This window comes from Bufo gargarizans, chromosome 2 (assembly GCF_014858855.1).
Source record: "Bufo gargarizans isolate SCDJY-AF-19 chromosome 2, ASM1485885v1, whole genome shotgun sequence".
NCBI lineage: Eukaryota > Metazoa > Chordata > Amphibia > Anura > Bufonidae > Bufo > Bufo gargarizans.
The window spans coordinates 448,534,445-448,606,533 of record NC_058081.1 but is presented as its reverse complement, the minus strand read 5'-3'; positions in this window follow the sequence as shown (position 1 = coordinate 448,606,533).

The window sequence follows — 72,089 nt, the reverse complement described above, 5'->3', positions numbered from 1 at the left end:
TAGCAAATGTCAATATTTTATTTGTAATAGAACGTAGATGACAGATCAAACGTTTAATCCGAGTAAATGTATCATTTTAAAGGAAAAATACGTTGATTCAAATCTTCACAGTGTCAACAAATCCCCAAAAAGTTGGGACAAGTAGCAATAAGAGGCTGGAAAAAGTAAATTTGAGCATAATGAAGAGCTGGAAGACCAATTAACACTAATTAGGTCAATTAGCAACATGATTGGGTATAAAAAGAGCTTCTGAGAGTGGCAGTGTCTCTCAGAAGCCAAGATGGGTAGAGGATCACCAATTCCCACAATGTTGCGCAGAAAGATAGTGGAGCAATATCAGAAAGGTGTTACCCAGCGAAAAATTGCAAAGACTTTGCATCCATCATCATCAACTGTGCATAACATCATGCGTAGATTCAGAGAATCTGGAACAATCTCTGTGCGTAAGGGTCAAGGCCGTAAAACCATACTGGATGCCCGTGATCTCCGGGCCCTTAAATGACACTGCACCACAAACAGGAATGCTACTGTAAAGGAAATCACAGAATGGGCTCAGGAATACTTCCAGAAACCATTGTCAGTGAACACAATCCACCGTGCCATCCGCCGTTGCCAGCTGAAACTCTACAGTGCAAAGAAGAACCCATTTCTAAGCAAGATCCACAAGCTCAGGCGTTTTCACTGGGCCAGGGATCATTTAAAATGGAGTGTGGCAAAATGTAAGACTGTTCTGTGGTCAGACGAGTCACGATTCAAAGTTTTTTTTGGAAATCTGGGACACCATGTCATCCGGACCAAAGAGGACAAGGACAACCCAAATTGTTATCAACGCTCAGTTCAGAAGCCTGCATCTCTGATGGTATGGGGTTGCATGAGTGCGTGTGGCATGGGCAGCTTGCATGTCTGGAAAGGCACCATCAATGCAGAAAAATATATTCAGGTTCTAGAACAATATATGCTCCCATCCAGACGTCATCTCTTTTAGGGAAGACCCTGCATTTTTCAACAAGATAATGCCAGACCACATTCTGCATCAGTCACAACATCATGGCTGCGTAGGAGAAGGATCCAGGTACTGAAATGGCCAGTCTGCAGTCCAGATCTTTCACCTATAGAGAACATTTGGCGCATCATAAAGAGGAAGGTGCAACAAAGAAGGCCCAAGACGATTGAACAGTTAGAGGCCTGTATTAGACAAGAATGGCAGAGCATTCCTATTTCTAAACTTGAGAAACTGGTCTCCTCGGTCCCCAGACGTCTGTTGAGTGTTGTAAGAAGAAGGGGAGATGCCACACAGTGGTGAAAATGGCCTTGTCCCAACTTTTTGGGGATTTGTTGACACCATGAAATTCTGATTCAACATATTTTTCCCTTAAAATTGTAAATTTTCTCAGTTTAAACTTTTGTTCCGTGATTTATGTTCTATTCTGAATAAAATATTAGAAGTTGGCACCTCCACATCATTGCATTCAGTTTTTATTCACGATTTTTATAGAGTCCCAACTTTTTTGGAATCCGGTTTGTATTTGAAATCTATCCCTAAAAGGGTATATCATATTCAAGGTGCACATAGGGTCATTCAGAATAACTTCACACACCCGCTACTGTGCATTTCCAAGTCTAATTCTGTCTGTAAACCTATACCTATCACCCAGCGCATAAATACTAGGCCTCAAATTTATATCCAGCTAAATCTGTCGTTACTGCTGTAGCTGGTCAAGTTATTTAGTGTCCGTCAAAGCACAGTTTTTGTTCTGGGTTGAAATACAATTCCCAATTTAGCAATTTCATAATTTAGTGGTTTCTGCTGTATCAGAGCTATTTGAAATCTATCCCTAAAAGGGTATATAATATTCAAGGTGCACATAGGGTAATTTAGAATAACTTCACAAACCCGCTACTGTGCATTTCCAAGTCTAATTCTGTCAGTAAACCTATACCTGTCACCCAGCGCCTAAATACTAGGCCTCAAATTTATATCCAGCTAAATCTGTGGTTATTGCTGTGGCTGGGCAAGTTATTTAGTGTCCGTCCAAGCACAATTTTTAGTTCTGGGTTGAAATACAATTCCCAATTTAGCAATTTCCAAATTTAGTGGTTTCTGCTGTATCAGGCCTACTTTAAATACATCCCTAAAAGGGTATATCAGAATCAAGGTGCTAATAGGGTCATTCTCAATAACTTCACACACATGCTACTGTGCATATCCCAGTCTAATTCTGTCCGTAAAACGTATACCTGTCACCCAGCGCCTAAATACTAGGCCTCAAATTTATATCCTGCTAAATCTGTCGTTACTGCTGTACTGTTATGGCTGGGCAAGTTATTTAGTGTCCGTCAAAGCACATTTTTTGTTCTGGGTTGAAATACAATTCCCAATTTAGCAATTTCCTAATTTTACTGGTTTCTGCTGTATCAGGCCTACTTTAAATACATCCCTAAAAGGGTATTTCAGAATCAAGGTGCTGATAGGGTCATTCTCAATAACTTCACACACACACTACTGTGCATATCCCAGTCTAATTCTGTCCGTAAAACGTATACCTGTCACCCAGCGCCTAAATACTAGGCCTCAAATTTATATCCTGCTAAATCTGTCGTTACTGCTGTACTGTTGTGGCTGGGCAATTTATTTAGTGTCCGTCAAAGCACATTTTTTGTTCTGGGTTGAAATACAATTCCCAATTTAACAATTTCCTAATTTAGTGGTTTCTGCTGTATCAGACCTACTTTAAATACATCCCTAAAAAGGTATATCAGAATCAAGGTGCTGATAGGGTCATTCTCAATAACTTCACACACACGCTACTGTGCAGTTCCATGTCTAATTCTGTCAGTAAATCTATACCTGTCACCCAGCGCCTAAATACTAGGCCTCGAATTTATATCCTGCTAAATCTGTCGTTACTGCTGTACTGCTGTGGCTGGGCAAGTTATTTAGTATCCATCGAAGCACAGTTTTTGTTCTGGGTTGAAATACAATTCCCAATTTAGCAATTTCCTAATTTAGTGGTTTCTGCTGTATCAGAGCTATTTGAAATCTATCCCTAAAAGGGTATATAATATTCAAGGTGCACATAGGGTCATTCTGAATAACTTCACATACACGCTACTGTGCATTTCCAAGTCTAATTCTGTCAGTAAACCTATACCTGTCACCCAGCGCCTAAATACTAGGCCTCAAATTTATATCCTGCTAAATTTGTCGTTACTGCTGTACTGTTGTGGCTGGGCAATTTATTTAGTGTCCGTCAAAGCACATTTTTTGTTCTGGGTTGAAATACAATTCCCAATTTAGCAATTTCCTAATTTAGTTGTTTCTGCTGTATCAGGCCTACTTTAACCTCTTAAGGACATAGGGCGTACAGGTACGCCCTTGTGCCCTGGTACTTAAGGACACAGGGCGTACATGTACGCCCTGTGTATTTCTGATCTCTGCCGTGCGGCTGGCAGTGATCGGAACGCGGTGCCTGCTCAAATCATTGAGCAGGCACCTAGGCTAAATGCGCGGGGGGGTCCCGTGACCCCCCCATGTCGGCGATCGCGGCAAACCGCAGGTCAATTCAGACCTGCGGTTTGCTGCGATTTCTGCAGTTTCTGATCCCCGCGGTCCCTGACCGCGGAGATCAGAAACTTTAGGATTCCAAAAATGTTGCTGCATCCCTCCCCCCTGCACCCCTGAGTTATTTGAGCACGGTGGGAGGTGCAGGGGGAGGGTTGTGGGCGGTGCGGGCGGTGCGGGAGGCGGGATCGCGATCCCCCGCCCGCCTCCCCTTGAATAATCGTTGGTTTCTAGTGGGTATACCAGGGTGCCAGCACATTGCTGGCACCCTGGTATAAACGGCTGACATCGGTGATGCGATGTCAGCCGTTTAACCCTTTCCATACCGCGGTCCGTACGGACCGCTGTATGGAAAAGGTTAATAGCGCAGGGAGCTCCCTCCCTCTCCCATCGGGGGGCTGCTGTGCCTTTGCAGCCCACCGAATGGAGAGGGAGAGAGCTCCCAGGCAGCCCCCCCAGAGCCCCGTCCTTACCCTTCCCCGTCTGCGCAGTTCTGACCGTAACTGAGCAGACGGGGAAGGTTCCCATGGCAACAGGACGCCTTCTCAGGCATCCTGCTGTCCATGGTGCTGAACAGATCTGTGCTGAAAGGCATAGATCTGTTCAGACAAAGTGTAAAATACAGTAAAGTACTATATATTGTACTGTACTGTATTATACAGACATCAGACCCACTGGATCTTCAAGAACCAAGTGGGTCTGGGTCAAAAAGAAAGTGAAAAAAAGTGAAAATAAAGTAAAAATCAAAAAACACATTTATCACTGATTAAAAATAAAAAAAATTAAATTCCCTACACATGTTTGGTATCTCCGCGTCCGTAACGACCTGATCTATAAAACGGTCATGTTACTTTACCCAAACGGTGAACGCCATAAAAATAAAAAATTAAAAACTATGATGAAATTGAAATTTTGCCCACCTTACTTCCCAAAAAAGTTAATAAAAGTGATCAAAAAAGTTGTATGTACTCCAAAATTGTAACAATCAAACCGTCATCTCATCCCGCAAAAATCATACCCTACCCAAGATAATCGCCCCAAAACTGAAAAAACTATGGCTCTTAGACTATGGAAACACTAAAACATGATTTTTTTTGTTTCAAAAATGAAATCATTGTGTAAAACTTACATAAATAAAAAAAAGTATACATATTAGGTATCGCCGCGTCCGTATCGACCGGCTCTATAAAAATATCACATGACCTAACCCCTCAGGTGACCACCGTAAAAAAAAAAAAAAAAAAACGGTGTAAAAAAAGCTATTTTTTGTCATCTTACTTCACAAAAAGTGTAACAGCAAGCGATCAAAAAGTCATATGCACCCCAAAATAGTGCCAATAAAACCGTAATCTCATCCCGCAAAAAATGAGACCCTACTTGAGATAATCGCCCAAAAACTGAAAAAACTATGGCTCTTAGACTATGGAGACACTAAAACTTTTTTTTGTTTTAAAAATTAATTCATTGTGTAAAACTTACATAAATAAAAAAAATTGTATACATATTAGGTATCGCCGCGTCCGTAACAACCTGCTCTATAAAATTACCACATGATCTAACTGGTCAGATGAATGTTGTAAATAACAAAAAAAAAAACGGTGCCAAAAAAGCTATTTCTTGTTACCTTGCCGCACAAAAAGTGTAATATAGAGCAACCAAAAATCATATGTACCCTAAACTAGTACCAACAAAACTGCCACCTTATCCCGTAGTTTCTAAAATGGGGTCACTTTTTTGGAGTTTCTACTCTAGGGGTGCATCAGGGGGGCTTCAAATGGGACATGGTGTCAATAAAACCAGTCCAGCAAAATCTGCCTTCCAAAAAACGTATGGCATTCCTTTCCTTCTGCGCCCTGCCGTGTGCCCGTACAGCAGTTTACGACCACATATGGGGTGTTTCTGTAAACTACAGAATCAGGGCCATAAATAATGAGTTTTGTTTTGCTGTTAACCCTTGCTTTGTAACTGGAAAAAAAATATTAAAATGGAAAATCTGCCAAAAAAGTGAAATTTTGAAATTGTATCTCTATTTTCCATTAAATCTTGTGCAACACCTAAAGGGTTAACAAACTTTGTAACTTCAGTTTTGAATACCTTGAGGGGTGTAGTTTCTTAGATGGGGTCACTTTTATGGAGTTTCTACTCTAGGGTTGCATCAGGGGGCTTCAAATGGGACATGGTGTAAAAAAAACAGTCCAGCAAAATCTGCCTTCCAAAAGACGTATGGCATTCCTTTCCTTCTGCGCCCTACCGTGTGCCCGTACAGCAGTTTACGACCACATATTGGGGGTTTCTGTAAACTACAGAATCAGGGCCATAAATAATGAGTTTTGTTTTGCTGTTAACCCTTGCTTTGTAACTGGAAAAAAAATATTAAAATGGAAAATCTGCCAAAAAAGTGAAATTTTTAAATTGTATCTCTATTTTCCATTAAATCTTGTGCAACACCTAAAGGGTTAACAAACTTTGTAAAATCAGTTTTGAATACCTTGAGGGGTGTAGTTTCTTAGATGGGGTCACTTTTATGGAGTTTCTACTCTAGGGTTGCATCAGGGGGGCTTCAAATGGGACATGTTGTCAAAAAAACTGTCCAGCAAAACCTGCCTTCCAAAAACCATATGGCGCACCTTTCACTCTACGCCCCGCTGTGTGGCCGTACAGTAGTTTACGGCCACATATAGGGTGTTTCTGTAAACGGCAGAGTCAGGGCAATAAAGATACAGTCTTGTTTGGCTGTTAACCCTTGCTTTGTTAGTGGAAAAAATGGGTTAAAATTGAAAATTAGCCAAAAAAATGAAATTCTCAAATTTCATCCCCATTTGCCAATAACTCTTGTGCAACACCTAAAGGGTTAACGAAGTTTGTAAAATCAGTTTTGAATACCTTGAGGGGTGAAGTTTCTTAGATGGGGTTACTTTTATGGAGTTTCTACTCTAGGGGTGCATCAGGGGGCTTCAAATGGGACATGGTGTCAAAAAAACAGTCCAGCAAAACCTGCCTTCCAAAAACCATATGGCGCACCTTTCACTCTACGCCCCGCTGTGTGGCCGTACAGTAGTTTACGGCCACATATAGGGTGTTTCTGTAAACGGCAGAGTCAGGGCAATAAAGATACAGTCTTGTTTGGCTGTTAACCCTTGCTTTGTTAGTGGAAAAAATGGGTTAAAATGGAAAATTAGCCAAAAAAATGAAATTCTCAAATTTCATCCCCATTTGCCAATAACTCTTGTGCAACACCTAAAGGGTTAACGAAGTTTGTAAAATCAGTTTTGAATACCTTGAGGGGTGTAGTTTATAGAATGGGGTCATTTTTGGGTGGTTTCTATTATGTAAGCCTCGCAAAGTGACTTCAGAGCTGTAGTGGTCCCTAAAAATTTGGTTTTTGTAAATTTCTGAAAAATTTCAAGATTTGCTTCTAAACTTCTAAGCCTTGTAACATCCCCAAAAAATAAAATATCATTCCCAAAATAATTCAAACATGAAGTAGACATATGGGGAATGTAAAGGCATCACAATTTTTAGGGGTATTACTATGTATTACAGAAGTAGAGAAACTGAAACTTTGAAATTTACAAATTTTTTCCACATTTTTGTTAAATTAGGTATTTTTTGGTGCAAAAAAAATATTTTTTTTTACTTCATTTTACCAGTGTCATGAAGTACAATATGTGACAAAAAAACAATCTCAGAACGGCCTGGATAAGTCAAAGCGTTTTAAAGTTATCAGCACTTAAAGTGACTCTGGTCAGATTTGCAAAAAATGGCCTGGTCCTAAGGTGTAAAAAGGCTGTGTCCTTAAGGGGTTAAATACATCCCTTAAAGGGTATATCAGAATCAAGGTGCTGATAGGGTCATTCTCAATAACTTCACACACATGCTACTGTGCATTTCCAAATCTAATTCTGTCAGTAAATCTATACCTGTCACCCAGCGCCTAAATACTAGGCCTCAAATTTATATCTTGCTAAATCTGTCGTTACTGCTGTACTGTTGTGGCTGGGCAATTTATTTAGTGTCCGTCAAAGCACATTTTTTGTTCTGGGTTGAAATACAATTCCCAATTTAGCAATTTCCTAATTTAGTGGTTTCTGCTGTATCAGGCCTACTTTAAATACATCCCTAAAAGGGTATATCAGAATCAAGGTGCTGATAGGGTCATTCTCAATAACTTCACACACACGCTACTGTGCATTTCCAAGTCTAATTCTGTCAGTAAATCTATACCTGTCACCCAGCGCCTAAATACTAGGCCTCAAATTTATATCCTGCTAAATCTGTCGTTACTGCTGTACTGCTGTGGCTGGGCAAGTTATTTAGTGTCCGTCAAAGCACAGTTTTTGTTCTGGGTTGAAATACAATTCCCAATTTAGCAATTTCCTAATTTAGTGGTTTCTGCTGTATCAGAGCTATTTGAAATCTATCCCTAAAAGGGCATATAATATTCAAGGTGCACATAGGGTCATTCTGAATAACTTCACATACACGCTACTGTGCATTTCCAAGTCTAATTCTGTCAGTAAACCTATACCTACCACCCAGCGCCTAAATACTAGGCCTCAAATTTATATCCTGCTAAATCTGTCGTTACTGCTGTACTGTTGTGGCTGGGCAAGTTATTTAGTGTCCGTCAAAGCACATTTTTGTTCTGGGTTGAAATACAATTCCCAATTTAGCAATTTCCTAATTTAGTGGTTTCTGCTGTATCAGGCCTACTTTAAATACATCCCTAAAAGGTTATTTCAGAATCAAGGTGCTGATAGGGTCATTCTCAATAACTTCACACACACGCTACTGTGCATATCCCAGTCTAATTCTGTCCGTAAAACGTATACCTGTCACCCAGCGCCTAAATACTAGGCCTCAAATTTATATCCTGCTAAATCTGTCGTTACTGCTGTACTGTTGTGGCTGGGCAATTTATTTAGTGTCCGTCAAAGCACATTTTTTGTTCTGGGTTGAAATACAATTCCCAATTTAGCAATTTTCTAATTTAGTGGTTTCTGCTGTATCAGGCCTACTTTAAATACATCCCTAAAAGGGTATATCAGAATCAAGGTGCTGATAGGGTCATTCTCAATAACTTCACACACACGCTACTGTGCATTTCCAAGTCTAATTCTGTCAGTAAATCTATACCTGTCACCCAGCGCCTAAATACTAGGCCTCAAATTTATATCCTGCTAAATCTGTCGTTACTGCTGTACTGTTGTGGCTGGGCAAGTTATTTAGTGTCCGTCAAAGCACAGTTTTTGTTCTGGGTTGAAATACAATTCCCAATATAGAAATTTCCTAATTTAGTGGTTTCTACTGTATCAGGCCTACTTTAAATACATCCCTAAAAGGGTATATCAGAATCAAGGTGCTGATAGGGTCATTCTCAATAACTTCACACACGCTATTGTGCATATCCCAGTCTAATTCTGTCCGTAAAACGTATAACTGTCACCCAGCGCCTAAATACTAGGCCTCAAATTCATAGTCAGCAAAATCGGTGGTTACTGCTGTGCCTGTATTAGTGTAATACGGTACCAAAATAGATAGCCAGATAGTGTTAGGTGTCTGTAAAAAAAGGCCTGAATTTGAATTCAATACATTGAGCCAAATAATATTTTTGTTGTTGTGGTGAACGATAACAATGAGGAAAACATCTAGTAAGGGACGCGGACGTGGTCATGGTCGTGGTGGTGTTAGTAGACCCTCTGGTGCTGGAAGAGGACATGGCCGTTCTGCCACATCCACACGTCCTAGTGTACCAACTACCTCAGGTCCCAGTAGCCGCCAGAATTTACAGCGATATATGGTGGGGCCCAATGCCGTTCTAAGGATGGTAAGGCCTGAGCAGGTACAGGCATTAGTCAATTGGGTGGCCGACAGTGGATCCAGCACGTTCACATTATCTCCCACCCAGTCTTCTGCAGAAAGCGCACAGATGGCGCCTGAAAACCAACCCCATCAGTCTGTCACATCACCCCCATGCATATCAGGGAAACTGTCTGAGCCTCAAGTTATGCAGCACTCTCTTATGCTGTTTGAAGACTCTGCTGGCAGGGTTTCCCAAGGGCATCCACCTAGCCCTTCCCCAGCGGTGGAAGACATAGAATGCACTGACGCACAACCACTTATGTTTCCTGATGATGAGGACATGGGAATACCACCTCATCAAGTCTCTGATGATGACGAAACACAGGTGCCAACTGCTGCGTCTTTCTGCAGTGTGCAGACTGAACAGGAGGTCAGGGATCAAGAGTGGGTGGAAGACGATGCAGGGGACGATGAGGTCCTAGACCCCACATGGAATGAAGGTCGTGCCACTGACTTTCACAGTTCGGAGGAAGAGGCAGTGGTGAGACCGAGCCAACAGCGTAGCAAAAGAGGGAGCAGTGGGCAAAAGCAGAACACCCGCCGCCAAGAGACTCCGCCTGCTACTGACCGCCGCCATCTGGGACCGAGCACCCCAAAGGCAGCTTCAAGGAGTTCCCTGGCATGGCACTTCTTCAAACAATGTGCTGATAACAAGACCCGAGTGGTTTGCACGCTGTGCCATCAGAGCCTGAAGCGAGGCATTAACGTTCTGAACCTTAGCACAACCTGCATGACCAGGCACCTGCATGCAAAGCATGAACTGCAGTGGAGTAAAAACCTTAAAAACAAGGAAGTCACTCAGGCTCCCCCTGCTACCTTTTCTGCTGCTGCCGCCTCGGCTTCTTCTGCTGCTGCCGCCTCGGCCTCTTCTGCTGCTGCCGCCTCAGCCTCTTCCTCCGCCTCTGGAGGAACGTTGGCACCTGCCGCCCAGCAAACAGGGGATGTACCACCAACACCACCACCACCTCCGTCACCAAGCATCTCAACCATGTCACACGGCAGCGTTCAGCTCTCCATCTCACAAACATTTGAGAGAAAGCGTAAATTCCCACCTAGCCACCCTCGATCCCTGGCCCAGAATGCCAGCATTTCTAAACTACTGGCCTATGAAATGCTGTCATTTAGGCTGGTGGACACAGACAGCTTCAAACAGCTCATGTCGCTTGCTGTCCCACAGTATGTTGTTCCCAGCTGGCACTTCTTCTCCAAGAGAGCCGTGCCTTCTCTGCACAACCAAGTATCCGATAAAATCAAGTGTGCACTGCGCAACGCCATCTGTAGCAAGGTCCACCTAACCACAGATACGTGGACCAGTAAGCACGGCCAGGGACGCTATATCTCCCTAACTGCACACTGGGTAAATGTAGTGGCAGCTGGGCCCCAGGCGGAGAGCTGTTTGGCGCACGTCCTTCCGCCGCCAAGGATCGCAGGGCAACATTCTTTGCCTCCTGTTACCACCGCCTCCTTCTCGGCTTCCTCCTCCTCTTCTTCCACCTGCTCATCCAGTCAGCCACACACCTTCACCACCAACTTCAGCACAGCCCGGGGTAAACGTCAGCAGGCCATTCTGAAACTCATATGTTTGGGGGACAGGCCCCATACCGCACAGGAGTTGTGGCGTGGTATAGAACAACAGACCGACGAGTGGTTGCTGCCGGTGAGCCTCAAGCCCGGCCTGGTGGTGTGCGATAATGGGCGAAATCTCGTTGCAGCTCTGGGACTAGCCGGTTTGACGCACATCCCTTGCCTGGTGCATGTGCTGAATTTGGTGGTGCAGAAGTTCATTCACAACTACCCCGACATGTCAGAGCTGCTGCATAAAGTGCGGGCCGTCTGTTCGCGCTTCCGGCGTTCACATCCTGCCGCTGCTCGCCTGTCTGCGCTACAGCGTAACTTCGGCCTTCCCGCTCACTGCCTCATATGCGACGTGCCCACCAGGTGGAACTCCACCTTGCACATGCTGGACAGACTGTGCGAGCAGCAGCAGGCCATAGTGGAGCTTCAGCTGCAGCACGCACGGGTCAGTCGCACTGCGGAACAGCAACACTTCACTACCAATGACTGGGCCTCCATGCGAGACCTGTGTGCCCTGTTGCGCTGTTTCGAGTACTCCACCAACATGGAGGTGCTGGCCTGCCCGGCGGCCAGCGTTTTGTCTGAACGTGTATACAGCACGGCAGGGGGCGTCATTACAGACAAACGCAGCCGCCTGTCTACAGCCAATGTGGACAAGCTGACGTTCATAAAAATGAACCAGGCATGAATCCCACAGGATCTGTCCGTCCCTTGTGCAGATTAGACATTAACTACCTCCCCTTAACCATATATTATTGTACTCCAGGGCACTTCCTCATTCAATCCTATTTTTATTTTCATTTTACCATTATATTGCGAGGCTACCCAAAGTTGAATGAACCTCTCCTCTGTCTGGGTGCCGGGGCCTAAATATATGCCAATGGACTGTTCCAATGTTGGGTGACGTGAAGCCTGATTCTCTGCTATGACATGCAGACTGATTCTCTGCTGACATGAAGCCAGATTCTGTGTTACGGGACATCTCTCCTCTGACTAGGTGCCAGGGCCTAAATTTATGACAATGGACTGTTACAGTGGTGGGTGACGTGAAGCCTGATTCTCTGCTATGACATGCAGACTAATTCTCTGCTGACATGAAGACAGATTCTCTGTTACGGGACCTCTCTCCTCTGCCTGGGTGCTGGGCCTAAATATATGACAGTGGACTGTTGCATTGGTGGCTGACGTGAAGCCTGATTCTCTGCTATGACATGCAGACTGATTCTCTGGTGACATGAAGCCAGATTCTGTATTATGGGACCTCTCTCCTCTGCCTGGGTGCCGGGGTCTAAATTTATGATAATGGACTGTTACAGTGGTGGGTGACGTGAAGCCTGATTCTCTGCTATGATATGAAGACTGATTATCTGCTGACATGAAGCCAGATTCTGTGTTATGGGACCTCTCTCTTCTGCCTGGGTGCCGGGGCCTAAATTTATGATAATGTACTGTTACAGTGGTGGGTGACGTGAAGCCTGATTCTCTGCTATGACATGCAGACTGATTCTCTGCTGACATGAAGCCAGATTCTCTGTTACGGGACCTCTCTCCTCTGCCTGGGTGCTGGGCCTAAATATATTACAATGGACTGTTGCAGTGGTGGCTGACGTGAAGCCTGATTCTCTGCTATGACATGAAGACTGATTCTCTGCTGACATGAAGACAGATTCTCTGTTACGGGACCTCTCTCCTCTGCCTGGGTGCTGGGCCTACATATCTGACAATGGACTGTTGCACTGGTGGCTGACGTGAAGCCTGATTCTCTGCTATGACATGCAGACTGATTCTCTGCTGACATGAAGACAGATTCTCTGTTACGTGACCTCTCTCCTCTGCCTGGGTGCTGGGCCTAAATATATGCCAATGGACTGTTGCAGTGGTGGCTGACGTGAAGCCTGATTCTCTGCTATGACATGAAGACTGATTCTCTGCTGACATGAAGCCAGATTCTGTGTTATGGGACCTCTCTCCTCTGACTGGGTGCCAGGGCCTAAATTTATGACAATGGACTGTTACAGTGGTGGGTGACGTGAAGCCTGATTCTCTGCTATGTCATGCAGACTAATTCTCTGCTGACATGAAGACAGATTCTCTGTTACGGGACCTCTCTCCTCTGCCTGTGTGCTGGGCCTAAATATATTACAATGGACTGTTGCAGTGGTGGGTGACGTGAAGCCTGATTCTCTGCTATGACATGGAGACTGATTCTCTGCTGACATGAAGCCAGATCCTCGTTTACGGGACCTCTCTCCTCTGCCTGGGTGCTGGGCCTAAATATATGACAGTGGACTGTTGCATTGGTGGCTGACGTGAAGCCTGATTCTCTGCTATGTCATGCAGACTAATTCTCTGCTGACATGAAGACAGATTCTCTGTTACGGGACCTCTCTCCTCTGCCTGTGTGCTGGGCCTAAATATATTACAATGGACTGTTGCAGTGGTGGGTGACGTGAAGCCTGATTCTCTGCTATGACATGGAGACTGATTCTCTGCTGACATGAAGCCAGATCCTCGTTTACGGGACCTCTCTCCTCTGCCTGGGTGCTGGGCCTAAATATATGACAGTGGACTGTTGCATTGGTGGCTGACGTGAAGCCTGATTCTCTGCTATGACATGCAGACTGATTCTCTGGTGACATGAAGCCAGATTCTGTGTTATGGGACCTCTCTCCTCTGCCTGGGTGCCGGGGCCTAAATTTATGCCAATGGACTGTTGCAGTGGTGGGTGACGTGAAGCCTGATTCTCTGCTATGATATGAAGACTGATTATCTGCTGACATGAAGCCAGATTCTGTGTTATGGGACCTCTCTCTTCTGCCTGGGTGCCGGGGCCTAAATTTATGATAATGTACTGTGACAGTGGTGGGTGACGTGAAGCCTGATTCTCTGCTATGACATGCAGACTGATTCTCTGCTGACATGAAGCCAGATTCTCTGTTACGGGACCTCTCTCCTCTGCCTGGGTGCTGGGCCTAAATATATGCCAATGGACTGTTGCAGTGGTGGCTGACGTGAAGCCTGATTCTCTGCTATGATATGAAGACTGATTCTCTGCTGACATGAAGCCAGATTCTGTGTTATGGGACCTCTCTCCTCTGCCTGGGTGCCGGGGCCTAAATTTATGACAATGGACTGTTACAGTGGTGGGTGACGTGAAGCCTGATTCTCTGCTATGATATGAAGACTGATTATCTGCTGACATGAAGCCAGATTCTGTGTTATGGGACCTCTCTCCTCTGCCTGGGTGCCAGGGCCTAAATTTATGACAATGGACTGTTACAGTGGTGGCTGACGTGAAGCCTGATTCTCTGCTATAACATGCAGACTGATTCTCTGCTGACATGAAGACAGATTCTCTGTTACGGGATCTCTCTCCTCTGCCTGGGTGCCGGGGCCTAAATATCTGAGAATGGACTGTTCCAGTGGTGGGTGACGTGAAGCCAGATTCTCTGCTATGGGACCTCTCTCCACTTGATATTGGTTAATTTTTATTTATATTATTTTTATTTTTATTCATTTCCCTATCCACATTTGTTTGCAGGGGATTTACCTACATGTTGCTGCCTTTTGCAGCCCTCTAGCCCTTTCCTGGGCTGTTTTACAGCCTTTTTAGTGCCAAAAAGTTCGGGTCCCTATTGACTTCAATGGGGTTCGGGTTCGGGACGAAGTTCGGATCGGGTTTGGATCCCGAACCCGAACATTTCCGGGAAGTTCGGCCGAATTTCTTGAACCCGAACATCCAGGTGTCCGCTCAACTCTACTTATAAACTATTTATTACTTAACATTCCCCATATGTCTACTTTATGTTGGCATTGTTTTGGAAATGGCATTTTATTTTTTTAGGACTTTAGAAGGCTTAGAATTGTAGAAGCAATTCTTAAAATTTTTAAGAAAATTTCCAAAACCCAATTTTTTTGTTTAAGCTTACATAGTGGAAACCCTCCATTAATGACCCCATTGTAGAAACTACACCCCTCAGTTTACTCAAAACTGATTTTACAAACTTTGTTAACACTTTAGGTGTTCACAAGAATTGCATGAAAATGGAGATGACATCTCTATATTTCACTATTTTGGCAGATTTTCCATTTTAATAAAACAATTTATTTAACACATCGAGGGTTAGCAGCCAAACAAAACTCAATATTTATTACCCTGATTCTGCAGTTTAACCACTTCAGCCCCGCTAGGTGAAACCCCCTTCATGACCAGAGCACTTTTTACACTTCGGCACTACACTCCTTTCACCGTTTATCGCTCGGTCATGCAACTTACCACCCAAATGAATTTTACGTCCTTTTCTTCTCACTAATGGAGCTTTCATTTGGTGGTATTTTATTGCTGCTGACATTTTTACTTTTTTTGTTATTAATCAAAATGTAAAGATTTTTTTGCAAAAAAATGACATTTTTCACTTTCAGCTGTAAAATTTTGCAAAAAAAACGACATCCATATATAAATTTTTCACCAAATTTATTGTTCTACATGTCTTTGATAAAAAAAAAATGTTTGGGCAAAAAAAAAATGGTTTGGGTAAAAGTTATAGCATTTACAAACTATGGTACAAAAATGTGAATTTCCGCTTTTTGAAACAGCTCTGACTTTCTGAGCACCTGTCATGATTCCTGAGGTTCTACAATGCCCAAACAGTAGAAAACCCCCACAAATGACCCCATTTCGGAAAGTAGACACCCTAAGGTATTCGCTGATGGGCATAGTGAGTTCATAGAACTTTTTATTTTTTGTCACAAGTTAGCGGAAAATGATGATTTTATTTATTTATTTTTTTCTTACAAAGTCTCATATTCCACTAACTTGCGACAAAAAATAAAAAATTCTAGGAACTCGCCATGCCCCTCACGGAATACCTTGGGGTGTCTTCTTTCCAAAATGGGGTCACTTGTGGCGTAGTTATACTGCCCTGGCAATTTAGGGGCCCAAATGTGTGAGAAGAACTTTGCAATCAAAATGTGTAAAAAATGACCGGTGAAATCCAAAAGGTGCACTTTGGAATATGTGCCCCTTTGCCCACCTTGGCAGCAAAAAAGTGTCACACATCTGGTATCGCCGTACTCAGGAGAAGTTGGGGAATGTGTTTTGGGGTGTCATTTTACATATACCCATGCTGGGTGAGAAAAATATCTTGGTCAAATGCCAACTTTGTATAAAAAAATGGGAAAAGTTGTTTTTTGCCAAGATATTTCTCTCATCCAGCATGGGTATATGTAAAATGACACCCCAAAACACATTCCCCAACTTCTCCTGAGTACGGCGATACCAGATGTGTCACACTTTTTTGCTGCCAAGGTGGGCAAAGGGGCACATATTCCAAAGTGCACCTTTCAGATTTTGCAGGCCATTTTTTACACATTTTGATTGCAAGGTACTTCTCACACATTTGGGCCCCTAAATTGCCAGGGCAGTATAACTACGCCACAAGTGACCCCATTTTGGAAAGAAGACACCCCAAGGTATTCCGTGAGGGGCATGGCGAGTTCCTAGAATTTTTTATTTTTTGTCACAAGTTAGCGGAAAATGATGATTTTTTTTTTTCTCTTTTTTCCTTACAAAGTCTCATATTCCACTAACTTGCGACAAAAAATAAAAAATTCTAGGAACTCGCCATGCCCCTCACGGAATACCTTGGGGTGTCTTCTTTCCAAAATGGGGTCACTTGTGGCGTAGTTATACTGCCCTGGCAATTTAGGGGCCCAAATGTGTGAGAAGTACTTTGCAATCAAAATCTGTAAAAAATGACCGGTGAAATCCGAAAGGTGCACTTTGGAATATGTGCCCCTTTGCCCACCTTGGCATCAAAAAAGTGTCACACATCTGGTATCGCCGTACTCAGGAGAAGTTGGGGAATGTGTTTTGGGGTGTCATTTTACATATACCCATGCTGGGTGAGAGAAATATCTTGGCAAACGACAACTTTTCCCATTTTTTTATACAAAGTTGGCATTTGACCAAGATATTTTTCTCACCCAGCATGGGTATATGTAAAATGACACCCCAAAACACATTGCCCAACTTCTCCTGAGTACGGCGATACCAGATGTGTCACACTTATTTGCTGCCAAGGTAGGCAAAGGGGCACATATTCCAAAGTGCACCTTTCGGATTTTGCAGGGCATTTTTTACACATTTTGATTGCAAAGTTCTTCTCACACATTTGGGCCCCTAAATTGCCAGGGCAAGTGACCCCATTTTGGAAAGAAGACACCCCAAGGTATTCCGTGAGGGGCATGGCGAGTTCCTAGAATTTTTTATTTTTTGTCGCAAGTTAGTGGAATATGAGACTTTGTAAGGAAAAAAGAAAAAAAAAGAAAAATCATCATTTTCCGCTAACTTGTGACAAAAAATAAAAAATTCTAGGAACTCGCCGTGCCCCTCACGGAATACCTTGGGGTGTCTTCTTTCCAAAATGTGGTCACTTGTGGCGTAGTTATACTGCCCTGGCAATTTAGGGGCCCAAATGTGTAAGAAGTACCTTGCAATCAAAATGTGTAAAAAATGGCCTGCGAAATCCGAAAGGTGCCCCTTTGCCCACCTTGGCTGCAAAAAAGTGTCACACATGTGGTATCGCCGTACTCAGGAGAAGTTGGGTAATGTGTTTTGGGGGGTCATTTTACATATACCCATGCTGGGTGAGAGAAATATCTTGGCAAAAGACAACTTTTCCCATTTTTTTATACAAAGTTGGCATTTGACCAAGATATTTTTCTCACCCAGCATGGGTATATGTAAAATGACACCCCAAAACACATTCCCCAACTTCTCCTGAGTACGGCGATACCACATGTGTGACACTTTTTTGCAGCCTAGATGCGCAAAGGGGCCCAAATTCCTTTTAGGAGGGCATTTTTAGACATTTGGATCCCAGACTTCTTCTCACACTTTCGGGCCCCTAAAAAGCCAGGGCAGTATAAATACTCCACATGTGACCCCACTTTGGAAAGAAGACATCCCAAGGTATTCAATGAGGGGCATGGCGAGTTCCTAGAATTTTTTTTTTTTTGCATAGGTTAGCGGATATTGATTTTATTTTATTTTTTTCTCACAAAGTCTCACTTTCCGCTAACTTAGGACAAAAATTTCAATCTTTCATGGACTCAATATGCCCCTCACGGAATACCTTGGGGTGTCTTCTTTCCGAAATGGGGTCACATGTGGGGTATTTATACTGCCCTGGCTTTTTAGGGGCCCTAAAGCGTGAGAAGAAGTCTGGAATATAAATGTCTAAAAATGTTTACGCATTTGGATTCCGTGAGGGGTATGGTGCGTCCATGTGAGATTTTATTTTTTGACACAAGTTAGTGGAATATGAGACTTAGTAAGAAAAAACAAAAACAAAAACAAACAAAAAATTTCCGCTAACTTGTGCCAAAAAAAATGTCTGAATGGAGCCTTACCAGGGGGGGGGTGATCAATGACAGGGGGGTGATCAATGACAGGGGGGTGATCACCCATATAGACTCCCTGATCACCCCCCTTTCATTGATCACCCCCCCTGTAAGGCTCCATTCAGACATCCGCATGATTTTTTACGGATACATGGATACATGGATCGGATCCACAGAACGCATGCGGACGTCTGAATGGAGCCTTACAGGGGGGTTATCAATGACAGGGGGTGATCAGGGTAATCAGGGTGATCACCCCCCTGTCACTGATCACCCCCCCTGTAAGGCTCCATTCAGACATCCGCATGATTTTTTACGGATCCATGGATACATGGATCGGATCCACAGAACGCATGCGGACGTCTGAATGGAGCCTTACAGGGGGGTTATCAATGACAGGGGGTGATCAGGGTAATCAGGGTGATCACCCCCCTGTCACTGATCACCCCCCCTGTAAGGCTCCATTCAGACATCCACATGATTTTTTACAGATCCATGGATACATGGATCGGATCCACAGAACGCATGCGGACGTCTGAATGGAGCCTTACAGGGGGGTTATCAATGACAGGGGGTGATCAGGGTAATCAGGCTGATCACCCCCCTGTCACTGATCACCCCCCCTGTAAGGCTCCATTCAGACATCCGCATGATTTTTTACGGATCCATGGATACATGGATCGGATCCACAGAACGCATGCGGACATCTGAATGGAGCCTTACAGGGGGGTTATCAATGACAGGGGGTGATCAGGGTAATCAGGGTGATCACCCCCCTGTCACTGATCACCCCCCCTGTAAGGCTCCATTCAGACATCCGCATGATTTTTTACGGATCCATGGATACATGGATCGGATCCACAAAACGCATGCGGACGTCTGAATGGAGCCTTACAGGGGGGTTATCAATGACAGGGGGTGATCAGGGTAATCAGGGTGATCACCCCCCTGTCACTGATCACCCCCCCTGTAAGGCTCCATTCAGACATCCGCATGATTTTTTGAGGATCCATGGATACATGGATCGGATCCACAAAACGCATGCGGACGTCTGAATGGAGCCTTACAGGGGGGTTATCAATGACAGGGGGGTGATCAGGGAGTGTATATGGGTGATCACCCGCCTGTCATTGATCACCCCCTGTAAGGCTCCATTCAGACGTCCGCATGTGTTTTGCGGATCCGATCCATGTATCCATGGATCCGTAAAAATCATGCGGACGTCTGAATGGAGCCTTACAGGGGAGTGATCAATGACAGGGGGGTGATCAATGACAGGGGGTGATCAGGGAGTGTATATGGGTGATCACCCGCCTGTCATTGATCACCCCCCTGTAAGGCTCCATTCAGACGTCCGTATGCTTTTTGCGGATCCGATCCATGTATCCGTGGATCCGTAAAAATCATACGGACGTCTGAACGGAGCCTGACAGGGGGGTGATCAATGACAGGGCGGTGATCAATGACAGGGGGGTGATCAGGGAGTTTATATGGGGTGATCATGGGTGATCAGGGGTTTATAAGGGGTTAATAAGTGACGGGGGGGGTGTAGTGTAGTGTGGTGTTTGGTGCTACTGTACTGACCTACCTGAGTCCTCTGGTGGTCGATCCTAACAAAAGGGACCACCAGAGGACCAGGTAGGAGGTATATTAGACGCTGTTATGAAAACAGCGTCTAATATACCTGTTAGGGGTTAAAAAATTCGGATCTCCAGCCTGCCAGCGAGCGATCGCCGCTGGCAGGCTGGAGATCCACTCGCTTACCTTCCGTTCCTGTGAGCGCGCGCGCCTGTGCGCGCGCGTTCACTGGAAATCTCGGCTCTCGCGGGAGGACGCGTATATGCCTCCACCCAGAAGAGCAGGACCGCCGGCAGGACGCAATCCTGCGTACGGCGGTCCTGAGGTAGTTAAAGAAACATCCCACATATGGCCGTAAACTGATGTAAGGGCACACAGCAGGGTGCAGAAGAAAAGGAGAACTGTATGATTTTTGGAAGGCAGATTTACCTGAACTGGTTTTAGATGCCATGTCCCATTTGAAGCCCCACCAATGAAGCCTTACAGTAGAAACTCCCAAAAAGTGACCCCATTTTGGAAACTAGGGGATAAGTTGCCAGTTTTATTGGTACTATTTTGGGGTACATACAATTTTATTTGCTCTATATTAAATTTTTTGTGAGGCAAGGTAACCCAAAAAACGCTGTTTTGGCACTGTTTTTATTTTTATTTTTACAACATTGACAGGGTAAATCAACTGACAGGGTAGATCATGTGCTATCTTTATACACTCACCTAAAGAATTATTAGGAACACCATACTAATACGGTGTTGGACCCCCTTTTGCTTTCAGAACTGCCTTAATTCTACGTGGCATTGATTCAACAAGGTGCTGATAGCATTCTTTAGAAATGTTGGCCCATATTGATAGGATAGCATCTTGCAGTTGATGGAGATTTGAGGGATGCACATCCAGGGCACGAAGTTCCTGTTCCACCACATCCCAAAGATGCTCTATTGGGTCGAGATCTGGTGGCTGTGGGGGACATTTTAGTACAGTGAACTCATTGTCATGTTCAAGAAACCATTTTTCCAGTCTTCAGCAGTCCAATTTTGGTGAGCTTGTGCAAATTGTAGCCTCTTTTTCCTATTTGTAGTGGAGATGAGTGGTACCCAGTGGGGTCTTCTGCTGTTGTAGCCCATCCGTCTCAAGGTTGTGCGTGTTGTGGCTTCACAAATACTTTGCTGCATACCTCGGTTGTAACGAGTGGTTATTTCAGTCAACGTTGCTCTTCTATCAGCTTGAGTCAGTCGGCCCTTTCTCCTCTGACCTCTAGCATCAACAAGGCATTTTCGCCCACAGGACTGCCGCATACTGGATGTTTTTCCCTTTTCACACCATTCTTTGTAAACCCTAGAAATGGTTGTGCGTGAAAATCCCAGTAACTGAGCAGATTGTGAACTACTCAGACCGGCCCGTCTGGCACCAACAACCACGCCATGCTCAAAATTGCTTAAATCACCTTTCTTTCCCATTCTGACATTCAGTTTGGAGTTCAGGAGATTGTCTTGACCAGGACCACAACCCTACATGCATTGAAGCAACTGCCATGTGATTGGTTGACTAGATAATCACATTAATGAGAAATAGAACAGGTGTTCCTAATAATTCTTTAGGTGAGTGTAGATGATGTCATTATGAATGCAATGACATCAAATATGTCTACTTAATTTGTTTGTTTCAGTTTTACATAATAAAGCATTTTTGAAAAAAAAATGTTTTTGTGTCTCCGTTTTCTGAACGCCATATTTTATTTTACTTTTCTGCCGATCATCTGGTACAGGGGCTTGTTTTTTGCAGGAAGAGTTTACGTTTTTATTGGTACAATTTTTGGGTACATATGATTTTTTTATCATTGATTATTTCATTTTATGGGGCAAGGTGACCAAAAAATTTATTGTTTTAGCAGTTTTTATTTTTTTATTTTTACAGAGTTCACCTGAGGGGTTCAGTCATGTGACATTTTTATAGAGCAGATCATTACGGACGTGGCAATACCTAATATGTATGCTTTTTATTATTTATTTAAGTTTTACACAATAATAGCCTTTTTTAAAACAAATAATTATGTTTTAGTGTCTCCAGAGTCTGAGAGCCATAGCTTTTTTATTTTTTAAATTGTTAGGCTCTCATTTTTATCAGGATGAGGTGACGGTTTGACTGCTGCTATTTTGGGGTGTATACGCCTTTTTGTTCGCTTGGTGTTGCCCTTTATGTGATATTAGGTGACAAAAATGTTTTTTTGGGCACAGTTTTTATTTTAGTTTTTTATGGTGTTCACCTGAAATGTTAGGTCATGTGATATTTTTATACAGCTGATATTTAGGGATGTGGTGATACCTAACTTATTTCACTTTTGCCCAATAAGAGCAGTTTTGAAGAAAAAATATATTTTAGTGTCTCCATTGTCAGAGAGTCATAGTTTTGTTTTTTGTTTTTGACCCATTGCCTTAGTTAGGATCTCATTTTTTGAGGGATGAGGTGAATGATTGGTACTATTTTGGGGGGCATATGCCTTTTTGATTTTTGTGATGTAAGGTGACAAAAAATGGCTTTCTTTGGAACTGTTTTTATTATAATTTTTTTTTTATGGTGTTCACCTGACGGGTTAGGTCATGTGATATTTTTTTATAGAGCTGGTTGTTACAAATGCAGCAATACCTAATATATACTATAGTAAACTTTTTGATTATTTATTTTTTACAGTGTTTATCGGACAGGGTGGATCCTGTGACATATTTATAGAGCCGTTTCAACGAGGGAGTATGATCTCCATAGCTTCCTGCAAATTTCCGTTCTTTTTAAGTGTATGTTAAATTTACATTTTGTTTTCTTGTATTTTTACAGAAAACGTGAGGAACTCCCCAACCGCATCATCTGAACTGCAAGCTACTATGACTATAGAGAATCTCATAGGAATCTACAATTGTTACTATTTTCATTGATGCTGTTGCAGTTGGGCCGCTTCTCACGTGTATCTGATTATCCAAATTGTTACCTTGTTCTTTTTTCTTTTTCCTTTTTTCCCCTCCCCTTCCTGCCTTTTTTCTTTTCATTCCATTTGTTTGTCTAAATCACCATGACTACTTGATGTCACTTCCGCTGTGGCGGTCTATTTAAATCATGTATACTGCTTGATTTTGTTATATTCCATTGGTTTGAGAAAGGCTCGCAGTAGAGCCGAAACGCGCGTCACTGAATATTTGATATGTGGCGAATAAAGAGCGAAAATTTTCTGAAGAAGAAGTGAGTGCCGGTCTTTTCTTTTGCATATTTATAGAGCCGGTCATTACGGACACGGCAATACCAAATATATAAATATATATTCGGCAGCAGTTGGTACATAGTGCTGAGTGTAAGAGTGATGAGTGGAAAAGAGAGGATAAATTTACCTGGTGCGGATTCTGTTTGCCTTGTAAAAATAGGAGCAGGAATGATAGATTGCGGACAACGCAAGTGATATGTGCAGAAGTGATCGAGTTTTTAAGGTAAAGGGGAGCATTACATGCAAATGTACCAGGGTGATCTACGTACTGGAGTGCCTTTGTGGACTCCAGTACGAGGGGAGAACTACTAGGAAACTCAAGACTTGGGTCCAAGAGCATATACGCAAAATAAAGAAAGGACTAGAAATTCATGGCGTTCCCATTCATTTTGCGAAATACCATCAGAAGAACCCTAAGGGATTGCATTTTTGGGGTGTGGAATTAGTTAAAACTCATTGGCGAGGGGGCGATTATGTGACAAAAATTAATAAGAGGGAGGTAGAGTGGATGTAAAGTCTAGGGACACTACAACCTAATTGTAGTGGTTACCCGAGTTACCGGAGCGTAGAAGGGTTTCCACCACTGGAGTGTGTCCTTTTCCTGACCATTGAGGAGTCTGCTCAGCATCCAGTAGTGATCCAAGGAAAGAAGTTATTCCAAGCGCTAGTGTGACAGCTGTATATTTGTTACCCCCAATAAGAGACAAGACTCTAGATTGAGGGTTAAGAAGAACTCTCTTTATTGATGGCCACAGATCGGCCATTTATGCAGGAACACAAACTACAGCAACCAATCAATATACAATAAAAGATAATGCACTCACAAACAGGGGCTTGGTCACATAGCTTACAAGTAGACACTGTGTCTTTACCCAGACAATAGACCAGTGTTATCTTGTGTATTGTAATTAAAGGGCTTCTGTCACCCCAAAACACTTTTTTTTTTTTGGTGGCTTGTTAAAATCCTTATTTAATGACTATTCCCTATATAGGGCTCTTACCTTTGTCTGTGGCTTCATTTCCTTAAAAATCGATCTTTTAAAATATGCAAATCACTTCACTACCAGCAAGTAGGGCGTCTACTTGCTGGTAGCAGCTGCAAAAAACTGCCCCCTCCTCCTGTTGATTGACAGGGCCAGCGAACGCTCTCCTCCTCCGGCTGGCCCTGTCAGCATTTAAAATCCTGCGCCTGTCTTCATTCAGCGCAGGCGCTCTGAGAGAAGGAGGCTCGCCTCCTCAGCACTCCCTCAGTGCGCCTGCACCGATGACATCACCGAAAGAGAAGACGTCATCGTCTTGGGAGTGCTGAGGAGCCGAGCCTCCTTCTCTCAGAGTGCCTGTGCCGAATGAAGACAGACACGGGATTTGAAATGCTGACAGGGCCAGCCGGCGGAGGAGAGCGTTCGCTGGCCCTGTCAATCAACAGGAGGAGGGACTGTCTTTTATAGTTTATATTATGCATAAGAATGGGGGGTACAAACAGAGCAGTGAGGTTGCTTTTGTTTTCAATTGTTTTGATTTTATTATTTTATTTGTATTTCTAATTGTGTATGATTATATTGTGTGGATAAGGGGTGGGACTATGAGGGGTTTATAAGGTTGGTCAATTGGAGTGCAGGTGTTCGCTCCTGAAGAAGCGAGTAAGCAAAACCTGGGTTGGGCGATACCTGTAATTGTGCACCTTTGGGATTTTATACATACTGTACGTTTTGATCAAGTTTCTGCTTGTGAGTATAATAAAACCTTTTTTAATGTACAGAGGAAGTCAGTGCTTCACTATGTGTAATGGTCACGTACACACACACACAGGGGGGAGGATAGTGACCACTGCGCTCCACCCTCACCCCTGGCCTTGCCTACTTGCCTTGCGAGTCCTGATGACAGGGGACAACTGGACGTCAGTCCCTAACTTAGAATACGTGCTAGGAGGACAGACAAGACAAATAACGGATGGTGAACGGACCGGTTCAATACCAAGAGAGCAGCGTAGTACAGAGGGATAAGCAAAGAATGGTAAGGAGAAGCCGGGGTCAAATACCAGGAGAGTAGTGAAGTACAACAGGAGTCCACAAAGAATAGTCAAGTGGAAGACGGGGTCAGTATACCAGGAGGGATGCGCAGTACAGGAGGAGCAGGCAGAGAATCGTCAGGGATCAGGATCAGGTAAGCATACAGGAATCAAACAATCGCCAGGAACCTAAATTAACAGGCAACCTGTGGCCAGCAGGCTGCCTGTTAAATACTGGCTAGCTGAGCACCGAGTGCCCAGCTCGATGCTCAGACCTCTCCTGCTGGGGAAACCGAGGACGTCCCCTATCACCAAGGATCCTGCGCAGAAACGGGACGCCGGCGGCACTGAGGAGAGCGAGCCCCCCGGCGTCTCGTGACACTATGGTTGCGATTCCTTGATCACCTACAGGAAGACTGGGTAGAGGAGACATATCGATCTGTGGAGCTTGTTGGTCCATTTCCATGCCAGATATTTGCTCTGTATTGAAAAAAGAAGAGGCTCAGAGGAGTGAGCAGCAGTGCGGTCTTCTTATATAATGACTTACTAGATTTTGTGATTTTTAACCCACATCACATCGAGAACCTGCAGCGCGATAAGTACAGCTACATATCTAATTGATGTTTCATTGTGAGCAATACCAAATATGTCTATATTTTTTTTCAATTTTTTTTATTACTTAATTGGGGATTTTATTTTTATTTTTTTTAAACACTTTATTGTTTTATTTTATTTTTTTATTTTACACTTTGCCTCCCCTATAAAGTCATACAAGACCTCTGGGGGACATTTACCTTTACTTTTTTTTTCACCATTAATTTCTCCTGTAACTATGGCTGACATAGTAGCCCCAGTTAAAAGGGAAATACGCCCCCCCCCCCAAAGAGACTGTGCAAAATAATACAGTACAGCCTTAGTGCAGGGCTGATCGAGGTCTGTAGAAGACCCGACAGCTGCTGCACTCTCCCGCATTGCGCTTCCTGAGCTGTATACACAGCGCTCGATGAGCACTGTGTATACAGCGATCTAGAAGGCAAGGACACCTGGGATCTGTCCCTGCCATGATTAGCGTGCAGCTGCCATCTCTGAGTGGACGTTCCAGAATGTCCATTCAGAGATAAACATACACTCCATAGGATGTTTATATCCTATGGGCAGATGTGCAGTGATTAAGCTGGATGGTGGTTCTACCTCTTTCCCTGAGCTTTGAGGTTTCCTAGTGTCTAGCAACCAGTGAAGGTGTGATCTCTTGTCTGACTATCCATGTACTGTACCTTGTCTGACTACAGATTATGTTCCTTGCCTTCTGCCCTGATCTTGGAATTGCTAACTTGAGTACACACATACTCAGCCTAATCTTAGACTGTGTTCAGACTTCACTTTACACCAGTGCCTCTGGCCTCCTTGGGTTTAGCTGCCAACTACACCAGGATTACTCCAGGAGGTAGTGGCCTGCTTGGTTCTATGCAGCGAAGTCCATATCAGGGGCTCAAGGATGAATATTGGGGTACTTGCAGGACAACGCCCTTAGGTTTAGCTTAAAGTCAAATTGGTTAGTCCACACCCACTGTCCGTTACACAATATGACTATTAATACCTTTTATATTGCATTATTAGGTGTTGCAATCAGTTGTCTCAGCCTATTTGGGACTTCAGCCCAAGTCCAATATAAGAGGGCACACGTTTTTTTGTAATAAAGAATCCCTTTGAACTGACATGAGGAGAATTGAAAAGTACTAAACACATGCAAATATACATACTGTAGATTTATTACTCAGAGACAGATGTATACTGTGTACCATGCATTAGCATTGATGTTGGATGTTGTCATATATCAAGGTGCACTTCATTCTAGTAGTGTTCATGTCATTCATTTTACAATAGTATAAAGGATCCTGAATTGTTCCATGAAGTCATTCACCAAGGATTTATACATCCAAATTCTATCAATATGCCTGAGAATCAAACTCCAGTTCCTTTCATTTACTGAAATGGCTTGTCAGTATGTGAGGTGATTCAGACACAAAATGAAAGGGTCCTATAGTGTCAACATCTCACATACTCATTATATCCATTAGAGATGGAGATCTAAAGGAAACTTGATATGGTGAATGACTCATGAGTCATTATTATCTGCCTTTTCTCATCAACAATAGAAAATGACAACTAATGTTCATATAATGACTACATTGAGAGGATACAATGGATTTGTACACTGATGATGATAGTATAAAAAACTAACATGGAATATACATAGATTATATATATATTTTTTTTCTTACAGAAATAATAGATTGTGAGAAACCCATACATTTATATTGAATAAACTAATGGTTTAGCCTCTCAAAAGTTAATTGTGTTTTAAGAGAAAGTTTAAAGTGTGCCAGAAACATAGTGGCAATGTTATGGGCACCTTAATTCAGGTAATTTGTCATAGTCTAAGCTCGTGGACTTCACCAGTGTGGTCTTCAAACAAATATCTCTGAGATGTTAGATCATTATTGGCCAAATTTCTCCTTTAAGTAAATAACAGAGTTTTCTAAAAATATATTAAGCCGTCAGTTAGACCCATAGTAAAATTGATTGTCAGATTTTGGTTAGGGATGAGCGAATCGACTTTGGATGAAACATCCACAGTCGATTTGCTTAATATTGCATTTGAATACTGTACAATGTGGTACCTTGGAACCGAACCAGAGTTCGGGAATTGTTTGTTTTACAGTAGAAATTGATTTATGAAGTTATTATGCAAAGTCCCGGGAGACTTCGCAAAGTAATAACTTCAGCTCATAGGAGCCAATACATTCTAATACAGTATTCAAACAAAGTATTATGCGAATCGACTTTGGATGTTTCTTCCGAAATCGCTCATCCTTAATTCTGGTTATAGGAAGTGTGACAGGGAAATGAAGACCAAACCAATCTTTACATTGCCACAACGTCCAATAATTATGACGAGGTGAAGCCTCCTGTTAAAGCTTGCCGTTGTATATATATGATATACTGTATATATGGACGGATAGAGAAAGATAGATAATAGATAGATTGAAGCAGGTCCAACACCTTCACCATATCTGGAGTGCTGCCTCTTCTTTGCAAAATATATAGATACATAGATAGATAGATACATAGATAGATTAAAATAGGGAGAGAGAAGAAAATAGAGAGATACCTACAGAACTCTTTAGAATACCATGAATAAATGACAGTTACAGCCCAGAATGCAATATTTACTAGAGGTCCCAAACCGATGAAATTCCTTACTTTGCATTATTCCATTCTCTCATTTCTGTCCTTAAACTCCTTGATATATGACCACAAAGTGCAGCATGCTGATTTCAACATATCTTCATTTGCCTCCCCCTCCTAACTCCAGATACTGCATTTAATCTCAATATTGTTATTTTAATTAGCATTTATATAAATGATGCTTATCTGGCTGTAAATACCTAAGGGGGGAAAGTGTGCAATCATGCTTAAAATACATTGGTTACTTGATTTCTGCTTTCCTATAGAATATGCCTGGATCTCTTAAACAACCTGAATATATTGAAATTTAATGATGTTTTCCGCATTCTTACGGAGATACCTATAATAACAAATAGGAATATTTTAAATAAGTTCCTGAGGGAAAAGTAATGCGACTGAATGGCCTTGACATATTTCCTGCATTGTGTACATGCCTAAATATGTGCATCTACAGTATGTTTATGCATAGAAGTCCCCATGGAAAGATTTCTGGACTCGCCAGCCTATTCACTTTGAAAGCAATAGGGCATTTTGCTAGGGGCACAGCTGGCTAGAAGTATTCTAGAACTGGGTACTATATTTTATTCTGTTAGAAAGTCAGTAGCTCGGAAGATCTAGACAAGTCTGCCTCTGAAAACTTATGTTTGTGTCTGGGTAGAATGCATGTCTTTAGCTGACTGTAAATAGCGGATTGGAAATCTAGAGGTGTCAGGAAGTCGCGGACGTCATCTCCCCCGGGGGTCGGATGTTACGGCGTGGGGTACGAGCCTCCCTTCCGACTGACAGACCCACAGATGCCCCAGCAGCTACTGTGCACGTGCGCAGTACACAGGCTGCGCGTGCAGCCCAGGGAAGCGTGCACAATGTGCATGCACCCATTTAGACATTAGCTTTGGGCCTTGCTGGGGGAGGCTACCGGCCCACACACCTCCCCTTCGCCTACTATTGGCTCGCGGTAGAGGAAGCTTACTGGTTGCCTTGGAGACCAGGGGGCGTACTTACACCCCCTGGCTATAAAAACCTGACCAGACCCTGGCTCAGTGCTGAGTTATTCCACCTTATGGTGAGACATACCAAGCCTACTAGGTGCCTTGTTCGCTGTTTCCTGCTGACTTCCCGTGTACCGGCCACCGCTTTTGATGCTGTGCCTCCCGCCTCGACCTTGGATTTTGCTTGACTACTCTTTTGGATTGTCCTTTGGTACCTCGTTTTCTGGCTGCTACCCGCCAGTGGGTTCCCTTCTTGCTGTTCTCCCTCAAGCTCACCTATCAGAGCTTGACATAATAACTCAGCCTACCATGGAACCCCCAGGAGCATAAATCACGGTGAAAGGTGCACCACAATGATATGCAACTGACAACACTGGCTAATCCCTCTAGCTGATGTTAAGAACTGAGACTTTAGCCAATGTATTCCTGTCAGGAACACATCGTAGCCCATTTGTACCACCGTCAAGGTATCTCAGTGTGGCATGGGTTCCTACCACTAGACTACGGTGTGTGAACACGGTCTGAGAGGTGCTAAGATACAACTTACAGCCAAGCTCCCACATACCTCCATAGTGAAATAACTCATGTAGTGGGAGAAATGATAAGGCTGTAAGCCCCACCTATAACAGGCCATGTGACACAGGCTACAAGGAGCAGCAGACACCATCACGACCCTCTCTTAACAGATGAGACTAATGACAAAAGCATTCCAGGAGATGCAGGCGAGTCACAAGCATCTGTTCCAAAGGGTGGTCGCACAGGAGCGACAGCACAGTAGCCACTGCGCTGCCACTCTCGCCTCCGCCTACTCCGGCACATGCCGTAGAAATGGTCGCCAGTGGACCATTGTTCGGCCTCCCGGAGCGCTTCTCAGGTGATCGGAAGAAGTACCGCTCATTCATCGTCTCCTGTGAGCTCCTCTTCACCCTAAAGTCACGCATGTACCCCACTGATTATATCAAGGTATGCATGGCTATTTCTCTTCTCTCGGGGCCTCCCCAGAACTGGGCACACCAGTTACTTCAGGCTGATGACCCGGTGCTCTCTACTTGGGAGTCCTTTGTCACTGCCATGCAGAGGCTGTACTATGAACCGCTATGGGCTTCCACCGCCAGGAGTACTTTGCGCAACCTCCGCCAAGGCAGACGTCCGGTGGAGGACTATATTACCGAGGTCCGTGAGGTCGCCCCAGAGCCCAGACTATACAAGATCGCTCTCATAGACCAATTTCAGATCGGACTATCGGAGCACTTAAAAGATGAGCTTGCCCACGTCAGAGTACCCAATACCCTATAGGCCCTGATAAGCCAGGTCACCCACCTTGACCAAGAGTTGTCACGAGAGGTAGCTGACAGAACTCCCACCAGCACGATGACTGGACCTCCTGCCTCTCCCGGTGCCATTTCCTGCTCCCACACTCAGAGACTTAACCCCGGAAGAACCCATGCAGATTGGGGTTGTTCATGGCCCCCTTTCTGCGGTGGAGAGGACCAGACGCCAGGCACTGCGTCTGTGCCTATACTGCGCCAAACCAGGCCACTTCTTGAAGGACTGTCACACCAGACCTCTGGCATGTAGGCCAGACTTATCTCCACCCTGGGTTACCCTTCCAGTGTACAACCAGGTTATCTCATCTTACCATCCCTGTTTTCCAACAGTTGGACAAGAATGGCATTAACCTCTCTGCCATCATCAGAGCGCAATCCACAAGCGTCCCACTACCCGACCTGTTAGTCTACTACAACCCCTGCCAATACCATCGGCGCCTTGGAGGGAAATTTGTTGTGGAGTTACCTTCTTCGCAATCCTGTATCACCATCATGGTGGTGGTGGACCAAGATGGCCCACTTCATCCCAACGTCTAACCTCCCTACTGCCCAGGAGACCTCTAACCTCAGGGGCTGCCAATTCACATCCCGATTCTGGACCCACTTCCGCCGGAGTCTCCACATCACCCACAGCTTATCTTCCGCATATCAAGCACAGACCAACGGGCAAACCGAGAGGACCAATCAAACACTGGAGTAATACCTCAGATGTTACCCTGTTACTCCTCATATCTGCAGGATGATTGGGTGAGCCATCTTCCCCTGGCTAAATTCACATACAACAGCCAACAGCATTCGTCCACCGGCATCTCTCTTTTCTTTGCCAACTGCGGCTATCACCCCCTAACCCTTCCGGATCTACCTATTGAGGCCCCAGTACCAGAGGTGACCCAGCGCCTCCAGCACCTCCGAGAACTGCGGTGGACGCTCCTGCGGCAGCTCCAAGTTTCCCAACAGTGCCAGAAGATACAAGCTGACCGTCGGAGGGTGGTGGCCCCACAGTACAAGAAGGGGGACAAGGTGTTGTTAGCCACACAGCTCCTCTGACTCTCCTGTCCCTCCAAGAAACTGGGTCCCACTACCTTGGTCATTTTTCCATCATGGACATGATCAACAAGGTTGCTGCTAAGCTCAAGCTGCCCACATCCCTGGGCATCCACCCTGTGTTTCATGTGTCCTTACTTAAGCCACACCGTGCCAATCTGTTCCCAGACTGGGTACCTGCTCCTCCTCCTCCCATCCAGGTAAATAACGATGATGAATATGAATTCCAGGAGATCGCGGACTCCCGCCCCCGGCGTAGGGTCCTTGAGTATATCGTCCATTGGAAAGGGTACTGTCCCAAGGAGCGTTCCTGGGAGCCCTCGGAGGGGGTCCATGCGGATGCCAAGGTGGGGCATTCCACCAGGCACATCCCGAGTTCACGTCCAGAGGCTGCTCCTTGGTGGGGGGGTTCTGTCAGGAAGCCGGGGACGTCATCTCCCCTGGGGTCGGATGGTACTGCGTGGGGTACGGGCCTCCCTTCGGCCTGGTAGACCCACGGGCCCCCCAGCAGCTACTGTGCGCAGTACACAGGCTGTATGCGCCCATTTAGACATTAGCTGTGGGCCTTGCTGTGGGAGGTTCGGAGGTTCCTGGCTCACACACCTCACCTTCGCTATTGGCCCAAGGGAGAGGAAGCCTCCTGGTCACCTCGGAGACCAGGGGGCGGACTTACACCCCCTGGCTATAAAAAACTGACCAGAGCCTGGCTCAGTGCTGAGTTATTCCACCTTATGGTGAGACATACAAAGCCATCTAGGTGCCTTGTTTGCTGTTTTCTGCTGACTTCCCGTGTACTGACCACTGCTTCTGACCCTGTCCCTCCCGCCTCGACCTTTGGATTGTCCTTTGGTACTTTGTTTTCTGACTGCTACCCGCCAGTGGGTTCCCTCCTCACTGTTCTCCCTCAAGCTCAACTGTCAGAGTTTGACAAGAGGTCCTTTTATCATGTAAAACACTATATGTAGATGTAGAATAAGAGACTATCTCACATTGAGGCACCATGTTTTTGCTGTTTTGCTCTACTTTTGGATTTGTCAGAATAAATTGATCCTTGACCACAAGCTTACAAGAGCGAATATTGATGCTTCCAGTGGGGGCAGGACGACGACTGAATGGACTGGAGGTCTTGATCGAGCCCGCTTATCAAGAAGAAACACAGATTCGCCCACTGGTAGCCCGGGTCCTTGCCATTGTGAAAGACGGATGAATGCCTATACGCTGCTGTAATGTTGATGACTGTGAGTTAACCATCCCTGCAAACACCCTGCTGGCCAAAGTTTATGGGTCCGAAGGGGGTATCACTTGACGAAGGGGCTTTAGGCTGCAGCCAGATAGGAGATCAGCCTGGACCTATGCTGTGGAGGTCCATTCAAGGGAAACCCAGATAGCGGAGTGGAACGGTCGAGTGATCATGGTCTGTATGGAGGTGGACTGCAGAACCCTGACCCCGGGGGAAAAAAATCTGCTGGAAGACACCCTCTGGGAATTTCAGGAGGCCTTCTCAAGACATGATGAGGACTTTTGGCGTGCTACTGCCATCGAACATGAAATCCCAACCGGTGATGCTGCTCCGATCAGGGAACGCTACCGGCAGATCCTGCCTAAGATGTATCAGGAGGTGAAAGATATGGTGGCCAGCATGTTGGAGAACCGGATGATCCAGGAGAGTCAAAGTCCGTGGGCTGCTCTGGTAGTGTTGGTGCGGAAGAAAGACGGGCGTCTCCGGTTTTGCGTGGATTATCAGAAGCTGAATGCTCAGACCATCCGGGATGCCTACCCCCTTCCGCGGCTTGAAGAGTCATTATCAGCCCTGAGCCAACACCGATGCACTCTCTCGAGGCGATGACTCAGAGAGCCGATGAGGAGTTAGAGGATACTGAAACTCGTGACCTTGGTTGCTTACCTCTGTTCCCGGATGTGGCACATTCAAGTGGGGTGGAGTCTGGAATGACGATGGTGCTGGAGAAAACGTTGACTGATTGGGAGAGAGTCTAGGATAGCTGCCGGGATTTATAGAAGGTGAAAGAATGGTTTCGGAGCAAGATCTGGCCTCGGCCAGAAGAACGAGCCCTCCAGACCCCAGAGGGTCAGAAGTTGTTAAGGCAGTGGGACAAGCTGACAATTACTAAGGGCCTCCTGTGCCAGATCATATACTTACAGTCACAGTTGCAGTACCGGAAACAGATTGTCATTCCCATGTCATTGGGACCGGAGGCCGCCAGAGAAGCTCATGAAAACGGCGCTCATTTCGGGAGCGACAAAACGTTCAAGTGTCTCCAACGGCTGGTGTACTGTCCAGATCTGGCCAACATGGTGGCCGCGGCATGTCTTAAGTGTCGATCCTGCGGGTTGAGTAAAAGTACTGAACAGCGGGCTCCTGTGCAGAACATCCGCACCTCAGCGCCCCTAGAACTTCTGATGATCGATTATGTACAGATCGGATATTCTACCTCGGGACACTCGTACTGTCTAGTTATTACAGATCACTTTACCAAGTATGCGATGGCGGTTTCCACCAGAGACCAAACTGCAGAGGCTGTTGCCGAAGCTGTCTGTAATCACTTTATACAGGTGTTCAGGTGTCCACAGAGGATACATTCTGACCAGGGAGCATGCTTTCAGGGTACTCTAATGAATGAACTGTACCAACTGTATGGGATTGAACGCTCCCGAACCACTCCATATCACCCACAAGAAAACGGGGCGTGCAAACGCTTCATTTGCATATTGCTTCAGATGCTGCGGACTCTGGAAAAGAGTCAAAAAGCCCAGTGGCCTGCATACCTACCTGAGTTGATGTGGGCCTATAATAACAGAGTACCCAGTACCACCGGATACTCTCCACATATGCTCATGTTTGGACGAGACAGACGGGAGATTGAAGATCTCCACATGCCTAACCCGATGGAGTCTCCACCGAGAAGTACCACCGCATGGGTGCAGGAGCAATGCCGCCGGCTGAAAGCGGTACACAAGATTGTGGGGGAGCGCCTGGGACAGGTGGTACACCCTAACCCAAGACCAGTGCAGAAAAATTGGTATGTCCCTGGTGATCGGGTGATAGTCAAAGCCAAACGGCGGTCAGGGAAGTTGGATGGATGGTGGGAGGCAGTTCCATTCACAGTGAAGAGAAGTGTAAACCCCGCTATTCCGGTCTATGAGGTAGAGACAGTAGGGACAGGGGGACCCTCATGGAACTTACACCATAATGTTGAGACATTGCAATTTTTATGAGCCGGTGTGCGTAGAGGGGGTGTCTCTTCATGCTCAGGGTATGGAGGAAAGCCCCTCAGATGAGGAAGAGGAGGAATGGTGGGCAGACCCTGCTCAAGTGTCCACAGAGGTTCCGGATGTGGCAGGTTTGCCACCCAGATGCAATGCTGAGCAATCAATAGCTCCTCTCTTGTCAAATATGCCTGATGTCCCCAATATTTCTGCAACCCCCAATCTGAGAAGGTCAGCGAGGCCCAATGCTGGTGTGCCTCCACAGCTCTATGCTCAGGATGAGTTTGTATGGGGAGAGTTGCCAAGGGCTACAACCTCTAGTGGGGTGGCATGTGAGATTGTGAAACAGCTATTTCTGCATAATGTTTGTACTTAAACTGTAATTTGGCATTCCGGGAACTAGAAGCCACTGTTTTGCAGCTACAGCCAGCACACTCTGAGATTTGAATATGCAAAACAGATGATGACTCATGCTGCTGCCTGTGAGTGAACAAGGAAGTGTTGATCTGGCATGGTGTAAGGATTGTGCTGTGAGGGACTGAATCGGATTCCATCCTGGTTTGCAGATATCGGGCAGTTAATGGACATTCAGAAGAAGGAGAGTAGCTGTTATATCCTTTCTGTATCCAGCTCTTTTGAAAGAGAGGTTGCCCCAGGAAGACAAGTTCAGTGTGTGGACAGAAGGCCTCATCATCAAGCAAGGCCGCACGGTTGCTGAGAAGTTGGTGGCCATCTCTGGTAGGCTGCATCATCGGCCCCAGAATTGACACCTGGTTACTAATTGTAGTATATTGTGTGGCGCCTGAAGTTACAGAGACTAGCCTAGGCCTTGCATTAGTTAGCTAGTTAGGGTTATATTGTTTTGCTAGGCTGTACTGTACTGGACTGCAGTGCAGTTATTGACTTGCAGGCTCTACTGCGTTTGCCACCTGCTAGGGGTGTCCTATGCAGCGGCACAGCACGACTTGCAGGCTCTGCTATATCCGCCATCGGCTAGGCCTGTTTAGTAGGCAGGGACATTGACTGTGGGTCCGGGATATAGCGTTTCTATGCATGTTTGTATTGCTTTGGTGATGCTTATGTTATTACTTGTTGTCTAAGTAAAGTTTTCTGTTCTTGCATATTAAGCTGGTGTCAGTGTCGCTTTCCTTGTCTGTGACTTTGCTATATTCTGGGGAGCCCACCTCGGTACACGGCTTACATTTTCATAAGAATTTATGTTTTTTACTTTTAAAAATTTGTCTAAACCCTTTTTGAAACTGTCCACTGTTCCTGCTGTGACCACGTCCTGAGGAGTCTATTCCACAGATTCACAGTGTAAGCTTTGGCACTTCTGGAGACTGAACTTTTTCTTCTTCAGTCAGAGGCAGTGCTACCTTTTTCTTCTTCACTCAGAGGCAGTGCTAACACAGGATAGACAGGGAAAACAGCCAACACTGTGACTTGTTAGCGTTGTCTTTCTACCCTTATTCAATGTACCCACATCAGCCTTCACTAGTTGATCCTTTAGACTCCGGGACCTTCTATAGGACATTAAAGGGGGAGAGTGGAACTCTGTAATTGTATCATGGCAACCTTTTAATATGCCCCAGTGTCGTCATATGATAATCCCCATATCCACACTCTGTTCAGAGTGTGTTGATATAAAGGGAATCCTCATCATTTTGGAGTGTTCTTTTTTTTGTTTTAAGGGTGTCCTCCCTATTGAGGTCTCTGGCCGCTTCCTTTTTTCTTTTAATAATTTAGTTGGATACCCCCGCTTTTGGAACTTATTTACCAATGTTTCTAGAGTTTGAACAAAGATCTCAGGATCCGAGACAACACGTCTGGCCCTTAAAAACTGTAAATACGGCAAGGATCTTACCATTGGTCTGGGATGATTGCTACTGTACATCAACAACGTGTTTCTGTCAGTGGGTTTGGTGAACAATTCAGTTTCCACCTTGCCCCATGACAGAATCACGCGGGTGTCCAGAAACTGCATTTCAGTTTGTGAGTGGACCAGTGTGAATTGGAGCACACCATCTATCCCATTAAGAAATCTCTGAAAATCATGAAGCTGCTCGACACTGCCAGTCCAGATGAGGAAGATGTTGTCTATGTACCGAGACCAATTAGTTAGGGCGTTGTACATTAGATAGGTCATTATCTGACGTGCAATTCCAGTTTTATCATCTCTGTATTGACCTGTCCATGCAACCTGTTGTATGTTGGAGAGACGACTACAGATTTTAAGTCGCGTCTCAACAACCACAGGTTAAGCATAAGGAAGAAAAGACTAGATTTGCCGGTTTCAAAACACATGAAGTGTTGTATCATTGATTTTGTTCCAATGCTGAGGAGAGGCGGTGATAGAGTCAGTACATAAAAAAAAGGGAACTCAAGTGGATTCATGTACTCAATTCCCTTAAACCGCATGGTCTGAACATGGACTATAATATTAGGGTAGTATAGGTCAGCGGCTTGCCCTTGACCAACATATGGAAACGGTATATTGCACCTGTGTACATTTGGTGATCAACTGTATGGGACAAAATTATAGTTCCTTATGGATTGCGAAATTTTTAATAAATTTTTTTCTATTATATTTATTCAATTTTTTCACAGATGGTTTGCAATGGAGTCTGGTGAGGGGGTACATGAGTAGACATTTGAATGTCATGCGGTCAGGATCCGCGTTGCGTTGGGGATGTCTGTGTTCGTCTTTGTTTCATTTTTTTATTTATTACTTTTTTGAATATGGTCATAGTCTGTGGTCCGCATGGGAGGTGATATTGAGGAGAACCCTCTTGAATGGTGATAATGTGCGGGTTTTTGACCGGGGGTACAGTGCGACCCCACATTAACATGTGGGAGCGCTACTGACCGCGGGTCACGGGTGGAGACTGCGCCTATGTTCTGTGGGTGCAGTCATCATGCGATCCCGCACTGCAATTAATGATATGTCGGCACAAACTGGTGCTGGCACCACCACGATCCTGTGTATAACAGACAATAATGACATTGGTATGTGACGTCCGCGGTGGATGTCCGGCTCCCTTGTTAAATATGGTTGACGCGGTGTTGGAATTGCAATGAGCAGCCGCGCAGTGATGTATGCAGCTACAACTGGAAGGTATTTTTGTACGTCATCATGACATGCGCAGAAACATCCCGGACATGCCGAATGACATGCGGTATCCTGGATGGCGGCCATTCATCCTCCTACTTTGTCTTCACCCTCCAGTTGCAATACTTCATAGTAAGCACTTGGCACTTTTTTGATTATCATCCACAAGTGGCACTGATTATGATAATTATTGTAATCAATAATATATGGAAAATTTTCTTGTATTATTTATAATCATGTATACATCACTAGGGAAATATGTATTATATTGAATCTGGATTACATTGTCACATATTTGTATTTTGTATTTCATATTTTGTAAGATTTGTAATTGGATCTTTTGTTTTATTGCTAATTAATTGCACATGGTTTGTTCATTGTAATGAATGAGTATGTTGCTATATATTGCTGGCATTTTGTCCCTGCACACTGCTTGAGAAAGGCTCCTGTCTAGAGCCGAAATGTCGCGCATGTCCCACTGGGGTAAATAAAGACTTTTTGTATTTTTTTACTTTCTGGAGTGCTGCCCATTTTTTCTATTTTTTGTATTTCTGGATTGGCTTTGATCTACTTTGGGCCAGTTGCACCCACCAGCTTACACCAAGGACGGTGCTGCCATTGTCTTTTCATATATATATATATATATATATATATATATATTACAGCTAGTTAGTGGGAGATAGTCAGTGTAGGCTATATCCTGATATAGTGTAGCTGTTGCAGTGCAGTGTGTTAGGTAGTTTTATAGGTTCTGCTGTCCATACATACATGCAGACCTGCTAAAATGTGAAGTTTCACGTATTGCACCAAAATATTTGCATCATTAGTGCCGATTAGCGCAATCGCTAATATATTGGAGCACTATAACTGCGTATAAAGATATTATTAATGTTCTGCCATGCCAACCATTTTCTCCAGTCTCAGGAAACTTCTAGCAGCTTGGAAAATGTAGCAAAAGTGACCCACGCCTGTATTTTGCTCGCATTGACCGAATATTACATCGTCGATTTTTCGCAATCACGAAAATTATCTCAAATTTGCTAATATATGATGAATATTCGCCCAATATTCGTGAAATATCGCAAATTTGACTATAGCCCCTGCCGGTCATCACTAGTCTTGGTTTCATGATGTCAAAATGGGAACATCATGATAAGGAGGACTGTTTAAATACCAATTCTAATTAAACCAGAAATTGTATTGGGTGATTCATGGATCAAACACCTGTTGTGAATTTTGATGTTAATTTCCGTTAGTGCTAGTTTTGATTTTTGAATGCACCATCTGCGTTTGTCGTCTTATTTCTGCTGATGTTGTTAGTAACATACTTTCTACTGTTCGCTTCTCTGTTTAGTTTACAGTGAAGTTTTTGTATTTTTTTCCCTAAATTGTTATCTTATGCTTTTTCTTATTGGACATTTATTTCAAGCCACTTTTGAAATCACTACATACACCCTCCTGAAGATAAATAAAGTCTACACACTTTACACGTGTTAAATGACACACACACCAATAAAAATGGCCCACTCATCCCAGAGAATGTATCTTCGCTGAAGAGGAATTTGAGTATCTTGCCTCTGAGTCTGCCAGCGAGGGAGAAGAGGATGCCATAATACTCTACTACTCTACTCCTGTACTCCCTCATCATCATCATCATCCGGTGATGAGGGACCCTCAAGGAGACAACCTGTCACCGCCAGATCTCTGAGAAGTTCTGATAGACGTTCTTCAGTACCTCCTGCATGATGTTCTTCTGTTTTGGTTTCGCTTTGACATCTCTTCTCCCTTTCCCAGCTGTCATCTATTAGCAGTGATTGCCTCCCTTTATATCCCCTCCCATACTGCCTCACTTTGCGGCTTATACTACTTCCTGGATTGTGCTTAGTGCTAGAAGTTTGCTACTGCTGGTTTCTCAGATAAGTCTATCCCTTTATTTGTGTTTTCCTGTTGGCTTGATTCTAGGTGACCCTGACTTCCCCCGTATTTAGTGCAGGGAGCCGGTGGTCGTGTCCCCTCACAATTATAGGGTTTTCAGGTGTCACTCAGTCTAGGTACGTGGACATGCAACTTTCTATCACATAGATCTTTGCATGGGCTGAGCAGTCAGGGAGAGCTATAGGGCTTTAATAGGGGTCACCCTTTTGTTCCTTAGTTTGGGATCAAGTCAGTCGGATCTTTATTTGTTACTTATTGTTTTCTGCAACACCATCTGTGACACAACCCAGGAGAGAGGCTGAGGTAGCCCCCCCCCCAGTGATTCCTTATGGACCCCTCCCCCTGAATAATATGTGTTCCAAATTCCTAAGTTTGTTGCCAGCTCAGGAATCCACATTGATTGTGTGGGCTTCAGGGGCTTTTTTCTCTGAGGCTTTCATAAATTAGATAGTGGCCCATACAAATTTATACACCTAACAATTTATAACCCAGAACCGCACATTCTCATATGCTAGACCCTTTTTTGGGGGCTTGTGCTGCATACAGGCCTTGTTAAAAAGCCACCCAGATCAGACAATATTGGAGTTCTGATATTTTGTACCAGACTCCAATTTATAATATGGCTATGTCCTGCAAAAGATTTGAATCTATTTTGATATTTTTGCAATACAAAGATAATGCACAGTGCCCCCTTCCCCAGAAAATGACCCACAATATGACTATTTAAAGGGATCCTGTCACCTCGTTTTAGCTTATAGAGCTGCGGACATGCACAGCTAGATCGCAGCTAGCGTGTCCGCAATATACCTGTCCAATAAATCTGTGTCCTTTTATTGTGTTTAAAAAATGATTTTAGAGATGTGTAAATGAGCCTGGTAAGGTGCCCAAATGGCTGTACTAACCTTCTTGGTGCCCATCCACGCCCCTCTGTGAAGGAGCCCAGCACCGCTTGCATCCTCCGAATCTCCTCCTTTCTTCACAATTAAATTGCCGTAATCTCGCGTATAGTGTTCCTTCCTTGTGCTGGGATCAGCCTCAGGGAAGGAACTGTGCATGCAAAAGCTCGTGCTTCGCAAAATTACGGCAATCTAACTGTGAAGAAAGGAGGAAAAGAGGACACAGGCAGTGCTGGACTCCTTCACAGGGGGCGTGGCTGGGCACCAAGAATGTTAGTACAGCCCCTTGGGCACCTTACCAGGCTCATTTACAGATCTCTAAAATCCTTTTTTAAACACAATAAAAGGACACAGCTTTATGGGACAGGTATATTGCGTACATGCTAGGGACGATCTAGCCGTGCATGTCCTCATCTCTATAGGCTAAAACAAGGTGACAGAATCCCTTTAAAATTAGACCCATCCTGGACCACTTTGACTCCAAATTTGAAGAGGTGTACACCCCTGAAAAATATATTTGCATAGACATGTCCCTTGTACATTTTAACCCCCTGAATGCCCTCCCCGCCTGGCCTAGGAGTTAGTGGAAAATGGTGTTGGACTTAATTTACCCACTGCTGCATAAGGGTTATCACCTCTATTTGGATAACTATTATACCAGTATCCCCCTATTCATGTCCCTAACTGCGGGAACTGTGGCTTATGAAACAGTATGCAAAAATCAGAAAGGCCTCCCTAGATCCCTGGTAGGGCAACAACTCAGAAAGGGAGACAGTAGGGCCCTCCTCCATGAGAACATGTGGGCGGTTAAATACAAGGACAAGAGGGATCCCTGCCCTTGTACGAGGTACCACTACCACTGTCCCCAAACCAGCCTGCATCCTAGACTACAATAAACGTGGGAGGGATTGATCTTTAAGATCAAGTTCTTAAACCATAAAGCGGTACTCAAAAAAATTAAGGTGTGTTACAAAAGGCTGGTCGTGCATATGGTACAGATGGCACTATACAATGCGTACATGTTACATCGATCACCAGGCCCCACAGGAAATTTCCTTCAGTGCTAAGACGCTGACATCAAGGCCCTGATTTTATCAAATCAAGAAGGGGAGGGACCTAGTACTTCAGGAAGTCATGATGCCCATGTTGTACCAGGGCAACATTTTCCTGGTGAAATCCCCCAAACAGCGATGAAGTGAAGGACCCCAAAAAGTTTGTTACAATAGGGGGTATATGAAAAGACACCACTTATCACTGCAAAACCTGCCCTGATAAATCTTGCCTCTGTATAAAGGATTGTTTTAGAGTCTACCACTCATTCATGCAGTATTAATTTATCTTTTATGCTCCCTTTAATTTTTCCTTATTACTTTCTCAGATAGTCTGCATAGCTTACATATTCATTTCTGTGAGACACTTGTTTGCTAAAAAGTGCCCTTTACACCCATTAAAATGTTTCTACAGGGGTGCACTTTCCAAAATGGGGTCACTTCTTGGGGTTTTCAATTTCTGAGGGTCTTAGGAATGTTTTACATATGACATGGCACCTAAAATTCATGTCTGCCAATTCAGTCCTGCCTGCAAAATCCATATTGTGCAGTTTGTCTTCAAACCCCTACTATGTGCCCATACAGCAGGATTTGAGCGCATATGGGATGTTGCTGTATTCAGGGGAAAAAAACGGGTAATGGGTCTCTTGTTACCCCTTGTGAAAATGACACATTTGGGCCTCATTTTTATAGCCAAGTGTTTATAAATTCTATGAAACCCTTGTTGGGTCAAAGCACTCAATACACCTCTCAATAAGTTATTTGCCGGTTTAGTTTGGTTAAGTTTCCAAATAGGGTCTCTATTGGGGGTTTTCACTGCAGGGATATCTCAGGGTCTTGTCAAATGCAACATGAGACCTTAAAGGCTATGTACACCTGTTGAGGGCATTTTTTATAATTGCATTGTACTCATTGTGAGCTAAAAATATTTTTTTTCAATTGGTCTTTATTAGGGATGAGCGAACTCGAACTGTATAGTTCGGGTTCGTACCGAATTTTGGGGTGTCCGTGACACGGACCCGAACCCGGACATTTTCGTAAAAGTCCGGGTTCGGGTTCGGTGTTCGTCGCTTTCTTCGCGCTTTTGTGACGCTTTCTTGGCGCTTTTTGAAAGGCTGCAAAGCAGCCAATCAACAAGCGTCATACTACTTGCCCCAAGAGGCCATCACAGCCATGCCTACTATTGGCATGGCTGTGATTGGCCAGAGCACCATGTGACCCAGCCTCTATTTAAGCTGGAGTCACATAGCGCCGCCCGTCACTCTGCTCTGATTAGCGTAGGGAGAGGTTGCGGCTGCGACAGTAGGGCGAGATTAGGCAGATTAACTCCTCCAAAGGACTTGATTAACTGATCGATCTGCAGCTGTGGATCATTGAGCTGCTGATCCTCAATTGCTCACTGTTTTTAGGCTGCCCAGACCGTTTGTCAGTCACATTTTTCTGGGGTGATCGGCGGCCATTTTGTGTCTTGTGGTGCGCCAGCACAAGCTGCGACCAAGTGCATTTAACCCTCAATGGTGTGGTTGTTTTTTGGCTAAAGCCTACATCAGGGTGAAGCTGTCACACCAAGGGCATTTAACCAGCAATAGTCTGTTCATTTTTTGGCCATATACAAAATCAGGGGCAAGCTGCGCCTGTCACCAAGTGCATTTAACCCTCAATGGTGTGGTTGTTTTTTGGCTAAAGCCTACATCAGGGTGAAGCTGTCACACCAAGTGCATTTAACCAGCAATAGTCTGTTCATTTTTTGGCCATATACAAAATCAGGGGCAAGCTGCGCCTGTCACCAAGTGCATTTAACCCTCAATGGTGTGGTTGTTTTTTGGCTAAAGCCTACATCAGGGTGAAGCTGTCACACCAAGTGCATTTAACCAGCAATAGTCTGTTCATTTTTTGGCCATATACAAAATCAGGGGCAAGCTGCGCCTGTCACCAAGTGCATTTAACCCTCAATGGTGTGGTTGTTTTTTGGCTAAAGCCTACATCAGGGTGAAGCTGTCACACCAAGTGCATTTAACCAGCAATAGTCTGTTCATTTTTTGGCCATATACAAAATCAGGGGCAAGCTGCGCCTGTCACCAAGTGCATTTAACCCTCAATGGTGTGGTTGTTTTCTGGCTAAAGCCTACATCAGGGTGAAGCTGTCACACCAAGTGCATTTAACCAGCAATAGTCTGTTTATTTTTTGGCCATATACTACATCAGGGGCAAGCTGCGCCCGTCACCAAGTGCATTTAACCCTCAGTAGTGTGGTTGGTCAAGCTGTGACACCAAGTGCATTTAACCAGCAATAGTCTGTTCATTTTTTGGCCATATACTACATCAGGGGCAAGCTGCGCCCGTCACCAAGTGCATTTAACCAGCAATAGTGTGGTTATTTTTTGGCCATATCCCAGTCTAATTCTGTCACTAAATCCATACCGGTCACCCAGCGCCTAAATACTAGGCCTCAAATTTATATCCCGCTAAATCTCTCGTTACCGCTGTCCTGTTGTAGCTGGGAAAGTTATTTAGTGTCCGTCAAAGCACATTTTTTGTTCTGGGTTGAAGTACAATTCCCAATTTAGCAATTTCATAATTTAGTGGTTTCTGCTATATCAGAGCTATTTGAAATCTATCCCTAAAAGGGTATATAATATTCAAGGTGCACATTGGGTCATTCAGAATAACTTCACACACACCCGCTACTGTGTATTTTCAAGTCTAATTCTGTCACTAAACCCATACCTGTCACCCAGCGCCTAAATACTAGGCCTCAAATTTATATCCTGCTAAATCTCTCGTTACCGCTGTCCTGTTGTAGCTGGGAAAGTTATTTAGTGTCCGTCAAAGCACATTTTTTGTTCTGGGTTGAAGTACAATTCCCAATTTAGCAATTTCATAATTTAGTGGTTTCTGCTATATCAGAGCTATTTGAAATCTATCCCTAAAAGGGTATATAATATTCAAGGTGCACATTGGGTCATTCAGAATAACTTCACACACACCCGCTACTGTGTATTTTCAAGTCTAATTCTGTCACTAAACCCATACCTGTCACCCAGCGCCTAAATACTAGGCCTCAAATTTATATCCTGCTAAATCTCTCGTTACCGCTGTCCTGTTGTAGCTGGGAAAGTTATTTAGTGTCCGTCAAAGCACATTTTTTGTTCTGGGTTGAAGTACAATTCCCAATTTAGCAATTTCATAATTTAGTGGTTTCTGCTATATCAGAGCTATTTGAAATCTATCCCTAAAAGGGTATATAATATTCAAGGTGCACATTGGGTCATTCAGAATAACTTCACACACACCCGCTACTGTGTATTTTCAAGTCTAATTCTGTCACTAAACCCATACCTGTCACCCAGCGCCTAAATACTAGGCCTCAAATTTATATCCTGCTAAATCTCTCGTTACCGCTGTCCTGTTGTAGCTGGGAAAGTTATTTAGTGTCCGTCAAAGCACATTTTTTGTTCTGGGTTGAAATACAATTCCCAATTTAGCAATTTCATAATTTAGTGGTTTCTGCTATATCAGAGCTATTTGAAATCTATCCCTAAAAGGGTAGATCATATTGAAGGTGCACATAGGGTCATTCAGAATAACTTCACACACACCCGCTACTGTGTATTTCCAAGTCTAATTCTGTCACTAAACCCATACCTGTCACCCAGCGCCTAAATACTAGGCCTCAAATTTATATCCCGCTAAATCTCTCGTTACCGCTGTCCTGTTGTAGCTGGGAAAGTTATTTAGTGTCCGTCAAAGCACATTTTTTGTTCTGGGTTGAAGTACAATTCCCAATTTAGCAATTTCATAATTTAGTGGTTTCTGCTATATCAGAGCTATTTGAAATCTATCCCTAAAAGGGTATATAATATTCAAGGTGCACATTGGGTCATTCAGAATAACTTCACACACACCCGCTACTGTGTATTTCCAAGTCTAATTCTGTCACTAAACCCATACCTGTCACCCAGCGCCTAAATACTAGGCCTCAAATTTATATCCTGCTAAATCTCTCGTTACCGCTGTACTGTTGTTGCTTGGAAAGATATTTAGTGTCCGTCAAAGCACATTTTTTGTTCTGGGTTGAAGTACAATTCCCAATTTAGCAATTTCATAATTTAGTGGTTTCTGCTATATCAGAGCTATTTGAAATCTATCCCTAAAAGGGTATATAATATTCAAGGTGCACATTGGGTCATTCAGAATAACTTCACACACACCCGCTACTGTGTATTTTCAAGTCTAATTCTGTCACTAAACCCATACCTGTCACCCAGCGCCTAAATACTAGGCCTCAAATTTATATCCTGCTAAATCTCTCGTTACCGCTGTCCTGTTGTAGCTGGGAAAGTTATTTAGTGTCCGTCAAAGCACATTTTTTCTTCTGGGTTGAAATACAATTCCCAATTTAGCAATTTCATAATTTAGTGGTTTCTGCTATATCAGAGCTATTTGAAATCTATCCCTAAAAGGGTAGATCATATTGAAGGTGCACATAGGGTCATTCAGAATAACTTCACACACACCCGCTACTGTGTATTTCCAAGTCTAATTCTGTCACTAAACCCATACCTGTCACCCAGCGCCTAAATACTAGGCCTCAAATTTATATCCCGCTAAATCTCTCGTTACCGCTGTCCTGTTGTAGCTGGGAAAGTTATTTAGTGTCCGTCAAAGCACATTTTTTGTTCTGGGTTGAAGTACAATTCCCAATTTAGCAATTTCATAATTTAGTGGTTTCTGCTATATCAGAGCTATTTGAAATCTATCCCTAAAAGGGTATATAATATTCAAGGTGCACATTGGGTCATTCAGAATAACTTCACACACACCCGCTACTGTGTATTTTCAAGTCTAATTCTGTCACTAAACCCATACCTGTCACCCAGCGCCTAAATACTAGGCCTCAAATTTATATCCTGCTAAATCTCTCGTTACCGCTGTACTGTTGTTGCTTGGAAAGATATTTAGTGTCCGTCAAAGCACATTTTTTGTTCTGGGTTGAAGTACAATTCCCAATTTAGCAATTTCATAATTTAGTGGTTTCTGCTATATCAGAGCTATTTGAAATCTATCCCTAAAAGGGTATATAATATTCAAGGTGCACATTGGGTCATTCAGAATAACTTCACACACACCCGCTACTGTGTATTTCCAAGTCTAATTCTGGCACTAAACCCATACCTGTCACCCAGCGCCTAAATACTAGGCCTCAAATTTATATCCCGCTAAATCTGTCCTTAGTGCTGTAGCTGGGCGAGTTATTTAGTGTCCGTTCAAGCACATTTCTTGTTCTGGGTTGAAATACAATTCCCAATTTAGCAATTTCATAATTTAGTGGTTTCTGCTATATCAGAGCTATTTGAAATCTATCCCTAAAAGGGTATATAATATTCAAGGTGCACATAGGGTCATTCAGAATAACTTCACACACCCGCTACTGTGCATTTCCAAATCTAATTCTGTCACTAAACCCATACCTGTCACCCAGCGCCTAAATACTAGGCCTCAAATTTATATCCCGCTAAATCTCTCGTTACCGCTGTCCTGTTGTGGCTGGGAAAGTTATTTAGTGTCCGTCAAAGCACATTTTTTGTTCTGGGTTGAAATACAATTCCCAATTTAGCAATTTCATAATTTAGTCGTTTCTGCTATATCAGAGCTATTTGAAATCTATCCCTAAAAGGGTAGATCATATTGAAGGTGCACATAGGGTCATTCAGAATAACTTCACACACACGCTTCTGTGCATTTCCAAGTCTAATTCTGTCACTAAATCCATACCGGTCACCCAGCGCCTAAATACTAGGCCTCAAATTTATATCCCGCTGAATTTGAATACAATACATTGGGCCAAATAATATATTTGTTGTTGTGGTGAACCATAACAATGAGAAAAACATCTAGTAAGGGACGCGGACGTGGACATGGTCGTGGTGGTGTTAGTGGACCCTCTGGTGCTGGGAGAGGACGTGGCCGTTCTGCCACATCCACACGTCCTAGTGTACCAACTACCTCAGGTCCCAGTAGCCGCCAGAATTTACAGCGATATATGGTGGGGCCCAATGCCGTTCTAAGGATGGTAAGGCCTGAGCAGGTTCAGGCATTAGTCAATTGGGTGGCCGACAGTGGATCCAGCACGTTCACGTTATCTCCCACCCAGTCTTCTGCAGAAAGCGCACAGATGGCGCCTGAAAACCAACCCCATCAGTCTGTCACATCACCCCCATGCATACCAGGGAAACTGTCTCAGCCTCAAGTTATGCAGCAGTCTCTTATGCTGTTTGAAGACTCCGCTGGCAGGGTTTCCCAAGGGCATCCACCTAGCCCTTCCCCAGCGGTGAAAGACATAGAATGCACTGACGCACAACCACTTATGTTTCCTGATGATGAGGACATGGGAATACCACCTCAGCATGTCTCTGATGATGACGAAACACAGGTGCCAACTGCTGCGTCTTTCTGCAGTGTGCAGACTGAACAGGAGGTCAGGGATCAAGACTGGGTGGAAGACGATGCAGGGGACGATGAGGTCCTAGACCCCACATGGAATGAAGGTCGTGCCACTGACTTTCACAGTTCGGAGGAAGAGGCAGTGGTGAGACCGAGCCAACAGCGTAGCAAAAGAGGGAGCAGTGGGCAAAAGCAGAACACCCGCCGCCAAGAGACTCCGCCTGCTACTGACCGCCGCCATCTGGGACCGAGCACCCCAAAGGCAGCTTCAAGGAGTTCCCTGGCATGGCACTTCTTCAAACAATGTGCTGACGACAAGACCCGAGTGGTTTGCACGCTGTGCCATCAGAGCCTGAAGCGAGGCATTAACGTTCTGAACCTGAGCACAACCTGCATGACCAGGCACCTGCATGCAAAGCATGAACTGCAGTGGAGTAAACACCTTAAAACCAAGGAAGTCACTCAGGCTCCCCCTGCTACCTCTTCTGCTGCTGCCGCCTCGGCCTATTCTGCTGCTGCCGCCTCGGCCTCTTCCTCCGCCTCTGGAGGAACGTTGGCACCTGCCGCCCAGCAAACAGGGGATGTACCACCAACACCACCACCACCACCTCCGTCACCAAGCGTCTCAACCATGTCACACGCCAGCGTTCAGCTCTCCATCTCACAAACATTTGATAGAAAGCGTAAATTCCCACCTAGCCACCCTCGATCCCTGGCCCTGAATGCCAGCATTTCTAAACTACTGGCCTATGAAATGCTGTCATTTAGGCTGGTGGACACAGACAGCTTCAAACAGCTCATGTCGCTTGCTGTCCCACAGTATGTTGTTCCCAGCCGGCACTACTTCTCCAAGAGAGCCGTGCCTTCCCTGCACAACCAAGTATCCGATAAAATCAAGTGTGCACTGCGCAACGCCATCTGTGGCAAGGTCCACCTAACCACAGATACGTGGACCAGTAAGCACGGCCAGGGACGCTATATCTCCCTAACTGCACACTGGGTAAATGTAGTGGCAGCTGGGCCCCAGGCGGAGAGCTGTTTGGCGCACGTCCTTCCGCCGCCAAGGATCGCAGGGCAACATTCTTTGCCTCCTGTTGCCACCTCCTCCTTCTCGGCTTCCTCCTCCTCTTCTTCCACCTGCTCATCCAGTCAGCCACACACCTTCACCACCAACTTCAGCACAGCCCGGGGTAAACGTGGCCATTCTGAAACTCATATGTTTGGGGGACAGGCCCCACACCGCACAGGAGTTGTGGCGGGGTATAGAACAACAGACCGACGAGTGGTTGCTGCCGGTGAGCCTCAAGCCCGGCCTGGTGGTGTGTGATAATGGGCGAAATCTCGTTGCAGCTCTGGGACTAGCCAATTTGACGCACATCCCTTGCTTGGCGCATGTGCTGAATTTGGTGGTGCAGAAGTTCATTCACAACTACCCCGACATGTCAGAGCTGCTGCATAAAGTGCGGGCCGTCTGTTCGCGCTTCCGGCGTTCACATCCTGCTGCTGCTCGCCTGTCTGCGCTACAGCGTAACTTCGGCCTTCCCGCTCACCGCCTCATATGCGACGTGCCCACCAGGTGGAACTCCACCTTGCACATGCTGGACAGACTGTGCGAGCAGCAGCAGGCCATAGTGGAGTTTCAGCTGCAGCACGCACGGGTCAGTCGCACTACAGAACAGCACCACTTCACCACCAATGACTGGGCCTCCATGCGAGACCTGTGTGCCCTGTTGCGCTGTTTCGAGTACTCCACCAACATGGCCAGTGGCGATGACACCGTTATCAGCGTTACAATACCACTTCTATGTCTCCTTGAGAAAACACTTAGGGCGATGATGGAAGAGGAGGTGGCCCAGGAGGAGGAGGAGGAGGAGGAGGAAGAGGGGTCATTTTTAGCACTTTCAGGCCAGTCTCTTCGAAGTGACTCAGAGGGAGGTTTTTGGCAACAGCAGAGGCCAGGTACAAATGTGGCCAGCCAGGGCCCACTACTGGAGGACGAGGAGGACGAGGATGAGGAGGAGGTGGAGGAGGATGAGGATGAAGCATGGTCACAGCGGGGTGGCACCCAACGCAGCTCGGGTCCATCACTGGTGCGTGGCTGGGGGGAAAGGCAGGACGATGACGATACGCCTCCCACAGAGGACAGCTTGTCCTTATCCCTGGGCAGCCTGGCACACATGAGCGACTACATGCTGCAGTGCCTGCGCAACGACAGCAGAGTTGCCCACATTTTAACCTGTGCGGACTACTGGGTTGCCACCCTGCTGGATCCACGCTACAAAGACAATGTGCCCACCTTACTTCCTGCACTGGAGCGTGATAGGAAGATGCGCGAGTACAAGCGCACGTTGGTAGACGCGCTACTGAGAGCATTCCCAAATGTCACAGGGGAACAAGTGGAAGCCCAAGGCCAAGGCAGAGGAGGAGCAAGAGGTCGCCAAGGCAGCTGTGTCACGGCCAGCTCCTCTGAGGGCAGGGTTAGCATGGCAGAGATGTGGAAAACTTTTGTCAACACGCCACAGCTAACTGCACCACCACCTGATACGCAACGTGTTAGCAGGAGGCAACATTTCACTAACATGGTGGAACAGTACGTGTGCACACCCCTCCACGTACTGACTGATGGTTCGGCCCCATTCAACTTCTGGGTCTCTAAATTGTCCACGTGGCCAGAGCTAGCCTTTTATGCCTTGGAGGTGCTGGCCTGCCCGGCAGCCAGCGTTTTGTCTGAACGTGTATTCAGCACGGCAGGGGGCGTCATTACAGACAAACGCAGCCGCCTGTCTACAGCCAATGTGGACAAGCTGACGTTCATAAAAATGAACCAGGCATGGATCCCACAGGACCTGTCCGTCCCTTGTCCAGATTAGACATTAACTACCTCCCCATAACCATATATTATTGGACTCCAGGGCACTTCCTCATTCAATCCTATTTTTATTTTCATTTTACCATTATATTGCGATGCTACCCAAAGTTGAATGAACCTCTCCTCTGCCTGTGTGCTAGGCCTAAATATATGCCAATGGACTGTTGCAGTGGTGGCTGACATGAAGCCTGATTCTCTGCTATGACATGCAGACTAATTCTCTGCTGACATGAAGCCAGATTGTCTGTTACGGGACCTCTCTCCTCTGCCTGGGTGCTGGGCCTAAATTTATGACAATGGACTGTTGCAGTGGTGGCTGACGTGAAGCCTCATTCTCTGCTATGACATGCAGACTGATTCTCTGCTGACATGAAGCCAGATTGTCTGTTACGGGACCTCTCTCCTCTGCCTGTGTGCTAGGCCTAAATATATGCCAATGGACTGTTGCAGTGGTGGCTGACGTGAAGCCTGATTCTCTGCTATGACATGCAGACTGATTCTCTGCTGTCATGAAGCCAGATTGTCTGTTACGGGACCTCTCTGCTCTGCCTGTGTGCTAGGCCTAAATATATGCCAATGGACTGTTGCAGTGGTGGGTGACGTGAAGCCTCATTCTCTGCTATGACATGCAGACTGATTCTCTGCTGACATGAAGCCAGATCCTCTTTTACGGGACCTCTCTCCTCTGCCTGGGTGCTGGGCCTAAATTTATGACAATGGACTGTTGCAGTGGTGGCTGACGTGAAGCCTCATTCTCTGCTATGACATGCAGACTGATTCTCTGCTGACTTGAAGCCAGATCCTCTGTTACGGGACCTCTCTCCTCTGCCTGGGTGCTGGGCCTAAATTTATGACAATGGACTGTTGCAGTGGTGGCTGACGTGAAGCCTGATTCTCTGCTATGACATGCAGACTGATTCTCTGCTGTCATGAAGCCAGATTGTCTGTTACGGGACCTCTCTGCTCTGCCTGTGTGCTAGGCCTAAATATATGCCAATGGACTGTTGCAGTGGTGGGTGACGTGAAGCCTGATTCTCTGCTATGATATGAAGACTGATTCTCTGCTGACATGAAGCCAGATTGTCTGTTACGGGACCTTTCTCCTCTGCCTGGGTTCTGGGCCTAAATTTATGAAAATTGACTCTTACAGTGGTGGGTGACGTGAAGCCTGATTCTCTGCTATGATATGAAGACTGATTCTCTGCTGACATGAAGCCAGATTGTCTGTTACGGGACCTTTCTCCTCTGCCTGGGTTCTGGGCCTAAATTTATGAAAATTGACTCTTACAGTGGTGGGTGACGTGAAGCCTGATTCTCTGCTATGATATGAAGACTGATTCTCTGCTGACATGAAGCCAGATTCTCTGTTACGGGACCTCTCTCCTCTGCCTGGGTGCTGGGCCTAAATTTATGACAATGGACTGTTGCAGTGGTGGCTGACGTGAAGCCTGATTCTCTGCTATGACATGCAGACTGATTCTCTGCTGACATGAAGCCAGATCCTCTGTTACGGGACCTCTCTCCTCTGCCTGTGTGTGTGCTGGGCCTAAATATATGCCAATGGACTGTTGCAGTGGTGGCTGACGTGAAGCCTCATTCTCTGCTATGACATGCAGACTAATTCTCTGCTGACATGAAGACAGATTCTCTGTTACGGGACCTCCCTCCTCTGCCTGGGTGCTGGGCCTAAATATATGCCAATGGACTGTTGCAGTGGTGGCTGACGTGAAGCCTCATTCTCTGCTATGACATGCAGACTAATTCTCTGCTGACATGAAGACAGATTCTCTGTTACGGGACCTCCCTCCTCTGCCTGGGTGCTGGGCCTAAATATATGCCAATGGACTGTTGCAGTGGTGGGTGACGTGAAGCCTCATTCTCTGCTATGACATGCAGACTAATTCTCTGCTGACATGAAGCCAGATTGTCTGTTACGGGACCTCTCTCCTCTGCCTGTGTGTGTGCTGGGCCTAAATATATGCCAATGGACTGTTGCAGTGGTGGGTGACGTGAAGCCTGATTCTCTGCTATGACATGCAGACTAATTCTCTGCTGACATGAAGCCAGATTCTCTGTTACGGGACCTCTCTCCTCTGCCTGTGTGTGTGCTGGGCCTAAATATATGCCAATGGACTGTTGCAGTGGTGGCTGACGTGAAGCCTCATTCTCTGCTATGACATGCAGACTAATTCTCTGCTGACATGAAGACAGATTCTCTGTTACGGGACCTCCCTCCTCTGCCTGGGTGCTGGGCCTAAATATATGCCAATGGACTGTTGCAGTGGTGGCTGACGTGAAGCCTCATTCTCTGCTATGACATGCAGACTAATTCTCTGCTGACATGAAGACAGATTCTCTGTTACGGGACCTCTCTCCTCTGCCTGGGTGCCGGGGCCTAAATATCTGAGAATGGACTGTTCCAGTGGTGGGTGACGGGAAGCCAGATTCTCTGCTATGGAACCTCTCTCCAATTGATTTTGGTTAATTTTTATTTATTTAATTTTTATTTTAATTAATTTCCCTATCCACATTTGTTTGCAGGGGATTTACCTACATGTTGCTGCCTTTTGCAGCCCTCTAGCTCTTTCCTGGGCTGTTTTACAGCCTTTTTAGTGCCGAAAAGTTCGGGTCCCCATTGACTTCAATGGGGTTCGGGTTCGGGACGAAGTTCGGATCGGGTTCGGATCCCGAACCCGAACATTTCCGGGATGTTCGGCCGAACTTCTCGAACCCGAACATCCAGGTGTTCGCTCAACTCTAGTCTTTATTAAAAATATGTAGTCTTTTTATATATATATATATATATATATATATATATATATATATACAGACCAGAGATGCTCTAGTAGCAGCCTGTGGAAAATATGATTTTTAGCCAAAAATGAGAAAAATGCACTCATTAACAAAAATTGCCTCCAAAGGTATACATGTCCTTTAAAACTATAGCAAGGGTCAGCAACTTTTGGCAGTCCAGCTGCTGTGAAACTACAACTCTCAGCATGAAAATACACATGCTGTTCTTGTAACATCCATAGAAATGAAATACAAATTCTGGGAGTTGTAGTTTCTGAACAGCTGGAGTGTCAGAGGTTGCTGATCCCTGAACTATAGTATGGTGTCATAATAATTTGGCTCATAAAATGAGATATCGGGGTACATTGACTATTGACCAGAGCAATAGAAGCCCGCAGTCATGTACCTAAAAACTGTACCATACATTTTGATGTGTCTTTTATGGAGCTACAAACTAAATTTTCCATTTTCCGTTTCTTGTGTTAACGTGTGTTATGCATGTGAGTGTGGACCCACTGTGCCACTGACTGAATATACTCTGGAGCCTCTTATGGTGAGGATAGGCTTGGGCCATTATGGTAGTTGCCAGGGGCTACTCCAGAGCAGTCCCCGAGTAAGTGGCAGCTGACCAGGGGGTCAGAGTACTCGGTTCAAGCACCGAGGGGACTTGTGTGGTCAGGAGGTTCCGAGGCTGGACAGGCGGCAATAGATCGAAGTCAGTAAGCAAAGTCCGAGGTAAGAGGCAGGCGGTAAACAGGCAAAGTTCATAAACAAAGTTTGAGGTCAGAGGCAAACAAGCAAAGTCCAGGAGTTCAATAAGCAAGGTCTGGTACACAGCAAAACAGACAAAAGAGACACCTTAGCACTTGGAGATAGAGAAACTAAAACGATGAGATTGTTCAGGCATCTTCCTGTGATAGGAAGCGCCTTTAAATATCTGCTGCAATCCATGGCTGGTGAGACAGAAGGTGTGTATGTGCTGTTTCATGGGTGGAGAGAGACACACCTATAAAAGTTCAAACACCAGTACAAGTCTCCAGCAGGAAGGAAACTCTGGCATGGAACACAGATACCATAGTTAAGCTACGGATGTAGCAGGGTTAACACACATGCTTTATGAGACATGCTATCTAAACTAAATGCAATTAAATGCGTTAAGCAATTGCTTTTCAATGGCTTTTGTTTCAAGATAACGCAATGAGTTAAGAAATTTGAGTGAAGAGTGTGTGTGTTACCCCTGCTACATCTGTATCTGCTGCCCGCACTTGTCAGCACGGCGCATGGTGGCAGGGAATGAGGGAGCACAGCGCCCTTGCCCGCGGTTAGGGGCAGCAGTGCCGGCACTGACCGCTGGGCTAACAACGTGATATTCTTGTTACAAAAAGTTATCCACATTACGATTGTTAAATCTGTTAAATCAGTGTCTAGCAACTGTGTTGCCTAATTGAGAGGATCAGCATGCTGCCACCCCATTCAAAGTCTATGCTACTACTATACTTCACAACAGCATTCATATGGAGGGACAGTGGACCAGTCTCATGATCAATGGGAGTTCCAATGATCAAATGTCCAGTGATCTAACACCAATATGGAGGGACATTGGCCCCCCATTCTCACGTTCAATGAGAGTGCCAAAGATCAGACACCCACTAATTTAACATTATTAACATGATGTTAACGGAATACTTCTCTGAATACTTAAATTATGCTTTCTTGCAGCCACCACCAGGGGGAGCTCACTTTTTACATGCTGTAATTTTGGCACACTGTTTTCACAAAAACTTACAATGCTTACTTAGTTTAAGCTACAGTGCTGACTCAAAGAAAAACTGAGATGAAATATTATCCTCATGATAAATTACCCCCTACGAGCCTATGGTGGGAAGTTGAGTATAGTGTTCTGTACAATACAAGGCTCAGGCTACCAGTAAAATGGTTAATTCAGTATATAGAACCATAAGAAAAAATATTCAATAACCTTCAAGAATAAGAAAAAAGGTCTAATACCATTACTGTCGAAATTCCTTACTGGCCAACAAACACTCCAGGGTGTTGACTAGGCTGGAATGATAATATGTGATATTAGGTGGCAGCATCATCAATTTTTTTGTACAATAGTTCTGTTTGTAACATTGTCAAATTTTGAAGTGTTCATTTCTAAAACAGAATGGTTATAATACTGTGATACTTGCATAGCATATATTCCCCATTACACTAACCATGACAATGCTTTTGTTCTCCATCTATTGTTCATTGTATTTTCATGATTCTCTCTGGTTCTGCTGTTCTATGTGTGCTGCCACTTGGGACCATGTTTGACCTTTCTGACTTCTCACCATGCATCATCTCTCTGTAACCTTAAAATATATTTTAAAATATCAGAACAACATAGGTAACATATTTATTTATTCTGCTACCTTAGATCATGAAGCAAGGTAAAGCGAGAAATGACAGTTATCAACAAGAGTAAGTTTCAATTGCTTGAATACAGCTTCCCAATTTACAAGTCTACACATTTCCAATAAGATATAGTAAGATGAAATATAAGCCACAATCACTTTTTTATAGTCTCTGGGAGAATATTATATGAATGACTAAAATAGCTCCTTAGAAATAAATCAGGCCATAAAAGGAGTAATTTAATGGGAGAATCTAGGTCCCATGACCTCTTTTCCACCAGATCAGATGACTTTTGCTTGACACATCCAGGCTGACATTCAATGCAATGACAACGGGGCTGCGCATATGCACAACTGTCTCCAGTCCAAAGAAATGTCTAAATAACTGAGCACATTTCAGTAGATTGCAAAGGCATAAATGGAAAGTAATCTTCATTCAGTCTCTGCATTGCAATGGCTGGTAGCCATCTCACCTGAAGGACAGTACTCAAGAATCTCTTGTTCTGTTACTAAAAGAGATGGCCTTGAGGTTTGCCCGGCGGTCATTTTGCAGCGTACTTTGCTCGTTCGCTGTTCACCAAACAGGAGAACATATGGCGATGTCCGCCGGCGACATCTTCTTTGCATTGTGCAGAAATTTGGTCCATGAAATATCCATCAGGTGGGACAGGACAGCCAATTGAGACATATTAGCACATGGACATACCACCTACCCTATAAATAAACCTGATCTGGCTGCCATTTTGCATTCTGTTTTTTTGCCAGTGTAGGGAGAGGTTGCTGTGTGGAGCAGGGACAGACTGTTAGGGACACCAAACGCTAGCTAATAGGTCCACAAAAGTCCTTTTAAGGACTGGTATAGGTGTGCTATCGATTGGTGTGATATACTGAGGGGTGTAATATACTTATAATATACAGGGAGTGCAGAATTATTAGGCAAGTTGTATTTTTGAGGATTAATTTTATTATTGAACAACAACCATGTTCTCAATGAACCCAAAAAACTCATTAATATCAAAGCTGAATATTTTGGGAAGTAGTTTTTAGTTTGTTTTTAGTTTTAGCTATTTCAGGGGGATATCTGTGTGTGCAGGTGACTATTACTGTACATAATTATTAGGCAACTTAACAAAAAACAAATATATACCCATTTCAATTATTTATTTTTACCAGTGAAACCAATATAACATCTCAACATTCACAAATATACATTTCTGACATTCAAAAACAAAACAAAAACAAATCAGTGACCAATATAGCCACCTTTCTTTGCAAGGACACTCAAAAGCCTGCCATCCATGGATTCTGTCAGTGTTTTGATCTGTTCACCATCAACATTGCGTGCAGCAGCAACCACAGCCTCCCAGACACTGTTCAGAGAGGTGTACTGTTTTCCCTCCTTGTAAATCTCACATTTGATGATGGACCACAGGTTCTCAATGGGGTTCAGATCAGGTGAACAAGGAGGCCATGTCATTAGATTTTCTTCTTTTATACCCTTTCTTGCCAGCCACGTTGTGGAGTACTTGGACGCGTATTATGGAGCATTGTCCTGCATGAAAATCATGTTTTTCTTACCTTGCAGACTTCTTCCTGTACCACTGCTTGAAGAAGGTGTCTTCCAGAAACTGGCAGTAGGACTGGGAGTTGAGCTTGACTCCATCCTCAACCTAAAAAGACCCCACAAGCTCATCTTTGATGATACCAGCCCAAACCAGTACTCCACCTCCACCTTGCTGGCGTCTGAGTCGGACTGGAGCTCTCTGCCCTTTACCAATCCAGCCATCTGGCCCATCAAGACTCACTCTCATTTCATCAGTCCATAAAACCTTAGAAAAATCAGTCTTGAGATATTTCTTGGCCCAGTCTTGACGTTTCAGCTTGTGTGTCTTGTTCAGTGGTGGTCGTCTTTCAGCCTTTCTTACCTTGGCCATGTCTCTGAGTATTGCACACCTTGTGCTTTTGGGCACTCCAGTGATGTTGCAGCTCTGAAATATGGCCAAACTGGTGGCAAGTGGCATCTTGGCAGCTGCACGCTTGACTTTTCACAGTTCATGGGCAGTTATTTTGCGCCTTGGTTTTTCCACACGCTTCTTGCGACCCTGTTGACTATTTTGAATGAAACGCTTGATTGTTCGATGATCACGCTTCAGAAGCTTTGCAATTTTAAGAGTGCTGCATCCCTCTGCAAGATATCTCACTATTTTTGACTTTTCTGAGCCTGTCAAGTCCTTCTTTTGACCCATTTTGCCAAAGGAAAGGAAGTTGCCTAATAATTATGCACACCTGATATAGGGTGTTGATGTCATTAGACAACACCCCTTCTCATTACAGAGATGCACATCACCTAATATGCTTAATTGGTAGTAGGCTTTCGAGCCTATACAGCTTGGAGTAACAACATGCATAAAGAGGATGATGTGGTCAAAATACTCATTTGCCTAATAATTCTGCACGTAGTGTACTTTCTAACATAGAAAGTATATTATAGTGCATTTGTATTGTGCAGCAGTTATGTGCGCTTCTGCTTCAATACTGCAGCTATACAGAGGGACAAACGCTATTAGAACAACTAATTGCAACTTGTGTGATATACCAGTTGCCCCCCAAAAAATCTGAAGCAGTGGTGTGATATATCTATAATTTAATTTCTATATAGTGCATTTGTATTGTGCAGCATTTGTGTGCGGTTCTGCTGAGATACTGCAGCTATATAGACAGACAAACACCATTGGAACAACTAATTGCAGCTGGTGTGATATACCAGTTGCCCCACAAAAAAAAACTGATTAAGGGGTTCTATATACCTGCCTCCACAAATACTGCTCTTCTATAGGGACTTTGTCACAGGGTCATTTTGAAAATGACAGGCAGAGGAAGAGGCAGGCCATTCCGCAGGGGTGCTAGGGGTCGGGCAGGTGCACCAGGCCGAAGCCTAAATGGGAAGTTGGAGAAGGTGTGTACAATTACGTCAAAGGAGTTGGTTGAGTGGCTCACTCAGCCTTCCGCTTCTTCACCCTCCTCATCCTCTGTATCTGCACCATCCTCACTCTCTGCTGTGTGCACCCCCAAAGACACCACCACCTTCACCACCATAGCCCCTCCTCTCGAGGAGGAATTGTTTTCCCATCAATTCCCAGACTTTACCAATGTGCAGCCATTTTTGGCTTCGGATGAGGAAGAGGAGGTAGCAACGGCCACCACCCAGCGGTCTGACGACAGTACCCAGATCAGCCCAAGGAGGGTGGTCCCCGCTGTTCCTGCCTACTCCGAGATCTCTAATGTCAGAGGTCGTTAAGGTGACTATGATGACGTGTTGATTGACGTCACATGGGTACCCACAAGAGAGGAAGAAGAGGGGAGTTCAGAGGGAGAGACAGAGCAGCAGATTGGGAGGAGAAGGAGGAGAAGCAGGCAGAATTTGTAGTCCACAAGAGGCAAATAGCAGACTGCAAATGTATCTGGAGCGAGCCATCCACCATGCACAGTCACATCTTGCACTCCCAGGATGCCTGCACATGGCTCCGCAGTGTGGGCTTTTTTTAATGTGTCAGCTGCTGATAATAGTGTTGCCATTTGCAGCCTGTGCTGTCAACGCATAAGTCACGGTAAGCCCAACACTCACCTAGGGACGACCACCTTAACAAGGCACCTGGCCTTCCATCACCGAGCACAGTGGGAGCAATGCCCTCAGAACCCACAAAGCCACATTATCAATTGTTCTTTTCTGTACAGTGAATAAATAATTTTTGGGGCCTGTAGTCCACTGGCCTGCTGTAAAATAGATATTCTTTGACCATCTAATATACCTCCGGCCACATAATCACTTAATCTTTTATGTAAAGTGAATGCATAATTTTTGGGGCCTGTAATCTAGCAGGCCAACAGTAAAATTATTATACGGTGACCGCCTAATGTACCTCCATCCACATTATTAATTGTTCTTTTCTGTCTGGTGAATGCCTAATGTTTGGGGCCTGTACTCCCGTAGCCTACATTACAAATTTTATCCATTGACCGCATTATGTACCTCGAGCCACATAATCACATTTTTTTTTTATGTTAGGTGAATGCCTAATTTTTAAGGATTGTACTCCTTTGGCCTAAAATAATTTTTTATAGGCTCCAGCAGGGCACATTTCTGAGAATTTCCCTTTAAAATGGCCCCTGATTAAAATACATATTTTGGGGGGGAGTTTTTGCCATTGATTCCCCTCTGGTATGTCACTGTCCATGTTGTGGGATGATGTGTGCACTTCTTGTAAGTATTTGGTGGCTGCAAATATGACCTTAAGGTTTTTCAGGTTTGCCTGCTATTAAAGTGAATGGGGCCCGCCACGAACTTGTGGTTCACAAACATTTGATCGCTTTCACGAATCTTCCAGGCCGATGTTCGTCCATCACTAGTTTCTAGGTGGTAATCCCAGAAGTGGTGCCCAAACATAATCAAATACCTATGGCATATGATTAGGGTTGAGCGAACCTGAACTGTAAAGTTCGGGTTCGTACCAAACTTTTGGATTTTTGGACCCCGAACCCAACTTTTTAGTAAAAGTTTGGGTTTGGTGCTCGGCGAGTTAATGGCGCTTTTTGAAAGGCTGCAGAGCAGCCAATCAACAAACCTTTGACTTGTGTGCCCTTAGAAGTCATTACAGCCATGCCTACTAATGGAATGGCTGTGATTGGCCAGTGCAGCATGTGACCCAGCCTCTATATAAGCTGGAGTCACTTAGCGCTGCATGTCAATCTGCTCTGATTAGTGTAGGGATAGGATCCTGCTGCTGTGAGGGAGAGAATAGAAAATAATCTTTAATCTAAAGTGCTTTTTAACTCAGTGATCTACATAGATTTTGTTTTGTGGGTGCAGTGCACAATCTTATTACTGTGCCCTGAGGCCAGTGACACAGAAAAATTACTTTTATCCGTCTTTTAGTTAGGTGGGCGGCGGCGGCCATTTTATGCAAGTTCAGTGCACCAGCACATCATATGTGCATTTGTGGCAGTCAAATAGAAGCTTTAAATACTGCAGTTATATTCTGGGTTTAAAAAAAAAAAAAAAACACCAATTTTTGGCAAGACCCTACATCTGTGGCCTTTGCAGCATTTGTCATTGTTAAATACAAGCTGGAAATACTGCAAAGATTTCCTGGGTTTTAAAAAACACCCATTTTGGACAAAATCCTAATTTTGCGGCGTTTGCTGCATCTTTTCTGGGTGTAAAAAAGCACCCCTTTTTGGCAATACCCTACATCTGGGGTCTATGCATCATTAGTCAGTGTGAAATTTAAGTTTGAAATACTGCAATAATTTTCAGGGTTTAAAAAAACACCCTTTTTGGGCAAAATACTGAATTTTACAGCCCTTGCAGCATCTGTCAGTGTGAAATGCAAGCGTTAGATACTACTGTCATATTCTGTTATAAAAAAAACACCCATTTGGGGCAAAATCCAAATTTTGCGGTTTTTGCTGCATCTGTCATTGTTAAATACAGTATTAAATATATGGGGCGGCTCACCCTATATCAGGAATGGTATCCAACTAAAATAGATGCACCCAAATCAATAAAATAAATAAAATAATGGGAAAGAAATATATAGGAGGGCACTCAGCAATCAGCGTTACTTCGAAATAGAGGAATCCAAAATAATTTGATTTAATTGAACATATATCTAAAAACATGCGATAATTATAGCACAAAACAGAATGTCATAAAACAAAATAACATAAAACAAATAGATAAGACAATGGATAAATTGTATACTGATGGTAATACTGGAATGTCCAATATCGCTAAAAAACCGCAACTGAAGAAATGTAAAAGTCAATAACACATCCTAACTTGGATCATAAATCGTGTGCGCATAAAGATTTGACACAATAGTGTAAATAAAATCTGTACTTATCTTTCTGCGTAAGCACTTTTATATGACCATCCGCTGATAGTCTCTACAGCAGCAATCAGGCTATATGCTGTGGAGTGTAAAGAGTTCGTGTTCGGCGTCCCACGTGTCCCGGACTATGGTTTTCATGTCCCACATGTCTCCGCCTTCGATCACGAATTCGGTGAATCTCTTTAACCCAGTCACTGCGAATTTGGAGTCCCACACATTAAACAGATCTTTTTTGGTGTACAGAAAACTAACGTTCACCTCTTCCTAGATCCTATGGGCGTTCCTCTCCAGAGTCTGTGTCTTTCGGGTGTTAGTAAATCGCGATCGTTAATCTTTTTATTAAAGCTAATAAAAGTCCAGTTGTTATAAATTGTAATAAATAATAATAATAATTCCACTATGCAAGTATGTGGGTAGAGCACCAAACACATTTCAGAGTGTTACTTTACTCAGTGGTAGTCCTTGCATAGAATGTTTTAGATGGACTGGATGTAAGTACTTTTTGAACTGGAATCCAGTCCATCTTTTGTGAGGAATCCAAGAAGGGGGGAGATATTACTTGCATAGTGGAAATATAGCCACTATGGATAAATAATAATCTAAAATAATTAATTGAATAATTTAAATATTACATATTTTTAGCACTGTGGACAATCTGGGAGAGGAGGTTACTAATGCAACTAGCTATTCTGAGGAAGAGCCAGCGTCTCACCAAGTCCATTCTATCACTCCGTCAAAGGTTGAAGAGTCAACCCTCCAACCAGAACCGTTGGAACAGGAGGAAAACAGGGCCAAGATGTCACAACCAGAGCCATCACATCCTGTCACATCCAGTCCAGAGATTAAAAGAAGGAAGAACCATCGGAGATGGGGGCACAACAAACTTCTATTTTTGCTCAGGATAAGGCTACTTTCACACTAGCGTTCGGGCGGATCCGTTCTGAACGGATCCGCCCATAATAATGCAGACGGAGGCTCCGTTCAGAACGGATCCGTCTGCATTATATTAGCTAAAAAAAGCTAAGTGTGAAAATAGCCTGGGACGGATCCGTCCAGACTTTCAATGTAAATCTTCAAACGGATCCGTCCCCATTGACTTACATTGTAAGTCTGGACGGATCCGCACGCCTCCGCACGGCCAGGCGGACACCCGAACGCTGCAAGCAGCGTTCAGCTGTCCGCCTGTCCGTGCGGAGGCGAGCGGAGCGGAGGCTGAACGCCGCCAGACTGATGCAGTCTGAGCGGATCCGCCTCCATTCAGACTGCATCAGGGCTGGACGGCTGCGTTCGGGTCCGCTCGTGAGCTCCTTCAAACGGAGCTCACGAACGGAAACCCGAACGCTAGTGTGAAAGCAGCCTAACATAGACGTAGGTGATACGCAGGTGATGCAGTACCTGGACGGGAATAGGAATGAGGGCAAGGAGAAGCAAATCCTTAAAGGATCTGCCCCCTATCTCAAACAGCTGCCCAATGATAGACAGACGACATTCATAAATGTAATGTCGGCTGACATGAAAATTCTGGAATTCCACCAGGATCCAGCAGAGCTGGTGCACATTGTTGAACAGCTCAAATATAAAACCATGATAGGTTAACCTTCTGGCCAAGTATGTCCCTCTGTACCACCTCAACAACCCAGGCTGGGTCAAATGTCACAGACTCTTTATTCTCAAGATAGAGAATATTATAGGTGATAGACATATATTGTTCCCTATACCTCCTATGGGCCCCCAGCTGATGTAGGTAGTTATAGTTCACAAGTGTCTGCATCATTTACCATCAGGGATCTATTTGATCTTTAAGTTTTATGCTGCCTTTAATATTTATAGTTATCTTGGCTGACTAATAAGCCATTGAGTATGTTCCTTTACTTAAAAATGCTTAAAAAATGTTCGTATTTGTCTTTTTTATTGGTGAATGTTATACATATCTGTATTTTATATAGCACATGTTTTATGTTATAGCATATTTTAAATAGCACATGTGTTGTCGCTGGCCAGGTACATGAGTACCTGATTCTGTCAATGTTAATTACCACTGAGAGCTAGTTATGTACTCTACCAGTGGCAGACAGGGGCTTTGGTGACCCCCTGAGCATCTTGTAAAAAAAAATAACTTCCAAATTCAAATTTTATAAAAACATTGTAAATGTTTAATGTAATGAGGTATTAGAGGGTCAATCTGGTCAAGTATAGTGACATTATATGTAATATTCAACTACAGATAATAATATAAACCCTAAATATTCCATGGACATAAGGACACTTTACATTTGACTAAATTATACCTTAGCCCACAAGCCCATGTCAAGAGTCCTCATTGTCTTGTGAGTCCCTACTCTATCAAAATATAAAACAAAAAAGGCATCTGCCTAGAACCCAAAAAAAATCTAAGGTTACCAGAGTCAAGGTTCAATCAATGTCTGCCATGAACTGCATCCATCTGCCACGGCAATGCTCCCTCAGCGCTAGAGAAATACTTGTAAAATAATTCCCGAACTGCTAGACCAGCGATTCCTGGCCGTGTATGCTGGGTCTGGTCCAAATATAAAGATGAAGATGTTTGAAATGGGTCCACACTAGCATCTGAGGGAGCATCATGAATCCTGATGAAGTTATGCAGGATCACACATGCTTGTATAACCAGGGTGACATTCTCAGCCTTCTGGGCTCTGGGGGGGGCAAGTTGGTTGGCTCGAAGCTTATCACCCATTCTATAGGCACTGAAAATGTGAGCATCTGCAGTGCTCCCATAGGCCCCGATATCCACAATTATAAGCTTGTAAGTACTGTCCGCTAAAGCTAACAGCACTAAAAAAAGTATTGCTTATTATTGTAGAACCGGGACCCTGAATGAGGAGGCTTCTTAACACGGATGTGTTTGCCATCCATTGCCCCAATGCAGTTAGGAAACTGTGCATTACAATAAAAGCCCTCAGCAATTTGTATCCAATCCGCCACCTTGGGCTCTGGCATCACCACTTCCCAGAGTCACTACCAAATCACTTCATATGTTTGACAAACATGCAGAGATGCAAATGAATTGACTGTTGCCAGGAATCTAAACAGTTAAGAAAGGAGGAAAAAATTACAAAATATAGTAGACTAGATAAATAGACGTTAACACAAAAAATATAGCATAATTACAATATACACTATACACTTAAACACTAAAACATTAATACAATCGCTATACAATAAAAGTTACTGCACAGTGAAAGTTATACATTTAAATATATAAATATTCTAAAAGAGGTAACATACACAAATTATACAATCAAGTAGTATAACTTTATACAATAAGACATGGACATGTCCCAAATAAACCAAAAAACTATTTCCTCAGCATCACAATGAGTAGTTCCTTTGGGGAAATGCAGTCCCTCATATTGATATCCTGGTATGTGAGTCTAGCACGCAGAGACACTAACAAAATATCAAAGCTGTCCAAGGACATATAACAGAATACATGAAATTTCTCAGGTTGCAGATCCATGTACAGCGTGTTGAAGTGGCCCTTCCTGCACCGCTGAGAGAAAATAGGGTGAACCCAATGGCTCCTCCTTCTCGGTTTCACATTCAGCATAGGCAACTGCAGTCTGTATCACCAAAAAAGTAGCCAGCACAGGAAATCCTCTGCATCGTCAGCCAAAATACAACAGATAGTAATAGTCAGAAATCAATGCCTGCTAAACACCAAATTTCAATAAAGCTCCCAATGCTGCAAAAAGCTGGAGAAAATGGAGTCAGGACAATCACATGACCAAGTTACAGTATCTAGAAGGTGCAAAAAAGGGAAAGAGTCAACATTTCTGACTAGTTCCTGGTTCCGTTTACTGTCCACAAAAAGACATATGGAAGTCATACGGAACCCATTGGGTCCATTTTTTGTTGCAACAATGGATCCGTGAAACATGGACTGCAAAACTACAACATTCATGTGCATGAGCCCTAAAACAGTAGGCACCTGACAGCTTTTGCGTCCATTGCACTTTCAAGCAGGTGCCAACTTTAAAATCCAACTTTAAAATGGTGCTGATCGGGAAGGGATTAATAATCTGTGTACCAAACCAGTGACTTTTCAGTGATTGAAATGGGGGGAGTGTGACATGGAGCCTGATCTGAGGTCTGATGTGGATGCATAACATGGAGGTCAAAAAGGGGTCTGATATGGGAGGTGGATCTGACATGGAGTTCTGATGTGGGGTGCTCACATGGAGGTCTAATGGGGGTCAGATCTGGGGTCTAAAAACTGGGGTTTTGATCTGAAGTGTGATATGGGGGTCTGACATGGAGGTAAAAAATCCCCATAACTTGCGACTTGTGTTGAGCAAAGCAAGCTTCGGATGCTACATCCAAAGTCGCTTAGTTCATAACTTCGGAATAATACTGTACGGAGATCTCTGTATACTGTTAGAATGTATGGGCTCTGATGAGCCAAAGTGAGTTATTCATGAAGTTGTGTGTGACTTTGTTGAATGACTTTGGTAGTTGATTTTTTAAGCGGAAAACCACTTTAAAACTTGAAAAACTCAGCTTCGGTTCCGAGGTACCAGTCAAAACCAAAGCCAAGTTAGGTTTCAAGTTTTAAAGTGGTATCTCAGCCAAGAAAATTGACAAACCGCATCATGTGAGTGCAATGACAGTTGGAAGAATACAAAAGGAAGTCCATCCATCCATTTCAAAGCCAAGGGTGGACGTCCAGGCAAAATATTGGAGTCAACAAGTCAGCTGATCACAAATTCTATCAGTTCTGGCTCGACAAACATGGCAGTGTAGGTGGCTCTCAGGCTTCATAATAGCGAGATCACACATGTTCATGCAAGCACCAAATGATGCACATTACATAAGTCTGGAATGGTGGCCAAAAACAAAGGAGAAGAAGCCTTGACTTCAATATCAACATAAGAAGTGTTGGCTTGAGTTTGCAAAAAAGTGCAAACAGTGGACAGTAGAAGATTGGAAACGGGTGATTTGGAGCAATGAGACAAAAGTCAATAGACTGGGCCCTGATGAGTGCAAATACAGTGGGATGCAAAAGTTTGGGCAACCTTGTTAGTCGTCATGATTTTCCTGTATAAATCGTTGGTTGTTATGATAAAAAATGTCAGTTAAATATATCATATAGGAGACACACACAGTGATATTTGAGAAGTGAAATGAAGTTTATTGGATTTACAGAAAGTGTGCTATAATTGCTTAAACAAAATTAGGCAGGTGCATAAATTTGGGCACCACAAAAAAGAAATGAAATCAATATTTAATAGATCCTCCTTTTGCAGAAATTACAGCCTCTAAACGCTTCCTGTAGGTTCCAATGAGAGTCTGGATTCTGGTTGAAGGTATTTTGGACCATTCTTCTTTACAAAACATCTTTAGTTCATTCAGGTTTGATGGCTTCCGAGCATGGACAGCTCTCTTTAAGTCACTCCACAGATTTTCAATTATATTCAGGTCTGAGGACTGAAATGGCCATTCCAGAACGTTGTACTTGTTCCTCTGCATAAATGCCGTAGTAGATTTTGAGCAGTGTTTAGGGTCGTTGTCTTGTTGAAAGATCCAGCCCCGACGCAGCTTCAGCTTTGTCACTGATTCCTGGACATTGGTCTCCAGAATCTGCTGATACTGAGTGGAATCCATGCGTCCCTCAACTTTGACAATATTCCCAGTCCCTGCACTGGCCACACAGCCCCACAGCATGATGGAACCACCACCATATTTTACTGTAGGTAGCAGGTGATTTTCTTGGAATGCTGTTTTCTTTTTCCTCCATGCATAACTCCCCTTGTTATGGCCAAATAACTCAATTTTTGTTTCATCAGTCCACAGCACCTTATTCCAAAATAAAGCTGGCTTGTCCAAATGTGCTTTAGCTCACCTCAAGCTGCACTTTTTGTGCTGTGGGCGGAGAAAAGGCTTCCTCTGCATCACTCTCGCACACAGCATCTCATTGTGTAAAGTGTGCCAAATGGTTGAAGGATGCACAGTGACTCCATCTGCAGCAAGATGATGTTGTAGGTCTTTGTTGCTGGTCTGTGGGTTGACTCACTTAACTTGAACTCAGCCTGTGGTCTTCCATTTCCTCAATATGTTCCTAACTGTGGAAACAGACGGCTGAAATCTCTGAGACAGCTTTCTGTATCCTTCCACTAAACCATGATGGTGAACAATCTTTGTCTTCAGGTCATTTGAGAGTTGATTTGAGACCCCCATGTTGCTACTCTTCAGAGAAAATTAAAAGAGGAGGGAAACTTACAATTGACCCCCTTAAATACTCTTTCTCATAATTGGACTCACCTGTGTATGTAGGTCAGGGGTCACTGAGCTTACCAAGCCAATTTGAGTTCCAATAATTAGTTCTAAAGGTTTTGGAATCAATAAAATGACAACAGTGTCCAAATTTATGCACCTGCCTAATTTTGTTTAAACAATTATAGCACACTTTCTGTAAATCCAATAAACTTCATTTCACTTCTCAAATATCACTGTGTGTGTCTCCTATATGATATATTTATCTGACATTTTTTATCGTAACAACCAACGATTTATACAGGAAAATCATGACGATTAGCAAGGTTGCCCAAACTTTCGCATCCCACTGTAGGTCTGGAAAAAACAAGGGAAAATGGGGATAACGGATAAATACATTGACAGAACTGAGAAGTTTGGTGAAGGAAGGCTGTGGTTGTTTCATGGCCAAAAGTGTTGGACACTAGAGTTGAGCGAACACCTGGATGTTCGGGTTCGAGAAGTTCGGCCGAACATCCCGGAAATGTTCGGGTTCGGGATCCGAACCCGATCCGAACTTCGTCCCGAACCCGAACCCCATTGAAGTCAATGGGGACCCGAACTTTTCGGCACTAAAAAGGCTGTAAAACAGCCCAGGAAAGAGCTAGAGGGCTGCAAAAGGCAGCAACATGTAGGTAAATCCCCTGCAAACAAATGTGGATAGGGAAATGAATTAAAATAAAAATTAAATAAATAAAAATTAACCAAAATCAATTGGAGAGAGGTTCCATAGCAGAGAATCTGGCTTCCCGTCACCCACCACTGGAACAATTCTAGTAAGAAGCAGGGCGGCAATACCAGAGGGTTAGACGGATCGTTAGTGATAGGGATATGTGTCAAACAAGATTAGACGATATGACCAATAAATTTAGAGAGCGAGGCTACCCCCCTGATCTATTGAAAATACAGCGTAATAAAGCTGAGATTACACCACCAGATAGAACTAAGAAAGAAACAAGGATCCCCTTAGTGATTAAATACCATCCCTGGTCCCAGCGCCTTAGGACTATTGTTAATCAACATTGGCACATATTATCTAAGTCCTATCCACGGATAGGAGAGTTCCAGAGGCCACCCATGATATGCTATAAACGGGCAGAAAATATTAGGGATAAAATAGTCCGGGCGGATGTGGGAAGTAATAAAATAGAAAGAGGACAGAGTACTTTATCTACACCTAGACGGGGCACTTTTCCTTGTTTAAACTGTGTCAATTGTTCCAGCGTTATAAAGGGTTCATGTTTCTCCCACCCTCACTCAGGTGAAAATATTCCAATAAGGGGCACGTTCACTTGTGATAGTAGATTTGTGGTTTACATTCTTAAATGTCCATGTGGATTACTATATGTGGGGGAAACCTCAATGAGAATGAAGGACAGACTAAGTAAACACAAATCTACTATCCGTAAACAGAATTTATTACTCCCAATACCCCTTCATTTTTATGATAAAAAACACAACATCTCGCAGTTGAGGTATCAGATTATTGAAGGTGTATCATTACCCCGTCGAGGGGGTGACAGAAATAAATTGTTATTGAAAAGGGAGGCTTACTGGATCCATCGTCTTCAGACAATGGAGCCCAGGGGCCTCAATCGTGAGTACAATGTGTCCTGCTTCCTATAAGGCATTCGGCCTTATGCAATCTGATAAATATATTTCTTTTTTTCTTCAGCGTGATTAATCACTGCAAGAATGGACTATGTGACTGAAAATCTTCGCCAGTATAGAGTGGATATGTTTTTTGCGAATTTTCAATTGCGAATTTTCAGTTGCGAATTTTTAGTTGCGAATTTTCAATTGCGAATTTTCAATTTTCAATTGCGAATTTTCAGTTGCGAATTTTCAATTGCGAATTTTTCAATGCGAATTTTTCATTGCGATTATTTGATATGCGAATTTTATTTAATGAGGGAGGCGGAGCTTCTTTGATGATGTCAGTTCCTTTGTGTTTCATTTATGTATAAATAGCTGGAGTGTAAGATGTTTTATGCAGTCTGATGAAAGCACATCTGTGCTGAAACGCGTCACTATGCCATTTTGAATATGTGACTGAATAAATCTACATTGTGATCTACATCAGCGAAGTGCCGGTCCTTTCCTTTGAAACCACCACTGGAACAGTCCATTCTCAGATATTTAGGCCCCGGCACCCAGGCAGAGGAGAGAGGTCCCGTAACAGAGAATCTGTCTTCATGTCAGCAGAGAATTAGTCTGCATGTCATAGCAGAGAATGAGGCTTCACGTCAGCCACCACTGCAACAGTCCATTGGCATATATTTAGGCCCAGCACCCAGGCAGAGGAGGGAGGTCCCGTAACAGAGAATCTGTCTTCATGTCAGCAGAGAATTAGTCTGCATGTCATAGCAGAGAATGAGGCTTCACGTCAGCCACCACTGCAACAGTCCATTGGCATATATTTAGGCCCAGCACACACACAGGCAGAGGAGAGAGGTCCCGTAACAGAGAATCTGGCTTCATGTCAGCAGAGAATCAGTCTGCATGTCATAGCAGAGAATGAGGCTTCACGTCAGCCACCACTGCAACAGTCCATTGGCATATATTTAGGCCCAGCACACACACAGGCAGAGGAGAGAGGTCCCGTAACAGAGGAATCTGGCTTCATGTCAGCAGAGAATCAGTCTGCATGTCATAGCAGAGAATCAGGCTTCACGTCAGCCACCACTGCAACAGTCCATTGGCATATATTTAGGCCCAGCACCCAGGCAGAGGAGAGAGGTCCCGTAACAGACAATCTGGCTTCATGTCAGCAGAGAATTAGTCTGCATGTCATAGCAGAGAATGAGGCTTCACGTCAGCCACCACTGCAACAGTCCATTGGCATATATTTAGGCCCAGCACACACACAGGCAGAGGAGAGAGGTCCCGTAACAGAGAATCTGGCTTCATGTCAGCAGAGAATCAGTCTGCATGTCATAGCAGAGAATGAGGCTTCACGTCAGCCACCACTGCAACAGTCCATTGGCATATATTTAGGCCCAGCACACACACAGGCAGAGGAGAGAGGTCCCGTAACAGAGAATCTGGCTTCATGTCAGCAGAGAATCAGTCTGCATGTCATAGCAGAGAATGAGGCTTCACGTCAGCCACCACTGCAACAGTCCATTGGCATATATTTAGGCCTAGCACACAGGCAGAGCAGAGAGGTCCCGTAACAGACGATCTGGCTTCATGTCAGCAGAGAATCAGTCTGCATGTCATAGCAGAGAATGAGGCTTCACGTCAGCCACCACTGCAACAGTCCATTGGCATATATTTAGGCCCAGCACACACACAGGCAGAGGAGAGAGGTCCCGTAACAGAGGATCTGGCTTCATGTCAGCAGA